General features: G+C 37.8%; 2 protein-coding genes across 2 annotated transcripts; both read right to left on the bottom strand.

Annotated features, from left to right (window-relative positions):
• Positions 1 to 21612: 21612 nt before the first annotated feature.
• Positions 21613 to 22566, bottom strand: LOC120221413 (olfactory receptor 2G2-like). Its single transcript, XM_039218788.1, has one exon. It carries the CDS (start codon positions 22564 to 22566, stop codon positions 21613 to 21615), a length of 954 nt encoding a protein of 317 aa, XP_039074719.1.
• Positions 22567 to 31052: 8486 nt separating this feature from the next.
• Positions 31053 to 31997, bottom strand: LOC120221412 (olfactory receptor 2G2-like). Its single transcript, XM_039218787.1, has one exon. The coding sequence runs from the start codon at positions 31995 to 31997 to the stop codon at positions 31053 to 31055; it is 945 nt and encodes a 314-aa protein (XP_039074718.1).
• Positions 31998 to 72089: the final 40092 nt, after the last annotated feature.

Raw genomic sequence — 72089 nt, 5'->3', positions numbered from 1 at the left:
AATTATAAATTTCAAATAAGATGGTTATATCTAGTATGCATATTTTATGCGCAGAGCCAGATGTGAACAGATTCTCCTACAGGTAGTAAAGAGAATGTCTTGTCCATGCTGATCTCAAATTATTCTCTCTACCTTTTTAGAAAATTCTAATGTCTAATATAATTGTCTCTATAATTGAGAATGAGTGCACTAAATGAAAAGAAAGGAATAAAAATGGAAAAAATATAAATACTAATACAAATTTAAAGAATAGCAATGTCACAACCACCTTTTTTTTTTTTTTTAATTTTCTTAATGTTTATTTTTGAGAGAGAGATAGAGACAGCGTGAGCAGGGGAGGGTCAGAGAGAGGGGGAGTCACAGAATCTGAAGACAGGCTCCAGGCTCTGGGCTAGCTGTCAACACAGAGCCCGACGCGGGGCTTGAACCCACGAACCGTGAGATCATGACCTGAGCCGAAGTCGGACGCTTAACCGACTGAGCCACCCAGGTGCCCCACAACCACCTTTAAATAGGAAGAAAGCAATGTGAGTTTCAACAAAGATATAAATAAATAACAAATAATAAAGATGTTTGAAATAAAATAATAAATAATAAAGATGTTTGAAATAAGGCCAAATTGTGTGAGAAAGCTTAAAATGAGGATTATTCTTTGTGTTTTCCTAAAAGAACAATTAGTAAGTTAATATATGTGTATGTAGGGAAAAATTACTTTAAAAAAAGTGTAAAGGACATTATATGTTAGTTTGTTAAAGATTTTGAAATTGAGGCTAGCAGACTAAAATATGGATGGTTTTACCATATGTTGCCCTTATACAACTTCCAATACATGGGCTTTTGACAAATCACTATTTTGTTAAAAATGTTAAGAAATGAGAAAGAATGAAATCTGGTCATGTGCAGCAACCTGGATGGAACTTGAGGGTGTTATGCTGAGCAAAATAAGTCAGGCAGAGAAGGACAGATACCATATGTTTGCACGTATAGGTGGATTAGGAGGAAGTTAACGGAAGACCATGGGGGAGAAGAAGGGGTAAAATAGTTTTGGAGAGGGAGGGAGGCAAACCATGAGAGACTCTTGAATGCTGAGAACAAACTGAAGGCTGATGGGGTGGGGGGAGTGGAAGGTGGGTGATGGGCATGGAGGAGGGCACTTGTGGGGATGAGCACTGGGTGTTATATGGAAACCAACTTGACAATAAACTAAGAAAAGAAAAAATATGGATGGTTTTGAATAACCTGTTTTAAAATATCTGACTGTGTAGAATATGTTGGGAAAATATAATAAAGAAAGATAAAGCAAACGATATGGTCAGATATTTCAGCTGAAAAGTGCGATAGTGAATGCTCTCAATTTGTCTCAGATTCAAACAAAGCCCCTCCCACCAGGAAGAGTGATAGGGACTATGAACACAACCTTCAAGGCCCTACTTGTTCTGGCCATTGCCCTCCTGACATCTGTCTCCACCCTGACACACTTAATTTATTATCATGTCATACTGAGAAATTTGCAATAACCTAACTTTTTTCACTCAGGTATACCTTTTTCTATGTTGCTCATATGAAAAACTATTCTCCAGTCCCCACCACGTTGGAAATTACTACACACTTTTTAAGACTCAGCACCAGTCACTTATGAACAAACCTCTCACTGATTCTTTTTTTTTTTTTTAAATATTTTTATTTATTTCTAGGAGAGAGAGAGAGACAGCGTGAGCAGGGGAGGGTCAGAGAGAGAGGGAGACAGACTCTGAAACAGGCTCCAGGCTCCGAGCCGGCAGTCAGCACAGAGCCCGACGCGGGGCTCGAACCCACGAACCGCGAGATCATGACCTAAGCGAAAGTCGGACGCTCAACCGACTAAGCCACCCAGGCGCCCCAACCTCTCACTGATTCTAAGGACATTCATTCACTGTTTACACTCCTGTCTCTTCATGCTGCAAGATTATTTTGTGTCCATTCTACAACCAAAACCTCCTTCTATTATAGAAACTATATGATACTACTGACTTAATTAGTAATCTGTATATTTCTGCCAAACCATCAGCTACTTCCTAAACTGAAGAGTCACGTTTTACTGATATTTTAAGTAATTTTTGTGATGTCTGATGCATAATAATTGATCAATAACTGCCTTATGAAAAGAAAGAATTCATTTTTCTGATGTTCTATTTCCCATAGTCAGTCTCTTTCTTGGTTCTCTTTGAATATTGAGGAAACAGAAGTGATTATGGTCAGATCAGCTGAGTTGAGGGAGAGAGACCAGAACTGCCTATGTTGGAGCAGACAAAGCGACCAGCCAAAACAAAAGTTACAATAAAACATTTAGCCAATTACTGCAATGGCATGAGAAAAATCTATAACTGTAGAAAGCACCAACTACCTTTATTCATTTTCCCACCGTGGAAAGGTTTTATTTGGGAAGATGAAGTAAATTAGAAAAGGTGGAAACTTTAGATCACTGTTGAATATACTTTGAACAAATGGCTTCTGAAGTATTATGGATCCTGGAACCAAGGGGAAGGAGAGAAGTTGATGGCTAACTGTGGAGAAGTACTAAGTACTGTGACAGAGTGTGGAAAGTTGTCTTTAAGATTTTCTTTTCCTCCCGTCTACAAGGAGTCCTCAGAAGAAACACCAGAGGAAGAGAACTAGAAATAAAGATGCCTAGGACAGAAATGCCAAAATGTGTAAGAACATGAGCACAAAAATATATCTGAATGCTGATATCTCCTTCAGAGACTGCAATGCATTGGCTATACAACAAGTGTGGTGTGGGAATGACAGCTTTTCCCCAGAAGGCTTTCCAGGTAAAGTTTGTGTAATTACCTGTGGTCAAGACAAAAATAAAGGGGCGCCTAGGTGGCTCAGTCGGTTGGGTGTCCTACTTGGGCTCAGGTCATGATCTCGCAGTCTGTGGGTTCGAGCCCCGCGTCTGGCTCTGTGCTGACAGCTCAGAGCCTGGAGCCTGCTTCAGATTCTGTGTCTCCCTCTCTCTGCCCCTTCCTCACTCATGTTCTATCTCTCAAAAATAAGTAAATGTTAAAAAATTTTTTTAAAAAGAGGGCACTTTTTGGGATGAGCACTGAGTGTTATATGTAAACCAACTTGACAATAAACTATAATTTTTTCTTAAAAAAGACAAAAATAAAAACAAAAACAAACACTCGTTTTCAAACAGGAGCCAACTCCTCAGTTACTTATGCTTTTGTGTCACATAACCCTGTTCATGATGCCAGCCACCTGGATGTACAAATCTTTGGAACAGGTGGAAATATTATTCTGTCCTCTCTCAATCTGAAGAAATCCAGATGCTTTTTCTGTTCTACTATATTTTCTATATGCTTCATTCTTCCATGACTACTGTGTCTATTGGTGAAAATAAAAGGCCAAGTGGTGCCTGGGTGGCTCAGTCGGTTGGGCATCCGACTTCAGCTCAGGTCATGATCTCACGGTTTGTGGGTTTGAGCCCCGCATCGGGCTCTGTGCTGACAGCTAGCTCAGAGCCTGGAGACTGTTTCAGATTCTGTGTCTCCCTCTCTCTCTGACTCTTCCCTGCTCACGCTGCCTCTCTCTCTCTCAGAAATAAATAAAACATTACAAAAATTAAAAAAAAGAAAATAAAAGACTAAAAATTATAAATTTCCCAGTATCTGTTCAGTTGTTTTAAGACTAGATTGGAAGTTACATACCTGAGTAGTACAAAGTGCTTAATGTGACATGTAAACAAGTGTTTTCTACCCATACATATTCTGATTCTTGCTTATCCTCAAAGTTTCACTGAAACACAATTGTGTGGTATAAAAAATGAGATCACAATATCAATAGAGTCAAGAAAAACTGGTCCTTTGGAAAACATTTTATTCCTTTTCAATATAATTGAACCCCAAAATTCAAACCTTCAGTCATTTTGGTTAAATTTTAATTACACTATTGCTCTGTTTGAATGTCAGAGTTCATAGGCTTGCAATAGTGCACTACTTAATTAAGGTTCATTTATGGTATTTCTCAAATATTTTTTACAGAAAATTGAAGTCACCTTGAACTGAAATGCTCTACTGTGGAATTGTGTTGATGTGGAAATAAGTGTGTATATCTATCTATCTATCTATCTATCTATCTACCTATCTATCATCTTCATCATAATTATCATCACAATCATCTATGGTGTTCTTATAAGATAAAATTAAATCAAAATAGTTAAATCTAAACATTTGTATGGCACTAACTTGAACTTAAAAAGAATAACAAGAAATTTCCCAGCACTCTTATTTGATAGGCAAAATCTGAGGTTTAGATAATTTATCTGTCTCATCAGATATCACCATTATTTTAAAGATTTTTATTTTTTTTTATTTTTGAGAGAGAGAAAGAGAGAGCATAAGTGGGGGAAAGGAAGAGAAGGAGGAAAACAGAAGATCTACAGCAGGCTCTCTGCTGACAGCTGAAAGCACAATGTAGGGCTCAAACTCATGAACCTTGAGATCATGACCTGAGTCAAAGTCACAGGCTTAACTAACTGAGCCACCCAGGCACCCCAAGCATCATCATTTTAATGATAGAACAAACCCAACTGTGAAAGAAACTGTAAAGATACTACCTCATTAAGTTTTATAAACCCCTACAAAGTACAAATGCACTCAATTAAAGCTTACAGACTGAATTCTTACCTACTATCAGAACTATTTAAATGTGTCAGACTTTTTCACATCTTCAGAGATTTTTGTCACATCTTCAATGAAGCACGTTATAGAACATTTCCTTGAATTGTGTTTACAGGTCTAACCAACCACTGACCCACAAGATGACTGGTTTCTACATTATGTCTATTGAATATTAACATTTCTAACAAGAACCAATCCTGAGGAAACTATTTCAGCAGTAATGAGGATTATGGCAGAGGGAGATCTTAGAATAGGGAAGTTGGCAATGTCATGAAAAAGCAATGGTTTGTTTACAGTTACTAAGTCTTCTGGGGGAAACCTGTGTCCCCAGCAGGCAATCAGCTCAGGGACTAAGTTCTGCGGATCATCCCGGAAGAATGGAAAATATATTTCCCTACTGCACAGTATTCCATTATTCCTTGAATATTGCTCTGGGACTTTCTATGTCATAAACAAAATAGAAGCCATTAGACTTACCCAACATAGAAATAAATTAACTCATTTTTTCTGTTAATTAATTGATTAACATGTCCTACTTGTATTGGATCCTTCCAACTTCACTCCAGTTATGAGAGAAAATTACTCTTATCTTCTTTGTAGCTAGTCCTTCCTTCTGTATTTGGGAGACCCTGTTTCATATTGTAATTTCAAACATCTTTCTTGTTTGAACAAATTAACGTTATAATAAAAGAATCTGATGAAATGTCCAGATTTACTAACTTTTTTGCAATCTCAACTTTCTTCCTTAAAGATTTAAATGTTGGATTCAACAAACCCCTATTGAACATTCTCTTCTCTTATCACATTTAATTTCTCTCTAATTGAACTCATCTGTTAATCACTACATTAATTATGTATATACATACCTCTATGAGGGCCACATCCATCTATGCAAATTTGGGGTCTTTCCATTATTTGGCTAGTGTTCATAATGCTGTTATAAACATTGGGTGCGTGGGGTGAATTTTACCTTCAAATCAGTATTTTGTATCCTTTGGATAAATGAAATGTAATTGCTTGATCATAGGATAGTTCTAGTTTTAGTATTTTCAGCAACCTCCATACTGTTTTCCAGAGTGGCTGTACTGGTATGCATTCACACCAAAAGTGCAAGAGAATTCCTCTTTCTCCAAAACCTCACCAACACCTGTTCTTTCTTGTTTTGTTAGTTTGAACCATTCTGACAGATGTGAGTATCTGACAGATACTTTTGATTCATATTTCCATGATGATAACTGATGTTGAGCCAGTCATCATGAGATATACATGTCTCTTGGCCATCTGTATATCTTCTGTGGGGAAATGTCTATTCATGTCTTCTGTCCATTTTTTCATTGTATTATTTGTTTCTTAGGTGTTGAGTTTGATAAGTTCTTTATATATTTTGGGTACTAACCCTTTATCCAATATATCATTTGCAAATATCGTCTCCATTTTGTAGGTTGCCTTTTGGTTTTGTTGATTGTTTCCTTTGCAGTGCAGACACTTTCTATGTTGAAATCCCAATGGTTTTTTTTAACTTTTTTTGGGGGGTGAGTTTTTTGTTTGTTTTTTGTTTGGCTTTTGTTTCCCTTACCTCAGAATACATATCTAGTAAGAAGTTGCTATGGCTGATATCAACGAGGTTACTGTCTGTGTTCTTCTCTAGGATGTTGATGATCTCCTGTCTCACTTTGGAGTCTTTCATCCATTTTGAATTTATTTTTGTGTATATATAAGAAAGTGGCCTAGTATCATTCTTTTACATGTTCAGTTTTCACAACACCGTTTCGTGAAGAGACTGTATTTTTTCCATTGCAAATTATTTTCTGCTTTGTCAAAGATGAGTTTACCATATAGTGTGGGTTCATTTCTAGGTTTTCTATTCTGCTCCAATGAACTATGTATCTATTTTTGTTTCAGTACTATACTGCCTTAATTACTACAGCTTTTTAATATAGCTTGAATCTGTAATCACGGTGCCTCCAGCTTTGCTTTGTTTTTTTAAGATTGCTTTGGCTATTCAATGTGTTTTGTGGTTTCATACAAATTTTAGGATGGTTTGTTTTAGCTCTGAGAAAAATACTGGTGGTATTTTGATAGGGATTGAATAAAAGGTGTAGATTGTGTTGAGTAATGTAGACATATTAACAATATTTGTTCTTCCAATCCATAAGCATGGAATGCTTTTCCACTTCTTTAAGTCAACTTCACTTTAATTAGTGTTTTACATTTTCAGAGTACACATATTTTACCTCTTTTGTTTGGTTTATTTGGTATCTTATGGTTTTTGGTGCAATGGTGCAGTCCTTAATTTCTCTTTCTGCTGCTTCATTATCGGTTTATAGAAATGCAACAGGCTTCTCTACCTTGATTTCGTATCTCATTACTTTATTGAAATCATACATCAGTTCTAGCAAATTTTGGTGGAGTCTTCTGGGTTTTCTATATAGACTATCATTTTATCTGTAAATAGCTATAGTTTTATTTCTTCCTTGCTGACTTTTGTACCATTTATTTACCTTTCTTGTCTGGTTTCTGTGGCTAGTACTTCCAGTAGTATATTAAATAACACTGGTGAAAGTGGAAATCCCTGCCTTTTTCCTGACCATAAAGGAAAAGGTCTCATTTTTTCCCCATTTAGGATGATATTATGTGAGAGTTTTTCATATATGGCCTTTACCATGTTGAGATATTTTCCCTCTATCCCTACTTTGTTGAAGGTTTTTATAATGAAAGGATGTTGCACTTTGGGATTTTTTTTTTCATTTATAAGAGAATCATATGATTCATATATTTTCTTTCCTTAATGTTTTATATCACAAATATAATGTTTATATCACATTTATATCACATTGATTTGTGAATATCAAACCACACTTGAAGCACGGGGGAAAAACCCAGTTGATCTTCCTAAGTGGCTCTTCTAGTTTGCTAGTATTTTGTTGGGAATTTTTGCATCCATGTTGATAAGGGTTATTGGCCTGGATTTCTTTTTAGTGGAGTTTTTATCTGGTTTTGGTATCAAACTGGGGTAATGTGGCCTCACAGAGTGGGTTTGGAAGTTTTCCTTCCATTTTTATTTTTTGGAACAGTTTGAGAAGAATAATTCTTTAAACACTTGATATAATTCACCTATGAAGCCCTCTGGCTCTGGACATTGGTGTGCTGTGAGATTTTAAAATTTTTTTTTTTAATGTTTTATTTATTTCTAGGAGAGAGAGAGACAGCGTGAGCAGGGGAGGGTCAGAGAGAGAGAGAGTCACAGACTGAAACAGGCTCCAGGCTCTGAGCTGGCAGTCAGCACAGAGCCTGACGCGGGGCCCGAACCCACGAACCGCGAGATCATGACCTAAGCGAAAGTCGGACGCTTAACCGACTAAGCCACCCAGGCGCCCCTGTGCTGTGAGATTTTAAATTACTTATTCAATTTATTTGTTGGTTATCAGTCTGCTTAAGTTTTATATTTATCACTATTCACATTTGGTAGTTTATATATTTATATGTTTCTAGGAATTCATTCATCTTGCAGATTGTCCAGTTTGTTAGCATATCGTTTTTTATACCATTCTTTTCTAATTGTTTGTATTCCTGTGGTTTGGGTTGTTACTTCTCTCTAATGTGTGATTTTATTTATTTACATCCTTTCTCTTTTCTTTTTGATAAGTCTGGCTTGGGGCTTGTCAATTTTATTAATTCTTTCAGAGAACGAGCTTCTGTATTCATTGATATCCTGGGTATTTTTCTTCTATATCATTTATTTATATTCTCATATTGATTATTTTCCTCATCCTGCTGCCTTCAGGCTTTGTTTGTTGTTCCTTTTCTAGTTTCTGTAGGTGAAAGGTTAGGTTGTTTATTTGAGATTTTTTTCTTGTTTCTTGAAATAAATCTGTATTGCTATATACTTCCCTCTTAGAACCACTTTTTCTCCATCCCCAAGGTTTTGGAACACTGTGTTTTCATTTTCATTTGTTTCCATGTTTTTTAACTTCTTCTTTAATTTCCTGTTTGACTAAGTCATTGTTTAGTACGATTTTATTTGACCTCCATGTATTTATGTATCTTTCCCATTTTTTTCTTGTGGTTGACTGCAAGTTTCAGAGTGCTGTAGTCAGAAAATATGCATGGTACAATATCAACCTTTTTGTATCTTTGAGACCTGATTTGTGACCCACCATGTTATCTGTTAGACCAAATGTTCCATGAACACATGAAAATAATGTGTATTCTGCTGTTTTTGGAAGAACTGTTCTAAATATATCTGTTAAGTCTATTTGGTCCAGTGTGTCATTCAAAGCCATTGTTTCCGTGTTGATTTTCTGCTTAGATGATCTGTCCATTGTTGTAATTGGGTATTAAAGTCCCCTAATATTATTGTGTTATTATCAATGAGTTACTTTTGTTTGTTATTGTTTCATATATTTGGACGCTCTCAAGTGAGGTTGATAAATATTTACTATTATTAGATCTTTTTGTATTTTCCTCTTCATTATGATATAGTGCCCTTCTTCATCTCTTGTTACAGTATTTGTTTTAAAGTCTAGTTTGTGCAGTATAAGAATTGCTACTAAGAGGATATCCAGATGGCCAACAGACACATGGAATGATGATCAGCATCCCTGCTCATCAGGGAAATACAAATCAAAACCACACTGAGATATCGCCTCATGCCAGTCAGAGTGGCTAAAATGAGCAAATCAGAGGACTCTAGATGCTGGAGGGGATGTGGTGAAACGGGCACCCTCCTACACTGTTGGTGGGAATGTAAACTGGTGCAGCCCCTCTGGAAAACAGTGTGGAGGTTCCTCAAAAAATTCACAATAGAACTCCCCTGTGACCCAGCAATAGCACTGCAAGGAATTTACCCAAGGGATACAGGAGTGCTGATGCATGTACTCCAATGTTCATAGCAGCACTCTCAACAATAGCCAAAACATGGAAAGAGCCTAAGTGTCCATCAAGGGACGAATGGACGAAGAAGATGTGGTTTATCTATACCATGGAATACTCCATGGCAATGAGAAACCATGAAATCTGGCCATGTGTAGCAACATGCATGGAACTAGAGGGTGTTATGCTGAGCGAAATAAGTCAGACAGAGAAGGACAAATACCATATGTTTGCAGGTATAGGTGGATTAGGAGGAACTTAATGGAGGAGCATGGGGGAGAAGAAGGGGAAAAATAGTGGGGGAGAGGGAGAAGCAAACCATGAGAGACTCTTGAATACTGAGAACAAACTGAGGGCTGATGGGGTGGAGGGAGGGGAAGGGGGTGATGGGCATGGAGGAGGGCACTTGTGGGGATGAGCACTGGGTGTTATATGAAAACCAACTTGACGATAAACTATTTATAAAAATTTTTTAAAAATAAAAATTAAAAAAATAAAGCAACAATCATAAGGATACTAGCTGGGCTTGAGAAAAGCATTTAAGACATCAAGAATAATCTTACTGAAGAGATAAAGGAGCCTACAACCAATCAGGTCTAAATTTAAAAAATGCAATAACTGAGTTTCAAAACCAACTGATTATAATGACTACAAGAATGGAAAAAGCAGAAGAAAGAATAAATGATATAGAAGATAAAACTATGAAAAATAGTGAACGTGAACAAAAGAGGGAAATAAATATCTTGCATCATGAAATTAGATTTAGGGAACTCAGTGACTCCATGAAATGTAATAACATACATATTTTATGATTTCCAGGAGAATAAGAAAGAGAAAAGGGAGAAGAAGGTTTATTTGTTGGCATGTTTTTGTTGATTTTATTGGGAGTTCTCTGTGTATCCTCGAAATGCATGTCTGTTTTTTCCCCCTAGATTAGGGAAGTTTACAGCTCTTATTTCCTCAAATAAATTTTCTGTCTCCCTTTTCTCTCTTTTGCTTCTTGGACGCCTATGATACGTGGGTTATTACATTTGATGGAGTTTCTGAATTCCCTAAATTTATTCTTGTAATCCATAATTATACTTTCTCTCTTTTGTTCAGCTTCATTATTATTTTGTCTTTTGTATCACTTAAATGTTCCTCCACTTCTCCCAGCCTTGTTTTTTTTCCTTGTTAAATCTCTTTTATTTTATTTTTTTAACAAATAGTTTATTGTCAAATTGGTTTCCATATAACACCCAGTGCTCATCCCCACAAGTGCCCTCCTCCATGCCCATCTCCCCCCTCCCATTCCACCCATGAGCCCTCGGTTTGTTCTCAATATTCAAGAGTCTCTCATGGTTTGCTTCTCCCTCTCCCCCACTATTTCTCCCCTTCTTCTCCCCCATGGTCCTCCGTTAAGTTCCTCCTAATCCTTCTATACGTGCAAACATATGATATTTGTCCTTCTTTGCCTGACTTATTTCGCTCAGCAAAACATCCTCAAGGTCCATCCATGTTGCTACACATGGCCAGGTTTCATTCTTTCTCATTGCCATGTAGTACTCCATTGTATAGATGAACCACATCTTCTTGAATCATTCGTCCGTTGATGGGCACTTAGGCTCCTTCCATGTTTTGGCTATTGTGGAGAGTGCTGCTATGAACATTGGGGTCCATGTGCTCCTATGCCTCAGCATTTCTGTATCCCTTGGGTAAATTCCTAGCAGTGCTATTGCTGGGTCATAGGGGAGTTCTATTGTTAGTTTCCTGAGGAACCTCCACACTGTTTTCCAGAGGGGCTGTACCAGTTTACATTCCCACCAACAGTGTAGGAGGGTGCCCGTTTCCCCACACCCTCGCCAGCATCTAGAGTTCTCTGATTTGCTATTTTAGCCACTCTGACTGGTGTGAGGTGGTATCTCAGTGTGGTTTTGATTTGTATTTCCCTGATGAGGAGGGATGCTGAGCATCGTTTCATGTGTCTATTGGCCATCTGGATGTCCTCTTTGGAGAAGTGTCCATTCATGTCTTCTGCCCATTTCTGCACTGGATTGTTTGTTTTTCAGGTGTGGAGTTTGGTGAGTTCCTTATAGATTTTGGATATTAACCCTTTATCTGATATGTCATTTGCAACTATCTTTTCCCATTCCGTTGGATGCCTATTAGTTTTCTGGGTTGTTTCTTTTGCCGTGCAGAAGTTTTTAATCTTGATGAGGTCCCAATAGTTTATTTCTGCTCTTGATTCCCTTGCTTTTGGGGATGTGTCAAGTAAGAAGTTGCTGTGGTGGAGGTCAAGGAGGTTGTTTCCTGCTTTCTCTTCCAGGGTGTTGATAGTTTCCTGTCTCACGTTTAGGTCCTTTATCCATTTTGAGTTGATTTTTGTGTATCTCCCAGCCTTGTTTTTATTGCATGAAGGCTGTTTTCAATCTTGATTGTTGCATTCCTCATTTTTGATTGACTCATTTTTAAGTCTTTTATCTCTGTGATAATGGTGTCCCTGATGTCTTCCTTTCTGTTTTCAAGCCCAGCGAATGTTCTTATAATTGTTGTTTTAAATTATCCAACGGACATGTTTCTTATATCTATTTCTTCTTTTTTAAGTTTGTTTGTTTGTTTGTTTGTTTGGGGAGATAGAGAAGGAGCATAAGCTGGGAAGGGGCAGAGAGGGAGGGAGAGATAGAGAATCCCACGCAGGTTCCACACTGTCAGTGAAGAGCCCAGTGTGAAGCTTGAACTCATGAACCATGGGATCATGACTTGAGCTAAAATCAAGAGTTGGACGCTTAACCGACTGAGCCACCCATGTGTCCCTATATGTTTCTTTTAGGTCTCTGGCTGTGTCCAGATCTTTTATTTTATTATGTGTCTCTTTCTTGGCACTTTATCTAAGTCTCTGCTTTCTGTATGTTTTTGAAGCCCATTATGTCTCTTGCTGTTGAGAGTAATAGCCTTACAAAGAAGGGGTCATATAGCGCCAGGGCCTGGTGCTTCAGGGAGTGTCTCTGGTGTGAACTGCAAGTACTCTGCTACTCTGTTCTGGCTGCACTGTCCCTCAGGCCCGTCATGTGCATAGGCTCCCCTTCCCTGCAGTGGCAGTATTTGATCCTTGGTCAAACTGCATTGAGTTTTAACTAGGTGTTCTATGGTATACTCATTAAGTGAGACCTGATACTACTTCCACTAGAACTAAAGCCTTGCAGAACTCTCAGGTTGGGACACATGGTGTGTGAAAGGATATTCGCTGGTCTTCTGGGAAAGGGGCCTGTGGCTTTGGGACTTAGGCAAACTTGACAGAAAAATGCAGTCCTGTCAGGTCACAATGGTGTTTGACTTTGTGTAAGCTAGTTAGGCAGTGAGTGTTGGCACTGCAATGTATGATCTTTGTTTTAAATTCTTGGTCTGATATACATATTGGTACTCAAGTTTTCTTTTGAAATCTGTTTTTGTAATAGATGTTTCTCCAACCCCTCACTTTCAATCTGCAGATGACATTGTGTATAAAATGGGTTTCTTGTAGATGGTATATAGATGGGTCCTGGTTTTTAATCTATTCTGTCACCTTATGTCTTTTGATTGGAGTATTTAGTTTATTTACATTCAAAGTAATATTGATAGGTATGTATGCATTAGCAATTTATTATTTGTTTTATTTTTTTTTCCTAAAGATTTTCTCTTATCCTTTCTTATCTTTCTCTCTTCATGATTTGCAGAATTTGTTTAGTAACATATTTGGGTTTATTTTTCTTTGTTCTTGAATAATGATTAGTGGTTCTTGATATATTGATACCATTAAGTTTGAATATAAACTCTTCATCATATAGGAATCTATATTAACTTCATGGTCATTTAAGTGTGAACCCATTCTTTTCTGCTTCTCCCATGTTTTAATATATGTTATTATGTTTTATATCCTTTTTTGTGAGTTCCTCCACTGACATTTTTCAGAAATATTCATTTTTACTGCGTTTGTGTTTCTTACCTCCAAAATGACATTTTTGCCCTCTCCTTTCCATTCAAAGTTCTCCTTTTAATATTTCTTGCAGGACTGGTTTAGTGGTCATAAACTCCTTTAGTTTTTGTTTTAACAGAAAACTCTATCTCTCCTTGTATTCTGAATTGTAGCCTTACTGGCTAGAGTATTCTTGGCCGCAGATTTTTCCCATTCAGCACTTTGTATATATCATGCCACTCCCGGCTTGGAAAATTTCCTTTGAAAAATCTGTTAACCTTATGGGTTTTCCCTTGTGAGTTACTTTTTGTCTTGGTGCTTTTAAGATTTTTCTTTAGCACCATATTTTGCCAATTTAATTACAATAAGTCTCATAGTGGATCAGATTGTGTTGAATTTGATGGCTTTCTGTCACCCTTGGATCTGGACATGTTTCCTTACCCAGATAGAGGAACTTTTTTTTAATATATATTTTTATTTTTAAAATATTTTTATTTATTTATTTCTAGGGGAGAGAGAGAGACAGTGTGAGCAGGGGAGGGTCAGAGAGAGAGGGAGATACAGACTCTGAAATAGGCTCCAGGCTCTGAGCTGGCAGTCAGCACAGAGCCCGACGTGGGGCTCGAACCCACGAACCGCGAGATCATGACCTAAGCGAAAGTCAGACGCTTAACCGACTAAGCCACCCAGGCGCCCCAGAGGAACTTTTAAACTATTATTTTTTCAAATAAAGTTTCTTACCCATTTTCTCTCTTCTTCTTCTTCTTCTTCTTCTTCTTCTTCTTCTTCTTCTTCTTCTTCTTCATAGACTCCTATAATTTGAATGTTATTACACTTGATGGAGTCTCTGAGCTTCCTAAATCTATATTCAAAATTATTTTCCTGTTTTTTGTTCAGTATACATTACTATGTCTTCTAGGTCACTATTTTTTTCCTTAGCTTCTTCCATCTTGCTATTTGTTCTATCAAGTGTATGTGTCATTTTGTTTAGTGTACTTTTTATTTCTGCTATGTTATTCCTTATATCTGTGTTAAGGGTCTGACCCATGTCTTCCATTCTTTTCTCAAACCCGATGGGTATCCTTATGAATGTTGCTTTAAATTCCCTATCAGCCATGTTAATCAATATAAATTTCACTGAGATCTTTGACTGTGGTTTTGTCCTATTCATTCATTTGGGATATATTTCTGTCTCCTCAACTGTCTGTTTCTCTGTGTTTGTTTCTCTGTGTTAAGAAAATTAGTTGTGTCTTCTGCTCCTGAAAGTAGTTATTTTGTGAAGAGAAGTTCCAGGAGTGTTATGCAGTGCTGTCTCCCCTGTTCACCAGAATATGGCATTTCAGGAGAGTATTCTATGAGTGTTGCTTATGCTCTGCTTTTGTGTCTGAGTCACTTTTCATTTGCAGTCATCTGTGTTGACTCTCTGCCTGTTATGGACTATAATTTCTCTCTGTTGTTAGTGGCAAAGAGTTTTGAGACAAGCAAAACAGTTCTGAGGGATCAAAACCACCAGGGATCTTGAGAGTGGGGTGCAGTATTAACAAAATATTCACTGAGTTAGTAGTCCTATGCCTTATCCTTCAAATTACTGTGGTGGCTGAGGGTTGCATGAAGGGTGTGTGGGTGGGGTGTGGAAGGCTGCATGCAGCTGAGTTCTGTGTAATGATGGCTGGGGATGTACACGTGGGCATGATGTGCTATGGCTCTTGGGGGTTCACAGATGGACACAGCATGCAACAGGTTCTGGAAGTATGGGGCTGTATCATGCATCTTTTCCAACCACAATGCTCTGAGACTAGAAATCAATTCCAAGGAAAAAAAAATCTGAAAGAAACACAAATACAAAGGGGCTAAATAAATGCTACTAAACAATGAATGAGTCAACCAAAAAATTGAGAAGGAAACCAAAACATGAATAGAGAAAAACTAATATAAACACGTAAGAGTCTAAAATCTTTGGGATGTAGCAAAAGTTGTTCTCAGAGGAAGAGTATCATAATATAGGCCTACCTCAAGTAATAAGAACAATCTGAAATAAACAACCTAAATTTACATCTAAAGGTGGTATGAAAAAAAAGCCTAAAATAGTAGAAAGAAGGAAATAATGAATTTTAGAGCAGAAAAAAAGTGAAAAATAACAAAAGAACAGATTAATGAAACCAGGGGCTCATTCTTTGAAAAAGCCAATGAAATTCATAAACCTTTTGAAATTCAGACTCATAAAAATCAGAGACCACTTAAGAAAATAAAATCAGAAATGAAGGAGGAAAATTAATACCTAACATCATAAAACACAATGAATTATAGGATACTACTGGGAAAGAATATGTGCCAGCAAATTGCACAATCTTGAATAACTGGATAAATTCCTAAAAACATAAAAACTTCCAAAACTGAATCAGGAAGAAACAGAAATTTTTAACATATTGATTACTAACAACAAAGTTGGATCAGTATCAAAAAACTCCCAACAAGCCCAGAAGAGAGGCAAGATGGCTGAGAAGTAAGGAACTCCATACACTGCACTCGCCCCCATATCTCACATGGAAATGATCTGAAACCATAGGAAACCTTACAGAACCCAAAAGATGGGGAGAAAAAGGACACAGAATCCACTGAAAAATCCTTCTAACATGAGTGCCAACTGGGAAAGATAAAATCGGGGCGGGATCAGAGACTCAGAGGGACGGGGGCTATCCCCCTCTGTGGGAAGAGAGGGGAAAAGAGAGAGTCCGAAACTACTCAAGACACGGTCCCTGTCGCTGGGGAACAGGAAAACCTCCGCTCGGGGCACAGAAGGACCCTGCGCCCCAAATCCCTGCACGCCAGGTCCCCACACGCCAACTGGTCCTGGTGGGGCCGAGCGCGCCGACCGCTCCTTTGAGCTCCTGGCCTGCTGGACCCCTAGAGAGGCCGGACGCTGACCTCGCCATTTTGCTCCTGGCTGGCTGGACCCCTAGAAAAGCCGCACGCAGACCGGGCCTCCACACTCCTGGCTTGGCTGGACCCCTAGAGGGAAGGCGAAGGGCTTTTTTTTTTTTTTTAATGTTTTAATTATTTCTGAGAGAGAGAGACAGCGTGAGTAGGGGAAGGCCAGAGAGAGAGGGAGATACAGAATCTGAAACAGGCTCCAGGCTCTGAGCTGGCAGTCAGCACAGAGCCCCAACCTTCCTTCAATGGACTCAGCATGCATTATCCATCACTATCTACCTAGTGAAAGATGACAGTAGTTAGATGAGGGGGTCTCCCCAGTGTTCTTTCTCAGGGTTGAATACATCACACTGAACATATCCTGACACCCAAGTGTTTTCAACTATTACTACCTTCAGAAAGAATACGGAGCACGTGTACCACAATGTTCATAGCAGCACTCTCAACAATAGCCAAAACATGGAAAGAGCCTAAGTGTCCATCAACGGATGAATGGATGAAGAAGATGTGGTTTATCTGTACGATGGAATACTACATGTCCATGAGAAAGATTGAAATCTGGCCATGTGTACCAACATGGCTAGACCTTGAGGATATTATGCTGAGTGAAATAAGTCAGGCAGAGAAGGACAAATATCATATGTTTGCACATATAGGAGGATTAGGAGGAACTTAACGGAGGACCATGGGCGAGAAGAAGGTGGGAAATAGTGGGGGAGAGGGAACGAGGCAAACCATAAGAGAGCCTTGAATGCTGAGAACAAACTGAGGACTGATGGGTCTGGGGAGGGAGGGGGGAGATGGGCATAGAGGAGGGCACTTGTGGGGATGAGCACTGGGTGTTATATGGAAACCATCTTGACAATAAATTATTTGTAAAACAAACAAACAAACAAACACAAAAAATTTAAAGTGGATCCCAGATAAAAGAGAAAATAAAAAAAACCCACAGAATGAGCACTGAGTGTTATGTGGAAACTAATTTGACAATAAACTATTTGTAAAAAAAAAAAACAAAAAAAAAAAAAACAAAACCCCCACAGAAGTCAAGAGCTGGAAGCTGGTTATTTTAATGTACTAACTTCACCAGTAAGGAAACCAAAGCCCAGAAAGTTGATTCTGATATCTCAAAGTTAAAGCTGGTCAGTTTCTGCCTTCTCTTAACTTTTTGTTACAGAAAATTTCAAGTGTATACAAAAGTAGACAGAATAGCGTGATGAACTCATAGATACGCATCACTCAGCTACAGTTATATGCATTTTGCCAGGGTTATTTTATCTATCCCCCTTCTGTTTGTACTGGATTGTTTCAAAGCAAATCCAAGATATATCATTTCTCTTTGTACTACTTTGGCATGCTTCTCTAACTCATATAAGAATATTAAGAAATAAAACACATGCCATTTAATTAAAAAAAAAAAAAAAAAACTCTCAACAAAAAAGTCCAGGACCAGAATGCTGCAGATGTGATTTGCAATAAACATTTAAAGGAGACTATTCAAAAAACTAAAAGAGAGAGAAAAGTCTTCAAATTCATTCTATTCATTCATTCATTCAATTATACCAGCATACCCTAAAACCAAAACCAATAAAGACATTTTTAAAACTCTATACACCCACATTGCTAATGAATATAGATGTGAAAATTCTCAACAAAATAGTAGCTAACCAAATTCAATAATACATTAAAAAATCATTCATCACAATCAAGTAGAATTTATCCCAAGGTTGTGAGTGTGGTTCAATATTCACAAATTAACCTATGTTGACAAGAAACAAGGTAAAATCCACATGATCATTTCAAAAGATCCATGAAAAGCATTTGGCAAAGTTCAACATCCTTTCACCAACTCTCAATAAATTAGTTTAGAGAGAACATGCCTCAACATAAAAAAGACCATATGTGAAAAACTCATAGCAATATCATACTCAATGGTGAAAAACTGAAAGCCTTGCCTCTAAGATTAAGACATAAATACCATATGAATTTACTAATCTGTGGAATTTAAGAAACAAAACAGATGAACGTAGGAGAAGGGATGAAGAGAGAGGGAAACAAGCCATAAGATGCCCTTAAGTGTAGAAAAGAAACTGAATGTCGATGGACAGAAGTCTGCAGAGGATGGGCTAAATGGGTGACGGGTATTAAGGAGTAATGGGTATTATATGTACGTGATGAATCACTAAATTCTACACTTGAAACCAATTTTACCACATATCCTAAGTAACTAGAATTTAAATAAAACGAAATAGATTTTAAAAAAACAATAAGACACAAATGTCCAGTCTCACCACTTTTATTAAACTTGGTACTGGAAGGCCTAGACACAGTAATCAGGCAAGGAAAAGACATAAAAAGCATTGTCATCCATAAAGAAGTATAACTTTTTCTATTTGCATATTACATAGCACTATATAGGAAACCCTAAAGACTCCATCAATAAAGTTCTAGAACTGATAAAGGAATACAGTAAAGTCACAGGATACAAAATTAATATACAACAATGTGTTGTATTTATATACACTAATAATGAAGTAGCAGAAAGAGAAATGAATAAAACAATTTCATTTCAATCGCACAAAAAAGAATAAAATACTAGGAATAAACTTAAATAAGCAGATGAAATACCTGTACTCAGAAAACTATAAAGCATTGATGAAATTGAAGATAACGCCAACAAATAGAAAGATATTCCATACTCATGAACTAGAATAATCAATATTGTTAAAATGTCCACAATACCTAAAGCAATCTACAGATTGAATGAAATTCCTATTAAAATACCAACAACAGTGTTTATAGAACTGGAAATAAACTGAAATTTGTATGAAACCACAAACGACCTCAACAAAGACAAAACAATCTTGCAAAAAAGAAAAAAATAAAACAAGTAAGAAAGCTGGAGATATTGCCATACCAGATTTCAAAGTACAGCAATCAAAACAGCGTAATACTGGCACAAAAATAGACGTATAGATCAACAGAACAGAATAGAGATCCCAGTAATAAACCCACATATAAGTGGTCAGTTAATCTACCAACAAAGGATGCAAGAATATACAATTGGGAAAAGACAGTCTTTCAACAAATGGTGCTGGGAAACTGTATGGCAACATGCAAAAGAATGAAATTTGACACTTTCTTACATTCTACTCAAAAATAAACTCAAAATGTATTAGAGACCTAACAATGATACCTGAAATCATAAAACTCCTAGAAGAAAACAGGAGGCAGTAATTTACCCGACATAAGTTATAGAAACAGTTTTCTAGATATCTCCTGAGGCAAGGGAAGCAAAAAATTAAACTATTGGGACTTCATTAAAATAAAGACCTTTTGCACAGTGAAAAAAAAAAAAACCCATTAATGAAACAAAAAGGCAACCTACTGAATGGGAGGAGATATTTGCAAATGACATATCCAACAAAGGGTTAGTATCCAAAATGTATATAGAATTTATAAAATCAACACCAATAATAATCATCAACATCATCATCTGGTCAAAAAATTGACTGAGGTGTTGAATATACATTTTTCCAGAGAAGACATACAGATGCCCAAAAGACACATGAAAAGATGCCCAACATCAGTAATCATCAGGGAAATGAAAATGAAAACCACAATGAGGGGTGCCTGGGTGGCTCAGTTGGTTAAGCATCTGACTTGATTTTGGGTCAGGTCATGATCTCATGGTCAGAGAATCAAGTCCCTCATTGGGCTCCACACTGAGCATGGAGCCTACTTAAGATTCTCTCTCTCTCTCTCTCTCTCTCTCTCTCTCTCTCTCTCTCCACCTCTGTTTCTCTTCCCCCCTCAAAATAAATAAACATTAAAAAAAAAAAAGAAAAGCACAATGAAATATAACCGCACTCCTGTCAGAATGCCTAAATCAGAAAGACAAGAAATAACAAGTGTTGGTGAGAATGTGGAGAAAAAGGAACACTCATACACTGTTGGTGAGAATGCAAATTGGTACAGCCACTGTACAAAACAGTATGGGAGTTGTGCAAAAAATTAAAAATAGAATAACCATGTGATCAAGCAATACCACAGTTGGATATTTACCCAAAGAAAACAAAAATACTAATTTGAAGATAGATGTATTTCTATGTTTATTGCAGCACTATTTACAAAAGCCACAATATAGAATCAGTTCAAGTTTCCACTGATAGGTGAATGGACAAAGATGTGGTGTGTGTGTGTTGGAATACTACACAGCCATACACAATAAGATTTTTCCATTTACAATGGCATGGATGGACCTTTAGGGTACAATGCTAAGTGAAGTAAATCAGTCAGAGAAAGACAAGCACCATAAGATTTTTGTACATATGTGGAATTTAAGAAACAAAGCAAATGAAGAAGAAAAAAAGAGACAAACATAGTGAGCAAATTGATGGTTGCCAGAGGGATGATGGGTGGAATGATGAAAGAAATATATAAAAGGGATTAAGAGTACACTTATCTTGAGGTAATCTATAGAATTGCTGAATACTGTATACCCAAAATAACGTAACACAGTATGTTAATCATACTTCAACTTAAAAAATCCACAAAGGGATAGAATCAGATAGAGCAGTATCATTCTAATTATGCCTCTGTTTCTCAACAGTTAAAAGTGATAACTCCTTCCCTGACTTCCTATTCTTTATTTGAAATTATTATCACGTTTGGACATACAGGACTCCACCACAAAATTCTTCCTTGTCTCACTGAATTAATATATTTATTTTGATGCATGTTTGAACCCACAGAATTTTTGCAAGCTATAAACAATGTAACCAATGTTTGCTACAATTCAATGAAACAGTGTTTACAAAAAATTCAGTGAAATAGTATATTTACAAAAATTTTCCAAGAATCTAGATGTAAAACTGGCTCCTTTCCAGAAAAGAAATGTTATAAGCAAATGCCACTTAGCGTGAAGTCTTGGGGGAAAATCAGTGTTATAGCATAAACAACAAAAGGTGGTTGGCTAAAGTTTTATCTGGAAAAAGTATTTATTTTATGTTGCTATTGGGTAATGGCAAAGTTGGGACTAGACATATATATTCCATAGTATATTATAGAAAGTTGGATAAATAATTAACCAAAAAAAAAATGGGAGAAAATGACCCAAGTAGGCTTTTATTAAAACTTTTGTGTGTTTTTATTACACAAAAAAGAGATGTTCATCACAGTAGTTCTTTTAAAAAAAAACCACATTTTTAATAATCATGTGAAATTTAGTCCCAGAATCTTTCCTATAACTTTCTTTAGTGCCCACTTAACCTCTTTATTTCTCAAAGTATAGATAACAGGATTGAGCATGGGAGTCACTACAGTGTAAAAGAGGGAAACAAACTTTCCCTGGTCCTTAGATTTGCTCTTGGCTGGCTGAAGATACATGAAGATGATGGTTCCATAGAAGATCATGACAACCATCAGGTGGGAGGAGCAGGTCCCAAACGCTTTCTTTCTTCCAGAAGATGACTTAATCCTCAAAACTGTTTGGGCAATGTAGCCATAGGAAACCAGGATGAAGGAGATAGGTACTATAAGGAAGATAATGCTAGCTACAAAGAGCTCAGCCTCATTAAAAGTTGTGTCCGCACAAGCCAACTTGATGAGCACAGGGACTTCACAGATGAAATGATCCACTTGATAATGCCCACAGAAGGGTAGCTGCAGGGTGAGAGTGGACTGTATCAGAGTAGTGACAACCCCACTGAGCCATGACAAAGATGCCAGGGCCATGCAGAGACGGGGATGCATTAAGACAGTGTAGTGAAGGGGACGGCAGATGGCAACGTAGCGATCATAGGACATTACAGCTAGGAGGACACACTCTGTAGATCCCAGGGCAAGAGAGACACAGAGCTGAACCATACAGCCACCATAGGTGATGTTTTTCATAGGATCCCACAAGTTTACTAAGAGCTGAGGAATAACACTGCTGGTAAAGCAGACATCCAAAAAGGAGAGATGAGAAAGGAAAAAATACATTGGTGTATGAAGCTTGGATTCCAGATGAGATACCAGAATGATGGTGGTATTCCCGAAAATGGTTACTAAATACAAGATCAAAATGATCACAAACAGAACCTTCTGTAACTGAGGGTAATCAGAAAACCCCAACAGGATAAAACCTGTTAGGTTGCTCTCATTAGTACTCTTCATCATCCCCATGTGTGAAGTATGTTCCCAAAGGCTATTACAGATGAGAAAAATGACATATTACATAAGGTCAAATGAGATAATGTCACCTCCCCCAAAAGCATTCTATGTTAAGTTCTTAGAACTTATGTCCTTACATCTAGTGACTTAGATCTATTTTCCTACTGTGTGCATTTGAAATAAAGGCAATGCATATCTTCTTAATATCTTAGCTGTCCTCTGATGAAATAGAGAAGAGCAGACATGTTTAAAAACATCATCATCAAGCTATAATAATTAGAACATATAGTACTCACATAAAGATAGATATATAGATCAGTGGAGCAAAATGAAGTTCCCAGAGATAAAATTATTTATATACAACCAACAGATCTTCAATAAAGGTGTCATGAATACATAATGAGGAGAAGAAGGGGGGAAGTGGTGGAGGAAAGGGAGAGAGGCAAACCATGAGAGACTCTTTAATGCTGAGAACAAACAGGACTGATGGGGGTGGGGGGACAGGGGAAGGGGGGAGATGGGCATGGAGGAGAGTACTTGTGGGGATGAGCACTGGGTGTTATATGGAAACCAATTTGACAATAAACTATTTGTAAAAAAAAAGTATACATAATGAGGAAAAGATAGTCTCTTCAATAAATGGTGCTTGGAAAGCAAATAAACACATGCAAAATATTGAAATTGGACCTCTAGGTTACACTGTATGCACCATCAATCAACTAAAAATGTATTAAAAACTTAAATGTAGGATCTAAAAATAAACTCTGAAAAGTAACATAAAGGAGAAGCTTCATGACATTGGTCTTGGCAATGATTTTAGAGATATGACACTGAAACCATAGGCAACAAAAGCAAAAATCTAGGAAATGGGAGAAAATATTTGCAAAACAAATATCCAAAAAGGAGTTAATACCCAAAGTATACAAGAATCTCAGATGAAAAAAACCCACGAAAATAAGTAAATAAATAAATAAATAATAAATAATAACATGATTTAAAAATAGACAGTCTTGAATACCCAATTTTAAGACATACAAATGTTTAATACACATAGGAGAAATGATCATTATCACTAATCTTCAAGATAATGCAAATATGGAACAAATGAAATATCACCTTACACCTGTAAAGATGGATGTAATCAAAACGCAAAGCATAGTCAGGGTGTCTGCGTGGCTCAAGTGGCTAAGCATCTGACTTTCAGTTTCAGATCAGGTGATGATCTTGTGGTTCATAATTTCAAGCTCCATGTCAGGCTCTGTGCTGACAGCATAGAACCTGCTTTGGATCTCTCTCTCCCTCTCTCTGCTCCTTCTCTGATCATGTTGCTCATTCTCTCTCTCTCTCTTTCAAAATAAATACATACATAGATGATAGAAGGATAGATAGATAGATAGATAGATAGATAGATAGATAGATAGATAGATATTTAAAAAGAGATAGCAAATGTTGACAAGATTGTGGAGAAGTTAGAACCTTTGTACAGTGTTGATAAAAATGTAAAATGGTAGAGTCACTATGAAAAACAGAATCAGCATTCCTAAAAAAATAAAAATTAAAACTGTCATATGATTCAACAATCCCATTTCTGGTATATATTCAAAAGAATTGAAATTACAATCTCAAATAAATATCTTTTTTTTCACATTTTTTCAAAGAAATATATTTTTGTGTTCATTACAGCATTATTTACAATAGCCATCTACAGATAAATGGAGAAAATGTTTATTACTCATTCTTAACTAATGAGTAATCCTTAATCATTTGATTTAATACACTGTTATGCAGCCTTTAAGAATAAATAAATCCTGCAATGCACAACAATACAGATGGCCCTGGAGAGCATTATGCTAAGTGAAATAAGCTACACACAAAAGAACATGAAGTATGTAAAATAGTCAAACTTACAGAAACAAAAATAAACTGGTTGTAGCCAGGGAATGCGAGGAGAGGAAACAGGATATTTGTTAAATAGTTACAAACTTATAGCCATACAAGATGAATAAATTCTAGAAAATTACAGGCCATCATATCATCTGAATTTAACAATATTGTATTATGTACTTACACATTAAGAGGGTAAATTATGTTAAATATCTTATCTCTGACACACACCCACAGACACACACACACGCACACACACACACATCACATCACATATGTACACACAAAGACACAAGGAAACTTTTGGAGGTATTTTAATACCTTGATTGTGATAATGGTTCATGAATATATACAGACTCATCAATTGTATACATTAAATATGTGCAGATTTTTGTGACCCAGTCATACCTCAATAAAACTGTGTGTGTGGGGACAAACAACAATTATTTCCCATAGGAAACAAATTAGAGCATCATTTTCATGCAACCAAATTTACCCCTTTATATTAATGTCTTTGTAGTTACAGAAAAATGGAAAGCATGATTAATTTCAATAGAAGATTAAAAAAACAGTTTGTATATATATATTTTATTTCTAGGAGAGAGAGAGAGAGACAGCATGAGCAGGGGAGGGTCAGAGAGAGAGGGAAACACAGACTCCGAAATAGGCTCCAGGCTCTGAGCTGGCAGTCAGCACAGAGCCCGACGCGGGGTTCGAACCCACGAACCGCGAGATCATGACCTAAGCGAATGTCGGACGCTCAACCGACTAAGCCACCCAGGCGCCCCTAAAAAAACAGTTTTTAATTAAGTAATTTTCAATCATGAGGGAATAAAATCATTTTTCATCACCCAAAAATAGTGGAACTTTGTTATAAGTTTCTATCTTTAAAAATATACCAGGTTTAAAAATATACCAGGTATGATAGACATTACAATTCTTTTTAAATGGCATTACTTTAAAAATCAACTCCTGAGAGCTTGTCTCACCCAGTCAAAGGCACATAAGCTTAGTAAGCAACACTCAAATCTATTTCTTGCTCCAGTTAATTCTATACACTAGTTTTTTCTTCTTTCTCTCAGTGTTTATTTACTTTTTAGAAAAATTTTTTGCCTGTTTTTTTTCGCAGAGACCCAGGATCCTCCAGCTTCCAAAATCAAAATTTCAGTAAATGGAGTGCTATCCATATGATTTTAGATTTTTTCCCCCTAGAATTGTGTATTTTAGTTATCACCTCAAAATGTGAATGCAATGTGGCTTCTGTTTTAAAACAAATAATTAAGGGAATATTTTATTTCCAATGATGGCATTGTACTTAATTTATAAAATAATACTACTTAACAAACTAGTAATTCTGGCTTCATCATAAAAAAAAAGTCATTTCTGGGGCAACTCGGTGTCACATGAGTGTGCAAGTCTTGATTTCAGCTCAGGTCATAATCCCAGGGATCAATTCCCATATTAGGCTCCGCGCTGAGTATGGAGCCTACTAAAGATTCTCTCCCTATCTCCCTTCGCCCTTCTCCTCCACTCACACTCTCTGTCTCTCAAAAAAAGTTCATTACTTCTTTTATACCACAGTTACCAAAGAAATTTCTCTCAGTAACATTGTACTTTAATACTACACACTCCAAAACGTTTGTTCTTAATTATATGGGAAACTTGCTAGTGGATTAATTTTATGGCATGTTACTAGATAGTATACAACATCTTTTCTATTCATTCACTTGACTAAGTTCTACATGTGTCTGTTCACAACAGCTTCATGAGGCCAGGGGTCATATATAATATCATTTTGTATCACACAGTCCTTGGAGTGTTCAGCACAAAGTCGCCTCTCAAAAATTACTCAGCAATTCACCCAAATTATATTCACCATTTTATACCTATTCATTTTCCTTAAGGATACTAACACCTCTCTAGTCAACTAACACATATAAAGTCAATTAGTAAATACTAGATATCATTACCAAACAAATGAATGAGGTCTTACCAGTCTTCTTCCAAATTGGAGCTGCCTCAAACATATGCTACTCTTACACCTATGTAAAAATTGCTATATTAGAATTGCCAAAATTAACAACACAGGAAACAATACATGGTGAGCATGCTGAAGGAGTATCCTCTTCCACTGTTGATGTGAATGCAAACTGGTGCAGCCACTTTGGAAAATAGTATGGAGATTGCTCAAAAGTTAACAATAGAACTACCCTATGACCTAGCAATTGCACTACTAGGTATTTACCCAAAGGATACAAAAACACTAATTTTAAGGAATATACCCACCCCTATGTTTATAGCTGCACTGTCAACAATAGCTAAATTATGGAAAGACCCAATGTCCATTGACTGGTGAATGAGCAAAGAATATATATGGTTGTTATATTCTCTGATTCATTGCTGTAAAACTTAAATAAATAATAAAAATTTAAGCAGAAGAGAATGACAAAATTTCAATTGGTAATTACTAAATGAATCATTTAAAAAACTTGAATATTAAAATGTAAGCATACTTTTTAGTGCTCTTTTCCAACAAGATAAAATGAGAAACAAATTGGGGCGCCTGGGTGGCTTAGTCGGTTAAGCGTCCGACTTTCACTTAGGTCATGATCTCGCGGTTCGTGGGTTCGAGCCCCGCGTCGGGCTCTGTGCTGACTGCCAGCTCAGAGCCTGGAGCCTGTTTCAGAGTCTGTGACTCCTTCTCTCTCTGACCCTCTCCTGCTCACGCTGTCTCTCTCTCTCTCTCTCTCCTAGAAATAAATAAAACATTAAAAAAAAATTTTTAAATGAGAAACAAATTAAGGTAAATAAGTTTTTAAATTTTTTTTTTAATGTTTTTTTTTTTTTTTTTTATTTCTGAGAGAGAGAGACAGCGTGAGCAGGGGAGGGTCAGAGAGAGAGGGAATCACAGACTGAAACAGGCTCCAGGCTCCGAGCTGGCAGTCAGCACAGAGCCCGACGCGGGGCTCGAACCCACGAACCGCGAGATCATGACCCAAGCGAAAGTCGGACGCTTAACCGACTAAGCCACCCAGGCGCCCCGGTAAATAAGTTTTTAAAATGTTAGAAAACAAAATTTAGTAAAATAAAAATAATGTTTTACATAACATAATAAACAAAATTAATAACAGATATTAATAAAACATACATAAAAAGTATTAAAAGTGCCATGTTAAAGATAACAGAACAAAATTAACAAATGAGATAATTTTAAAAACTATTTCAGAAACAGCTTAATAATTTAATAATTTCCATATAAAACAGCAACTTAAGAGGTTAATTGTAAACAATTTGTATTTTTATTACAAAACTGTAAAATACCTGCATTAAAAACTATTATCATTATTTTCTTAATTAAAGCTGAAAATATCCATAAACAAAGACCTATTTCCTTAAATATACAGTGATATGATGGAAACAATGAGATCATCTAATTGGAACTGAATAAATCATGCTAATAGTTGCTTCTTTCACCAACATCTAAGGAATGTCTTTCAAAATCCAACCAAACATCCCTGCCAGTTCCCCCAGATGTTGACCATGCTCACTTGCACTTCTGTTTCTTCTTTCTGTGCATACTAGTCTTCCTGACCCCTCAGTGGACCCTATAGCCTGGATCCTAAACTCAATTTCGGATTTGGCCATTGATAAGACCTTCTAACATGAGCACTTTGGGTCCCTTTGTCCAGAACCTACTGTTGGCAACATGGGGCATCCCCTGGGATAGGGTTCTCTACCAATATCTATCTTCGAAGATAATGCTTTCTGGTCACCCCTCACCTTTAAAGACCATTGATTATTGTGCCACCTTCAGAAGATGAAATGATCCTAATCAATGTTATTTTGGGTATACCTTCAGCCTATCTACCTTAAAATATAGTAAACTTCTGGGTGTTTTCATATCACAGTGTCCAGCCTGATTATCGCATAAACACTGATAAAGCCCCTGCCCCTGCTTGTGCTAGGCATTCCCACAGCTGCTCACACCCACTCCTTGAGCTTGTTCCTCCCTTGAGAACCTGTTCAGACCCTGCCTGTTCACCAGACTCCAGCTCTAGTGTTCACTTTGCAAGTTTGTTAGTCTAGATTGACTCTATCATAAATACTACATGGACTAGGGCAACCGGGTGGCTCAGCATCCAGGTGGCTCAGTCGCTTAAGCATTCATTTCTTGGATTTGGCTCAGGTCATGATCTCACAGTTCATGAGATTGAGCCCCACGTGGGACTCTGCACTGACAGAGTGGAACCTACATGGGATTCTCTCTAAATAAATAAATAAATAAATAAATAAATAAACTTCAAAAAGAAAGAAATACTACGTGGATCAACAAATGTTGTGAACTCCCTCATCATGCCTCTTTCTCTATGGGAAATTATTTTCACTTTAAGAAGTTTGTCATCCATTATTTCACTGCATGATTGTAGGGCAATCATATACTTTCCAGTATATGAGCCATTTAACCTGCTACTCTATTCTGGTAGAATCTTTGTTTTCATTTTTAAGATCCAACAACAAAACACAAATTAAGAGCTTATTTTTAAATATATTAACAACAACTTTCTCATCCAAATAGAATAGGAATAATTCTAGGCCAAAGGACATGAATATTGTCAGCTGACTATATGTGGCTTTTAATAACAAGAAAAGTTGCACTCAAAAGTGATTTTTTAAATTGAGTTCAAATGCTCTTTCAAAAACTGAGATTATGAGATGTTCCATGAAAGGAGGAAGCATACAGATTGTCTATAGAGTGAAACATAGCCCCATAGAAGGTCAGGACACTGAGGCTTCAGTTAGACAAAGAAGCAAAGAGGGTAGTATGTCATATATTAATCTCCTTTCGGTCCTGAATTTCTATGAATTTATTCATAGTCATAATTAAGATCAATTGCTGGAGCAAATAATGTATATCCTGACTTAATTCCTTTTTTATTCAATGAGATTGTCTCTATACCCTGGATAGATGTTTCACAAAAGTGTATCACATGAAAACTATGTGGGTGGGACACTCTTTTTTCATTTTGAAGAAAATAGAAATCTCAGGAATGAACAATTTAAACCCAGTCTTTGCTGCCTTTAAGCAGCGGGGATATTGGATATCAAAAATACAGAGAGAGAGACCAAGAGAGAGACAAAAACTAGGACTATTTTATGAGATGCATTCTGTTTGGTTTAGAATTAGTCAAAGACAACATGAAAGGACTAGTCTGAAATCCATAGACTTCACAATCCTGAGTTGCTTTAATTTCACAGTTTGATCTACATGAGGTAAAACATACAACCTGCCAATACATATAAATATGCCTACTTCAGGCCAAGAATATGCATTCTGACTACAGGAGTTACTTTATTGTCCACAGTATCTTCAGCTGCCTGCGTCTTGAAAGGAAATAAATAGGTGTCCCCAGATTGAGGTCTCAGAGCTACAGGAGTTGTTCAAGAAAGGACAAACTTGGAACCACATGTGAGATTCTGAGAAAAGGAGGCATCTAAGCTATTTTAGATGCTAGTCACTGACTGCCACCCAAATCAGACGTGAGTATGCCCAGAAAGATGATACCTAATCTCTCTCCTCTACCTAGAAAAGTATGTGATGATGTTGAAACCATCTTTCAAAGTCTGGTGCACAAGTGAAGTTTGACCCTCAATACAATTAACTAGTATCACAATGACTAGAAGGCTGGGACCCGAATTGCTCTGCAACAGCTCAAAAAGTTTTTGCTCCTGGTCCATGCAGTACAACATAGAAATGCTCAGTTCAAATAAGGGAGAAAAACTAAATGGTTTCTACACTATGTGTAGTGTAGAGACTTGCTTGGCAATGTGTCAGAGGAATGTGAGCTATCCTCAGTGACTATACTTCTAAGAAAAAGAATTTGGAAGTGAGAAACCCCAATGACTTACCTTTGTGATGAAGAAATGGCTTAATGTAGGAAAGAAAAACAAATGGCCTTGTCGATGTGGCCTAATCACATTCCCAGAAGGGTAAGAGAAAGGATTTTCCCCCAATGGAAAATGTGTAACTCATTAAAATGTCTGTAACAGAAGATCCTGGGATACAGTCATGCACAAGTGCCCTGAGGTCATAATTTCCCCATATCACTTAAGGGTTCACTAAGTAAGACATCAACAGTTTACCTTGGCACTCCTAAAATATTTGCCAATTAAATTCATTCTGATTATTCTATTGTAAAAGAATAAGTGGTAGAGAAATAATATATTTCAGCAATTACAGAGAATTCAGAGAAATTATAGTAATTTAGAGAAATAACCTCAAAAGTAAACCCCTTGAGTAATTGGCTCACAATATCAAGGTGGTTATGGACTGAGTTCCAATGGGACACCAAATTCCAGGCATTATTGTTCTGTGCTATTCTCACTATATAGTAAACTGCCCATTTCCATTTTTGAGTGTAAAGGTTATGCAAATTGTTGAGGTCACACCGTTATTATGTGATGAAATGAGCATTCAAACTCAAAAATTCAAATGCTATTGAATTTTTTCTACCAAAATCCACTATAGGTTAATGAACATAATCAAATAATTTATCAAGTCATCATTCATTAAATGAATCAGTCTTAATAACCACCTCTAAAATAATTCTTGATAATCATGTTTCACAGAGTAATAATGTTCTCCCAAGAATTTTTTTCAGTGCTGCTTTCACTTCTTTGTTTCTCAAGGTGTAGATGAGGGGGTTGAGAATGGGGGTCACCACAGTGTAGAAGAGGGAAACAAACTTTCCTTGGTCCTTGGATCTGCTCTTGGCTGGCTGAAGGTACATGAAGATGATGGTTCCATAGAAGATTATGACAACCATTAGGTGGGAGGAGCAGGTCCCAAATGCTTTGTGTCGTCCAATGGCTGACTTGATCTTCAGGACTGCTCTGGCAATGTGCCAGTAGGAGATCAGGATGAGTGATAAAGGCACCAACAGGAATAAAACACTAGCCACAAAGAGTTCCACCTGATTGAAAGTTGTTTCCACACAAGCCAACTTAATGAGCACAGGGACCTCACAGAAAAAATGATCCAATCGGTGATGCCCACAGAAAGGCAGCTGCAGGGTAAGAGTGGACTGTATAAGGGTGGTAGCCACCCCACTGAGCCATGCCACAGATGTCAGGGTATGACAGAGGCCAGGGCTCATGGTAAAGGCATAATGTAGAGGACGGCAGACAGCGATGTAACGATCATAGGCCATCACAGCTAGGAGAACACACTCTGTGGATCCGAAGGCAAGAGAGACATAAAGCTGAACCACACAGCCACCATATGTGATGGACTTATTTGAACCACCCAGGTTGACTAGAAGCTGAGGAATAATGCTGCTGGTGAAACAGAGGTCCAGGAAGGATAGATGGGAGAGAAAAAAGTACATAGGGCTGTGCAGTTTAGAGTCCAAGAGAGATACTAGGATGATGGTAGCATTGCCTAGGAGTGTCATCGGGTAAAGAAACAAGATTACCCCAAAGAGAACCACCTCTAGCTGAGGCCGGTCAGAAAAACCCACCAAAATGAACCCAGGGAAGGTGCTGTCATTGGTCAAACACATTACTCTTGCTTTTATTATTAACTCCATAATTATAAAGTCACATGAAACAGAAATTGCAGGGATTTTATGTCAATTCTTTCACAGTTAAGGTCTAAGTATTGAAAAATAAGACTTTGGATGTAGGTAAAGATAAAAAGCTAATGTAGAGAATATCATGTGTAATGTCATTGATTATCCCATGAAGTGACATACATGGTTTCTGGATCATAGGCTTTCCATCTACCTTGAAGACAAAATAAAAATAACAATGCATCAAGGATGAATCTTCCCCTCATTGTTTTATCAATAACCTTTTTTTCAATAATAGTAATAGAATTTCGTAGGAAATGTGGGAATTACAAACACCATACTGCATTCTCAGAATCTATCAAATGGATGGGTAAATAAGGTAGGAACATGATGTACAACATATCACTTGGGTAAGCAATGTATTATGAGAATGCAGAGTAGGGAGAAGAATCTATAGAGGGAAAGTTTAGATTAAGTTCAAGGGTAAGGTTACAACCTGCTTTTAAAAAATGAGGAGAGAATGCGTGGGTGCCTCAGTCGGTTGAGCATCTGACTCTTTATTTCGGCTCAGGTGTTGATCCCAGGGTGATGGGTTCTAGTCTGCACATGGGGTTCTGTGATGAAGGTGTAGTCTGCTTGAGATTCTCTCTCTTTCCATCTCCCCTCTCCGTCTGCCTCACTCTTGTTCTCTCTCTCTCTCTCAAAAACAAAAACAAAACGTTAGCAGAGCAATAAAAAAACATAGAATTGCACGATGGTAATAAATGAGGACAGAAATGGATGGTACACTGTATAATGTCGTCACAAAAATGAACTAAACTAAATTTGAGGTGTTATTATTGCATATGCTGGATATGCCATATAACAGAATGTGATATTTATAAGGTAAATTTGAGCAATTTTTTCAAAGATCATAAACATTAGTAAACATTATTTTGATAGCAGAAGTTCTTGTTAGGAGGGTTTTTGTTTGGTTTGAATTTCCTTTTCAAGATAAATATGACTAAACAATATAGAAGATTTTTTTGAGAGCTGCCACAGGAGAGACAAGGGGTGGGGATGAGTTAAACAGGTGATGAGATGAAGGAGTGCACTTGTTGTAATGAACACTGGATAGTCTATGGAATTCTTGAATCACTAAATCCTACTCCTGAAACTAATATTTCACTGTATGTTAACTAACTGGAATTTAAGTAGAAACTTGGGAGAAAAAAGAAACAATATAGAAGATTTTTAAGAAGACACTCTAGTCCAGAAACTATATAGGCAGCTAAAATAACAGTGAACAAACACAATGTATGAATTTTGGAGAGAATGAAGGTGATGTAAATAGAACGCAAGAAATGCTGCAGAGAGCTAAGTGAAATCATTAAGATTTAACTACCAGTGGGATATTGGACCAATGACTAAGAAGAAGTTAAATTATTGAAGTTTTACATATAATGAGAAAAAGCAGATTGAGTATTAAGAACAGCCTGCATCCTAAGTCACTTGGTGATGTCAGGAAGAATCATACTGATAAATTCTACGAAGTCAAAGAATAGGATTGGGAACCATTGTTCTGATGTTCTCCTTGAGATAAAGAAATGGACCCAAAGTCTCACCTGAGCTGTGACACATTGATACCTGCTATTTATTTAACACCCACTACTTAGACTCTATATAAACATGTAACTTATATGACTATGATAATTGCATAATAATATGATTAGGGAAGCTAAATTAATACAAGCACTATCCCCAGTCAGAACCTTAGATGTCTGAAGAACAATATGGCAAATAATCATTGTGATCTCCAGCTTCTTAAAAAGCAAATACAGCTGAAGGAGGTAACACATTAAGACCTTAAGTCTCTACTCTGAATCTGTGTCTCAAATATCCTATTGAGCTTTTACATTTTAGCTGACTCTATTTCTTTATACCACAAGTTTGTTGTTTTGGTTCAAGTTTTAAAATTTTCTTTTTTTTGTGGTATTAAAATGGACTTAAAACTAGTATCCTTCCACCAGATCACAACTGAAGCCATAATCACTGGGTTAGAGACACATGCAATCATTGCCACGCCCATGATAATGGAAGTCTATAAAGACTTCAAGGACTTTGGTAATCGAAAAAGCTTAGGATTAATTCCTGGTTTTCCACAGTTTGGTTGTCACCTTGAGTAAATCACTAGGTACCGTTGAACTTTGGTTTGTTTGTCTGTGACATGGAGATGATAAATAGTTTTCATTTACATGGATACTGTAAGGAGTGTATGAGGTGGTAGCTCTATAGTACCATGCTATGGCTGGAAATGAAGGTGAGTGAATAAACAACGTATTCATTTTGTGAGTAGGAATACTAAATGATAAGGCCATGAATCCTTCATATTGTTTACAACCCCCTCAATATTTGTCTAAACCTAACCTGTCAGCTTTTGATGCCTCCTTCCAAGCCATAGAAGGAAGTACTTCCAGTTCTCTCTTCAGATCATATAAATCTTTTTGCCTTTTACCAGTTCTCCACACTGAGAGTATGGTTTTCCATTCCCACGTTCTACCACCTGCTGTGATTTTCATAGTATTCACTCAGTGCATCTGCCTAGACATTTTTACACATCCTTTAAAACTTGGTTCAAATAACACTTTCTGTGAATTTTTACAGAAAAGTCATGTTTTCCAGTTCTACACTACATCACTCTGTATGCATTTCTATATTAATACATTGTTAGCATTAAAGGATATCAAATGTAATATCTCACTTATCTTGATGACTTTAACTTTAGCATAGTCTCTAAATAATGATTGTGAAACCAATATATGTGTGTGTATAAATGAATGAAAATAAAAATGAAGATTTTATCACTTATTTCATTAAACATATCTTTTATCTTCCATCATTTAATATATATATTATTAATTAAACTTATATGAATTTAATATAAAAGTTAATACCAATCTTTTATCTTGATCATGGATTACATTATAAATACAATATAAAATATAGTTAATATAATATAGGAAACATATCATAATAGTAGAATATAAAATGAAATCCATGATGTAAATATAGGATCTATAAAAATAAGTATATGAAATATAGTCATATGCACACTATATTATATTAAAATTAAGATAATAAATATTAATATATACTCATTAGTATATGTATTGTGTTAAAATATATGTAATGAGTATATTATATATTATATATAATAAAATAAATGATAAAAATAGCAGATAATTGATGCAAAGAAATAAAACATTGGAAATAGGTAAAGAGAAGTGTTAAAGCAGAGAATACCAGGATAAAACAAAAGTTAGAATGCATTCAGGTTAAGGTTTTCTCCACTTTTTTGTCACTATCAAATTCATTTATATATAATTTATACATATATGATATATGTATATAAAATTCAACGTGATTTTCACACAATGCTCTATTCCAACATACACAGACTGAGGGCATATTTTTCTATCTTTCCAACAAATAGATTTTAAAATATTTTATAGTTATTAGATGTGTAACTATTAACCATTTCTAATTGTACATTATATCAATTAATGTATCCACCAGTATTTATTGGATATATACTGTGTTCCAGACTGTATGATAGATATCAGGGATATGAAATTAAAAAGGCATAAATTTTGCTATCATGAATTTCGTTGACTATCAGAAACACAAGGAAACCAAAAAAATAAACACAATAAGAAGTTTTAGGTGTGACTGCATGGAAAATCTTAATTCCATTTTGCAATGAATAATTGAAGAGGGGAAGAAGGATGTTCCACCTGGGTGTCTCAGTCGGTTGAGTGTCCAACTCCTGATTTTGGCTCAGGTCATGATCCCAAGATCATGAGCTAAACCCCCGAAGGCTCCATGCTTGGCAGGAGAGATTCTCTCTCTCCGTCTCTCTCTCTCTCTTTCTCTTCGTTCTCTCTCCCTCTCCCCTTCTCATGTACTCTTTCCGTCTAAAAAAAAAAAAGGAAGAAGAAGAAATAGAAAAAGAAAGGAGATAAAGAAGGAGATGCAAGAAGATTTCAGAAAGCAGATTTGTTGAGTTCTTAAGATTATAAAATGTTCTTGAGTTGAACAAGGTTATTCCAGGAGTGAAAAGCAATCTGAATGATGATTCAAAGTCTTGAAATAAGTGAGTTTCATCTTCTATCACTGGTGGGGTTTGTGTGTGTTGCTGGATGTAGATTATAAGGGTTGGAGGAGAAAAAAGGGTTATAGAGACTGAAACCAGCTATAGATTGATCTTAGACCATGCTTTTTAGGTATTAGAAATTCAAACAACATTTTTACAAGCTATGAAAACCATGTGAGAAATTTTACGAAAATGAATTTAAGAAATAACTTTGAAGACTTCAGTGGCTGAGTAAGAGGGACAAAATCTGAAATGGAAGTATGGAAAAGATATGGGTACAGGGTCCACTGACCTCTGTTTTCATTTTCCAGTGCCTCTGGCCCAATTTATGTCTTTACCTAAAAGTAAATGCATCTCATTGGTGTTTTTGAAGAAAATATTCTGATAAGAGAATTCTAAGTCCATTTTCTCTTATCAACAAATGTTGATTGAACAATATAGAGAGACCTGGAAGTCCAGCTTTTCCATCCACATGTAAATAAAATATTAACTAAGAATATAACTCTTCAGGATTTCTAGTAGGAGGCCAATGGGTGTAAAACAGCCTTAGGTCACTTCTATGAACACTTCCTTCACAGTAATCATGCATAGACATGTAAGGAAGTATGCAGGAAGGAGAATAAGATTAGAAGGAAAAAAAAGGTAATAGGCATAAGGCAAGGAATAAAAATGTAACAATGGTTTAATAGGTATCAATAGATAGCAGTTCAAGGAAAATAACTCATGATGTATTTCAGAGAGTTAATTTAGAAGGTTGTTGAAAATAGACATAAGCCTTTAAGTTTTTAAACTTTTTAAGGCCCTTTGTGATATTATAAATATCAAGCTTAGATTTCCAGTTTCAACAGCTGTGTAAATCAACTTTTCTATTCATCCCCTAATTCAAACACCCTGTTATGTTTTTCCCCTGCTGGAAGAATGTGTAAGTTCTTCCATGGGGGTGCTACCAACTGGGAACAATCAATATCCAATTGGAAAGTAACCTGAAATTCAAGGGATAGCCTACTCTGCATCGGTAGGAAAGTGATCATCATACTATCCCTCTGAAGTCTGAGGCACTGAGAGAACTGCCAGGGAAAACATCCAGTTCTGTTCTCAAATCAGGCACTCAGAAAATAAACTCTTTGCTGCCTCTTTCATTGATGAGCTGCTTCCCTCTACATGATTAAATGCACCACCTGGTGTTGATGCTTTGCTACAGAAAATTTCTTCCTGCTTTTACCTTTTGTTTTTGTTTTTGTTTAGAACAGAAAAAGGGGTCTGTCCTGTTAATGGTGTATTTATCCTGAGAAAATGCTGGGACTGCAGTCTGTGCTGCTTCCCAGGGATTCACCAGATGGATGATGAGATACGAATCTATGTTCAGGATAATCACTGACTCCGTCACTAAGCTTGAACAATGATTTCATGTCCTTAAAACTAACTTTCTCCATGGGGCACCTGGGTGGCTTAGTCGGTTAAGCGTCTGACTTTCACTTAGGTCATGATCTCGCGGTTCATAGGTTCGAGCCCCGCATCGGGCTCTGTGCTGACTGCCAGCTCAGAGCCTGGAGCCTGTTTCAGAGACTGTATCTCCCCCTCTCTCTGACCCTCCCCTGCTCACGCTGTCTCTCTCTCTCTCTCCTAGAAATAAATAAAAATATTTTTTAAAAAACTAACTTTCTCCATGTATAAGGTGAAGCTGGTAATATCAACTTCTCCATGCTTTTAAGACATGTTGCCATGAGGAATTATAAATATCTGAGTACCTGTACTGAGAGTCAACAGTCTAACCATGAACTCATTGTAATCACGGTATAATACACACTTACAGAGGGCTCATTATATACCTCAAATTCTGTTCTGAAGACCTATCTTCTGTGAATTCACTTAATTCTCTCCACGATGAAAGTATCAACATGGATAAGGAAACTGAGGCTAAGAATAGAGAAGTGACATGCCCAAAGTAACTTTAGCGTCAAAGCCAGAATCCAAGCACAGGTGTTTGCATCTCCAACCCCCCCCCCCCAACTATGCTGGCCTCCTGGAATCCTGCTGAAATGCGATAAATGGACATACATGTAACTGCTATGTAACTATCATTATCTTCTAAGTCGTCTCTTTATTGTTTTATTCATAGTGCTTTGCCTTTTAGTAAGCTATTTGTTTTGGTGAAAAATAGGTCTGCTTTGAAGTACAGCATTGAGCTTCCAAGTTTGTGTTGGTCACTTAGAGAGCTCTCAGATATTTAATGTTTTAACACTTGGTATTTACACTGCAAGATGCAGATAGGACATGGTGACTCTTTGTGACATTCCCATTGCAAATATGCATATCTGAATGTGCTGCTTTGGGTTACAGAGAGAAAGAACGATTGAAAAAGAATATATACATAAGGCCAATGACAGGTGAAATTATGATAAATATTAGGAGCTGATAGTAGAAAGGAAATGAAGGGCATAAGAAATACAATCTTGAGATAACTGGCAGATATGACACAGCTTTGCAGCTTCTGGATCTGAAGATGGTAAATCAGCTGAGTAAACCCTGACATGAATGAGGCCGATGTTTATAGCTTAATCTCAAGGTGGTGTCTTTAGGTTCAGAAGTGCACATCACAGGACAATGTGTGTGAAGAGGGATAGCAGTCCAGAAAATGTTTCTATTGAACACAATGGACCCTGAACCATATATCTAAGTATATTTTACTCCAATTAATGTATAATGCGGTTATCTGGTTAGATTTTGTGAAACAAATGTCACTTACATGAGAAAAAATATTAGAAAAATCTTACCAAAATTACCCTTGAAACCTGATAATAAAAGACTTTATTTGTAATTGTTACTCTGAGCTGCCCAGTGTGAAGTCCATAGCTGACCGTTGCTATTATAGGGGACTCAAATCATTCGTGCAAGAAACATTTTATCTGATCTTAGTAGTTTTCTTTTTCTTTTTCTTTATTTTTTTGACAAATTTCCCCTTTTTTTCTGAAATAGAATAAAAGAATAGAGAAGAAAATTTAGCTATGAATCAATTGGGTTATAAAAATTTAATCCTTCAAACTGATGGTTACCAGAGGGGAGGTGGGTGAGAAGATGGGTTAAAAACGTGTTGGCGGGGGGGGACCTGGGTGGCTCAGTCTGTTGAGCGTCCGACTTCAGCTCAGGTCATGATTTCATGGTTCGTGGGTTCAAGCCCCATGTCGGGCTCTATGCTGACAGCTAGCTCAGAGCGTGAAGCCTGTTTCAGATTCTGTGTCTCCCTCTCTCTCTAATCTTCCCCTGTTCACGCTGTCTCTCTCTCTCTCTCTCTCTCAGAAATAAAACATTTAAAAAAAAAACGTGATGGGGATTAATGAGGGCACTTGTTGTGATGAGCACCAGGTGTTGTACAGAAGTGTTGAATCACTAAATTCTACACCTGAAACTAATATTACATCGTATGTTAACTAACTGGAATTTGATAAAAACTAATAAAAGCTCAAAAAATAAAATAAATAAAAATTTAATTCTTATCATAACCAAATTTAAGAATTGCCCAAGGTAGAACCAATCTTTCCTACTATCTAAACTAAGTGATATGTATTACCATAAAGGAAATACTATTTAAAATATACTGTTTTAAGTCCACAAACAGTAAGAAGAGGACATGTGTTTTCATGAATTTACCAAGGGAATGGAACTTTTGAAGCCAGCCAGCAGGCAATCTCTCACAAACCTACTGGCATTTCTCCATTGGAAATGTATTACCCAGTTATCTTTACTCTGCTCCATCAGTCCAAAACAATCTACCCCCAACTCATTGTAGATTCTAAAACTCTTAGTTTCACCTCTGTATGCTTCTGTTTTTACCTCTGGAAAAAGGAAATGAAAATTAAAATGACTTCTGGATATGCTCTAAAGAAAAACTAAAAACCCCTTTTAAAAAAAATTTAAAGTTATTTTAAGCCATGGTACCTGGGTGGCTCAGTCGGTTGTGTCTGACTTTGGCTCAGGTCATAATCTCACAGTTCATGAGATTGACCCCTTCATTAGATTCTGTGCTGACAGCTGGAGCCTGGAGCCTACTTCAGATTCTGTGTCTCCTTCTCTCTCTCCTCCTCGGCCATTCACACTCTGTCTCTCTCACACAAATAGGTAAACATTGAAAATAAAATAAAGTTATTTTAAGCCAACTAACTGCATTGTATCTAAATTTATGACTTACAAATGGAGCTTCTGCAAATGCTTTAGAAAGCTTTCTCTGAAGCAGTAAAGTTATTATTATAATTTGGTTGCAATTTAATGAACTCCCTTTATCCAACTCTAAAACATGAGCATTTTCCTTTGGCTAGCAAAATAGTCCAACAAGAAGAATTCTAGGAAACATTTAAAATCTTTCCTTCCCGATGATATAACACCTAATTTTGAAGAACTTTTTAAAATACTATTTTATTTTAGAATAATCCATAGAAATATTTACAATATTTAGAATATTATTATTTTAGAATAGTCCATATTTGGAGCAACATACTTGTAGTAGATAATGATGTTCTTCTTCTCCTGATGTCCAAAGGAGAGGTACAATTTATTCTGAAGTTGCCAATTTCCCTGAAGTGTGGATGTTTGCATACTCTGGAGAGAAGTAATGGGATGGTCTTCTGGGATATCAAGCACCATAAGGAAATATAATTTAAAATATACTGTTTTAAGTATTCTTTAAGTATTCTTATTAAACACCAGATGGCCAAGGAGAACAATGCGTTCTAATCCCTAAAGTCAAAATTTTTTATCATTTGAAGCATTATTTTATAGCCTCATAAATTTCAATAGTATTTCTGGAAGTACTCAAGACAGTTTTCAGCACATGTTGTCTTGCATGTACCCAAACAACAAGCCAACTAGTCACTGAGCCCTCTATCCATCCTGTTATGTTGACATTTTATTTAAAGATTTCTCCTTAGACTCTAAAATATCCCAAAGTTCTTAATGCATTACAGGGCCCGGGATGATTTGTCTCAGATTGCTTCCTCAACTGTATCTACTAGTCTTATTGGTGTTTTGTTTTGTTTTACAGTTCTCACATCTTACATTTTAATTTCTCTCTTATATTGAAGCATTTTAACTGTCTTTCCTTACAATAAGAAAGTTTTTCTCGGGGCGTCTGGGTGGCGTCAGTCAGTTGAACGTCTGGCTTTGGCTCAGGTCATGATCTCGCGGTTTGTGAGTTCGAGCTCCACATTGGGCTTTGTGCTGACAGTTCAGAGCCTAGACCCACTTCTGATTTTGTGTCTCCCTCTCTTTCTGCCCCTCCCCTGCTCATGCTCTGTCTCTCTCTCTCTCAAAAATAAATATTTAGGGAAAAAAAAGTTTTTCTCATAGTCCACCTATTCTTTTTACTTCATTCCTTTCATGCCTTTTCCACACTGTCAATATGAAGCAAATATGTCATTTATCATGACTTTTTTTTCTTTAGAGCATCTAAAAACAATTAGAAAATTATACTACTTGTCTTTAATGCCTGACTATTACCCTAGATTCCTAGATCTGAACTCTGTGATAATAACTCTTTTTTTCTTTTAAGAGACAGTGTGCAAGTGAGTGAGGGCGGGGGGGGGGGTGGGCAGAGAGAGAAGCAGGGCTCACCCAAAGCAGGGCTCAGTCTCACTCTGAGTGGGGCTTGTGCTCAAACGCACAAGCATTAAGATCATGAGTAGTGCCAAAGTCTGATACTTAAACAACTGAGCCACCCAAGAACCCCTGAACTTTGTGATGGTATCTTAACAATTGTGACACTCGAGAGAGAGAGTGCAAGTGGCAGAGGGGCAGAGAGAGATGGAGACAGAATCCAAAACAGACTCCAGGCTCTGAGCTCTCAACACAGAGTCCAACGTGAGGCTTGAACTCATGAACCATGAGATCATGACCTGAGCCAAAATAGGACACTCAACTGACTGAGCCACCCAGGCACTGCTATGCAATATATTCTTTTAAATGAGATAGTTATTTTAATCTATTTTCCATATTTATACAGTTTCCACCAAAATTTACTTCACATTTGAAATGTGTTTATGTAAGCATATAATACTTAATAATAATATGTGCCATATGTTATTAAAGACAGGTACCATATCTTACTAGTCTTTTAAAATTTTCTATAGTAATGAATGCACACTGAATTAAATTGAGTAGTAAATGAATAAAACTTATTTAGGCATTATTAAGCAGGGTTGCATTCCATGGTTATTGCTTGTGTATTTATCTTCTTCTAGCCTCTGCACCAAAAAAAACTGGAGATGTAGCAATGAACCTGCCCTAAGGCAGATCATCTGATAGCAGAAGAATCTAGAATAGATTGAATCTACTGTATAAAGTCAATACAATGTCATGTTATCATGTAAAAAAAAACAAAACTTTAATATAGGATTTAAAAAGACAAAAAAAAAACTATCTAAAACTCAATCTGAGTTTGAAAAAAAATAATCCAAAGATATGAGAAAAGAAAGTCAAGAAACTGTCCAAGAAAAATAAGCAGAATGGACAAAAATCTCAGAAATAAAGAAAGAAATAAAATTATATCGGTGTTCTGCAAGTAGCTTTGCAAGACTAAAGCATGGAGAGACCATGAGAAAAAGTGTATGTATAGTGATATGGGTAAATATATAAGACTACAGATAAATATGAGAGATTAAGGGAATACATTTATCTAAGCCACTCTCCATTATAATAATTATGATATTTAAAATTTTTAATCAAAGAGTTCAAGGAGAAGGGAGAAAAAATTATAGATTTACTATAAAATATGGTAGGCTTTATTGACACATGACAAGCTAATTCTAAAAGTTATATGCAAATCCAGTAGGATGTAAAAAATCAGGAAACTTTTGAAAAGACACAAAAATGACAAATTCATTCTACCATATTACTGAAGCCTCTTAAAATCATAATTAAGAGTGTTCAGTATCAGGGCACAGATAAGTAAATAGGTCAATAGAGGAAAGAAAAAACCCAGATACTAGAACATTCATCCATGATATATTACCAGAGGACAAATGGAGATCAATGAGGAAATTTTTTTTCTTTTAAATGAATACTTCTAGGCCCATTGGACACATGAATAAAAAGAAAATTGCTGATGGGGCACCTGGGTGGCTCAGTCGGATAAGCATCTGGCTCAGGCCATGACCTCATGGTTTGTGAGTTTAAGCCCTACATCAGGTTCTATGCTGACAGCTTGAAGTCTTAGGCCTGCTTCAGATTCTGTGTTTCCCTCTTTGTCTCTCCCCTGCTCTTTCTCTCCCCCTCTCAAAAATAAATAAACATTAAATATTTTATAGATAAAAACATAAATAAAATAAAATTGCTGAAAAGTCTGATTGGAATGATAAAAATCTTGAAATGGTTAGAGAAAATGGTTGCACAACATTATGAGTGTCTAGTTCCACTAAACTGTATACTTATAAATGTACATTTTTAAATTTATGTTTATTTTATCTCAAAAATTTGTTTTTATTTTTTTAAATAGTTTATTGTCAAGTTGGGTTCCATATAACACCCAGTGCTCATCCCAACAAGTGCCTAACTCCATGCCCATCACTCCCCTTCCCCTCCCCCCTCCCCCATCAGCTCTCAGTTTGTTCTCAGCATTCCAGAGTCTCTCATGGTTTGCCTCCCTCCCTCCCCCCCAACTATTTTTCACCTTCTTCTCTCCCATGGTCCTCCATTAATATCCTCCTAACTCTCCTATACATTCAAACCTATGGTATGTGTCTTTCTCTGCCTGACTTATTTCACTCAGCATAACACCCTCAAGTTCCATCCATGTCGCTACAAATGGCCAGATTTCATCCTTTCTCATTGCCATGTAGTATTCCATTGTATAGATAAACCACATCTTCGTGATCCATTCGTCCGTTGATGGACACTTAGGCTTTTTCCATGTTTTGGCTATTGTGGAGAGTGCTGCTATGAACATTGGGGTCCAGGTGCCCCTGTGCATCAGCACTCCTGTATCCCTTGGGTAAATTCCTACCAGTGCTATTGCTGGGTCATAGGGGAGCTCTATTGTTAATTTCTTTGAGGAACCTCCACACTGTTTTCCAGAGGGGCTGTACCAGTTTACATTCCCACCAACAGTGTAGGAGGGTGCCCGTTTCTCCACATCCTCGCCAGCATCTAGAGTTCTCTGATTTGCTCATTTTAGCCACTCTGACTGGCGTGAGGTGGTATCTCAGTGTGGTTTTGATTTGTATTTCTCTGATGAGGATGGATGCTGTCCATCGTTTCATGTGTCTGTTGGCCATCTGGATGTCCTCTTTGGAGAAGTGTCTCTTCATATCTTCTGTCCATTTCTTCTGGATTATTTGTTTTTCAGGTGTGGAGTTTGGGGGGTTCCTTATAGATTTTGGATATTAGCCCTTTATCTGATATGTCATTTGCAACTATCTTTTCCCATTCCGTTGATTGCCTATTAGTTTTATGGATTGTTTCCTTTGCCGTGCAGAAGCTTTTAATCTTGATGAGGTCCCAATAGTTCATTTTTGCTCCCGATTCCCTTGCTTTTGGGGATGTGTCAAGTAAGAAATTGCTGCAGTTGTATCTCAAAAATTTTGTGATGTACATTTTACCATAGTAAAAAAAAATTTCACAGCCATCTCAATAGTATACATAATATTCCCACGTGAATATCTGAAAGAAAATATAATAAGTACAATAGCAAAGAATATTAGAATTTATCATTATATTTTATTTCTTCTTAAATAAGATTTTTAAAAAAGTACTAAACTAATGAAGAACAATTAATAAAATTTGCTCATTTAAAAAAGTTAAAGAGCCACCTGGGTGGCTCAGTCGGTTAAGCGTCCGACTTCGGCTCAGGTCATGATCTCACAGTCGGTGAGTTCGAGCCCCGCATGGGGTTTTGTGCTGACAGCTCAGAGCCTGGAACCTGCTTCAGATTCTGTGTCTCCCTCTCTCTCTACTCCTTCCTCTCTCTCTCTCTCAAAAAGGAATAAATGTTAAAAAAAAAAGTTAAAGAAAAGCCATCTGACTTGAGAAGATATTGGTAACACAAGCAAATAATTTGTATCCAGCATACATCAACACATTCTAGAAATCAATAGAAACATAAAATTTATGGGAAATATGTTTCAAATAATTAAATATACACTTTATAAAATAAGTCAAAAAATAAATGTCTTCAAGAGAAATATAATTAAAAATGAGAACATGGTTTCATTGGATGCCTATCTATACGATTTACCAAATTTAAAAGACTGACAACATGAAGGGCAGGCAACAATTTAGAGCATCCAACAAAAACTCTGATGCAATGATGTTAGGACTTCATTATTTTCATTTAGGAATCATTTAGACATTTTCTAGTGTAGTTGAACATCGATATATGCTATTGCCCAGAAATTCTGTACCTAACATCCCTAGAGAAATGTGGTCACATATGTACAAGAACACACACTGACACATTCATAGCAGCATTGTTCAAAAGTATCAAGAACTAGAAAAGCTGGTTGTCTATCAAAAGTTGAAGGGATAGGAGCTCTGTTCAAGATGGCAATTAAGAAGACCCTGAACTCACTTCCTCCCACAGACACACCAAATCTATGACTACATCTGAAAAATTCCGTCTGATATAAATCTAAAAACTATCTAATGGTGCCTGCACATTGGGCAAAAGAAAGAAAACCCACATCAAAATTGATAGAAGAGGCTGAGACAAAGTCTTATCATAAACCTTATCTTTGGCCTTTCAACACAAAATTGGGTGAAACTCACAACATTTATGTTGTCCCTGATGAATGAAGGGTTTGAACCCCACATCAGGCACGCCAAATTTTAAGGCCTCCATCTGAAAGACAGACTTCCAAAACATCTATGTTTGGAATCCAACATAATATGAACTGAGAAAGAGTTCTTAATTTTTTAATATTTTTTATTTTTTAATGTTTTATTTTTTTCTGAGACAAACAGAGAGAGAGAGACAGCATGAGCAGGGGAGGGTCAGAGAAAGAGGGAGATACAGAATCTGAAACAGGCTCCAGGCTCTGAGCTGGCTGTCAGCACAGAGCCCGACACGGGGCTTGAACCCACTAACTGTGAGATCATGACCTGAGCCAAAATCAGACGCTCAACCTACTGAGCCACTCAGGTGCCCCGAGAAAGAGTTCTTAAAAGACTGTAGTAGACTCACCATGGCCAACCCCCCCCCCAAGGATATAGCACATAGGCAGTTGCCTGAAATGCATGTAGATTTCCTATGAAATGGGACTATTCAGAGCCTGGAGTTTGGCATAATAAACAAGCATCTAATTTAACACAAATGTAGGGGCAGCTGAAACAGTCTAAAAACTGCAGAGACCAGTAGACTACATGTTCACACTCTCATCCTGTCTTGCTCCAGGTCACATGTATTTCAAAGCTGTGGCCTGAGGGACAGGATTTTAATCAAACACATATCTAGGTCAAGAGTTAAAATGACGGAGGAGTATAGGGACCCTAATCTTGTTTCATCCCTCAGACATAGCTAGATAATTATCAAATCATTCTGAACACCCAAGAAAGCAATCAGAGTTCTGAGAGAACAAAAGCTGCAAGTCTACATGTAGAAAAGTAACCACATTTAGGAAGGTAGGAGATATAGAGAAGTGATTTGGGGGAGATTAACTGTGGGTATGGCTGTGGGGAGGGAGCCTGCTTATGGAGGCTACTGCCAAGTGTTACAAACAGTGGAGCACAAAACCTGAACTTTTAGAAGTCCATTTCCATGGGGACATTCCTGTGCTATTAGCACATTCTTATCAATAAGATTGCTTATGTTTGTGATTAATTGTTTTATGTATTTAGGTTCTCCTGAATTCGGTGAATAGACATTTATAATTGTTAGCTCTTCCTGATGGATAGACCCTGTAATTATTATATATAATACCCTTCTTTATCTCTTGTTACTGTCTTAATTTTAAAGTCCAGTTTGTCTGATATGAGTATGGCTATTCTAGCTTTCTTTTGACTTCCAGTAGCATGATATATATTTCTCCATCCCCTCACTTTCAATCTGAAGGTGTCTGCCGGGAGCCGCACCGGCTTCTCTGGATGGCAGTTACAGCAAGGAAATAGCAGTGTTTGCAGTTCCTCCCATGAGAAATGAAAACTGGTATCTCCTTCTACTACTACTGGCTCATGTTGGATATAAGCCTGCTGGTATTGACCAGGCCTCACAATATTCCATATCAGACCCACATTCTGAACACAGATACCCCATAAGGAAAAGCATATTTCTGCCTTTGCAGGAGAGATTTTAGATGAAAACTCTATGGATGATTGTCAAAAGGCTCTTCCTATGGGCCTTGCAGATCCAAGACTTAAGGGTTAAGAACACAAGAGTTACAATTGAGCCTGGCCCTGAGACAGAGCCTATTTCAGGGCAGAACATAAGTTACTACATATATCTTTGCTAATTGGTGAAGCATAGCAGTCCCTTCCTCAAGGCCTACTTTCTACAAACACCCTCCCTTACTCTGGCAGCTGGGATGAGGATAGATAAGAGTAGCTAAAACATAAACCCAGGTGCAAAGACTGACACATTTATGGCCCCCATGGTGCTTGCACATTCAGCATCAAGGAAAAGCCTTGCTCAAGCAGTTTAGGAATAAGCCTAATATACATTCTTCCTCTTGTGATTAAAAATTGTCTAGAGGTCTACCCATGCAAAATAAGATAAGTTTGTTAGTACCTTAATCTGGGAGACTGACGTCAAGAATATAGGGAGGTTCTGCAAGAATACTTTTGTAAAACTTGTTTCTGTACACCTGCTGATCAAAGCATCTTATCACAAATAATTAGCCCCTGTAAAAATTCTGTCTTCTGATGTCATATTGTTTTTTTGAACCTTAAAATAAAGATACCAAAACCGACAGGACAGAGATACCTGCCTGGTGATCAGAAAGAATCTCGGGGCTCTCTCATTCTCTTTCGCCGACACTGTCCATCTTTCAGGGACCCCTGGACCTGTCGGAGCCGGCGCGGCCTCCGGCAGTTGTCCTCAGATCAAAAATGAGTCTCTTGTAGACAGCAAATAGATGGATCTTGTTTTTTTATCCATTTTGCTACCCTATGTCTTTTGATTGGAGCATTTAGTCCATTTACATTCAGTGTTGTTATTGAAAAATATGGGTTTAGAGTCATTGTGTTCTCTGTAGGATTCATGCTTCTAGTGATGTCTCTGGTATTTTGTGTTCCTTGCAACATTTCCCTCAGAGAGTCCCACTCAGGATTTATTGTAGGGCTGATTTTGTGGTGATGAATTCCTTCATTTTTTGTTTGTTTGGTAAAACTTGTATCTCTCCTATTCTGAATGACAGGCTTGCTGGATAGAGGATTCTTGGCGGCATGTTTCCTGTTGATCACATTGAAGATTTCCTGCCATTCCTCTCTGGCCTGCCAAGTTTCAGTAGATAGGTCTGCTACTACCCAGATGTGTCTCCCTTTGTGTGTTAGGGCCCTTTAATCCCTAGTTATTTCAAAATTCTCTCTTTTTCCTTATATTTTGCAAGTTTCACTATTACATGTCGCTCTGAAGATCGATTCAAGTTACATCTGAGGGGGAGTTCTCTGTGCCTCCTGGATTTCAGTGTCTGTTTCCTTCCCCAATTGAGGAAGTTCTCAGCTATAATTGGTTCAAGCACCTCTTCAGCCCCTTTCTTTCTCTTCTTCTTCTTTTTGAATTCCTATGATATGGATATTGTCCTGTTTGATTGCATCACTGAGTTCTCGAATTCTCCTTCCGTGCTCCTGGATCAATTTAACTCTTTTACTCGGCTTCCTGTATCTTTTGAGCTCCATAATCTTTGTAACAATAACATCTCTGGTGTCTTCTATTCTTTTTTAAGCCAAGAGATTAATTTTATTACTATTGTGCTAAATTATTGTTCAGTTATGTTTCTTATATGTCTTTTGATAAATTCTTTTTTTCTTCATAGTTAATTGTCAATTGGTTTCCATATAACACCCAGTGCTCATCCCAACAAGTGCCCTCTTTGATGCCCATCACCTCCCTTCTCCACTACCCCACCCCCAACAGCCCTCAGTTAGTTTTCAGTATTCAAGAGTCTCTCACAGTTTGCCTCCCTCTCTCTCCTCAATTATTTTCTCCCCTTCTCCTCCCCCATGGTCCTCTGTTAAGCTTCTCCTGTTCCACTTATAAGTGAAAACATATGTTATCTGTCTTTCTTTGCCTGACTTTTTCTGCTCAGCATAACACCCTCAAGGTCCATCCATGTTGCTACACATGGCCAGATTTCATTCTTTCTCATTGTCATGTAGTATTCCATTGTATAGATAAACCACATCTTATTGATCCATTCGTCCGTTGATGGATATTTAGGCTCTTTCCATGTTTTGGCTATTGTTGAGAGTGCTGCTATGAACATTGGGGTCCATGTGCCTCTAAGCATCAGCACCCCTGTATCCCTTGGGTAAATTCCTAGCAGTGCTATTGCTGGGTCATAAGGGAGTTCTATTGTTAATTTTTTGAGGAACCTCCATACTGTTTTCCAGAGGGGCTGCACCAGTTTACATTCCCACCAACAGTGTAGGAAGGTGCCCGTTTCTCCACATCCTCGCCAGTACCTATATTCTCCTGATTTGTTGTTGACCAATTCTTTATCTGTCACTTCTTCCTGGAATTTATTTTGAGGAGAGTTCTTTCATTTTGTCATTTTGGCTAGCTTTCTTCTCTTTCAGTTTTTAAAGCTTTTTATGTGTTCTATTCCTGTGAGTACTGCAATATTAAAGGAGGCTCATAGTGTCCAGGACCTGTGTGTTCAGGAAGTGTTCTTTTAATGGCGTCCCTTGGTCTCTTTCATTGTGATTTGGGTTATTTTATTTCCCTACTCATAGTGATATTTGGGACTCTCCACCATGTGTGCTTTGGTTTGTTTCTTGAGATAACTCTGGAAAGGAAAACAGACAGATAAACAAAAAGGAACAAAAGCATGAAAACACATAAACAGATCAAACAAACAAGAAAATTGAAAGAAAAAAAACCAAAAACAACAAAAATAATAAAGACAAAGGACAGTCTAAAAGCATAAAATCAGAAATCCTAGCTATAAATAAAGAATAGAGTGGAGGTAGTGCTGATGGAAGAGCATATAAGAAGAGAGAAATTACAGAGGTGGGGAGAAAGAGAGATTGAACATTGGCCAGGCAGAGAGACTAAAAGGTTTAATTCAGAGAGAGAAAAAGGATAATACGGCAGGAGGTGAGGAGGAAGAAATACACGAGGATAATATTACCCTGAGAAACTATATAGTCTGATTATTTCAGAGGAGAGAAAGAAAGGTAACGAAGGAGGTAGAACATGTATCAAGAGAATGGGTTATATATGCCTGTTTAAGCAAATCTATAACCAGAATACTGAGTCCAGAGGAGGGGAGAAATAAGAATGAGATAAGGGAGAATATATCTGAATAGGAAGAATTGATATAGAGTCAATCACAGCAAAGCATCAGTGTTGAACTTGAGAGGATACTGTTTCCGTATCCAGACTCCAGTAACCAAGCAGCTATGCAGCCTAGATGGGCGTGGTTTGGTGTAGCCAGGTCTCGCCTCCACTGCGGGTTCCTAGGTCTGCTCCCTGAGGCCCCACCTTGGTGGTTTTGGGGAGAAAAATGTAGACTCCCAGTTCCTTCTCAAAAGAAGGTTTCTTTGGGTCCATTCTCACTGTGCCTTGGGCACAGCCAAGGTGGGCCATATTCTATGTCCCACACCCAGCCGCGTTTTGTGCTCTTACTCCCTGTGCATTAGTGATACTTCCCAAAATGTAATCCCATGAGCCAGGGCACTTCCTAGCAGGGATCTGAGCAGGAGGACTGAGCCGGGGACTTGTTACTTCTGATGCTGACTGAGTTCCTTGAGTACCATCTATCTCTGAGGGAATTTCTAGGACCAGGGCACCCAGCCCTAAGAGAGCTCCGCAGTTAGGGATGGGATCTCTCTCTCTCTCTCTGAAAGCCCTGCAGTTAGATGTGGTGTGATAGGATCCCTCTCCATCCTGAGCCGAGGTTTTTCTCTTCTCTAGGTACACTTCTACAATTCCCCAGCCTCTCTTTCTCTTCCCTTTGTCTCTCCGCAGAAGGATCTCCCTCCCTTCCGTGCCTCCGTGTACTGGACAATTTTTATCTTCCCCAGTTCTCAATCATGCACCCATTAGGCTGTCTTCTTAGTGGACTCTGTTTATTTTCCTCCCAAGCTTTTGTGGTTCAGAGTCCGTTGTCTTCAGACCTTCTTTGTTTGAGATATGCAGGGGGGAAGTAGGGAACTTCCTATTTCTCTGCCATCTTGCCCACTATCTTTACTCATTCTTCAAACACAAAACTGTATTGAGGTCAGATCACTTGGAACACCCAGGAAATCAATCTGCAGACTCAGAAGGGTATCCATAGTTGGAATGAGACAGCTTGATAGGTGTGAGGTGCATGGAAGTAAATTGGGGGAGAGAAAAAACCCTGGTGCCTCAGAAGGGAGGGAATCCTTTCCACGGAGAGACAAAAGGGAGAGAAATAGAGAAGGATTGAGGAAGTGCAGCCTCAAATTCTCACAAGAGGAAAACATCTCTGGACCATGGATAGGAGAATGAGAAGTATTGAGTGTACCCATTCTATTTTGCAAATGGTGTTTGGAGCTCAAACTCTGAGGTTTTGGAAGTAAGTACACAACATTCTCTGGAGAAGAACTGTGGTGTACACTCCTGGGGAGGAGGGAGCTGGTCCCACAGTGCATAGTGTGGTGTAGGAATCTCTGAGGCCCACTGGGAGAGAATATTCCCCTTCCTGGATATTTTGGGAAGAAGGTTTGTTGCCTCCCAGGGACAAAGACCCTGCAGGTGCCAGCCAAAGACCTTTCATCAATACATAAACTGATGCTTTTAGTGGTGTTACACATTAGATTCCATGCACTGTTCAGGCCTTAGACTATTTCTCAGGGGCAGAGGACTTCACACAGCATGGAGAGGCTCTACTATGGAGGAGGGGAGTGGATCTTTGCAATGCTCGGGACTTTTAAGACTTTGGATTTTGTAACCCAGCTGTGCCCAAAGATAAAACACAGTAGAGTTGTGGCACAGGGGAAGCTAACAGACATCTGTATTCTGTGAGGACTAACCAACAGGGTTTGCAAGATTCCCAGTCTGGAGACAAGAGATTGGGGTGGGACCATTTTCCCACCAACACCAACACAGTGGGACTTCAGAGAGCAACACAGAGGCCCAGAGTGGAAGTGGGACCCACTAACATAAAAGCCCTACCCCCCACCCCATGCCAGGCAACTGCTTATTTACTAGGGCAAAACTGAATCTGAGTCAGGGCAATGGACCTTTCCCCAAAAGACAAGCACGGCCAACACTCCCCATGTACCAAGTGGACTGAGGATCCAGGGCTTCAAAAAGACACCTAAAGTTCTTTTTTCATTGTTTCTTCTTTTTTTTTCTTTTGTAGTCAGGCTCATAGTTTCCTAATTTTTAAAAGGCATTTTCTATTATTTTGGGGGGATCAGAATGTTTATTTATTTTCTTTTTTTTCTTTTTTCTTTTCTCTTTTTGTTTCATTCTTTTTTTAAATTAAAATTATATATATATATATATATATATATATATATATATATATTTCATTTAAATCCGAGTTAGTTAACATATGGTGTAATAATTATTTTAGGTGTAGAACTTGGTGATTCATCACTTACATATAACACTCAGTGCTCATCTCAACAAGTGCCCTCCTTAATGCCTATCACCCATCTAGCCTATCCTCCCACCAAATATGTTTCCAGCAACCCTCAGTTTGTTCTCTGTATTTAAGTCTTTTATAATTTGCCTCCCTCTCTCTTTTTATCGTATTTTTTCTTTCCTTCCCCTGTGTTCATCTGTTTTGTTTCTTAAAATCCATATATGAGTGAAGTCATATATCTGTCTTTCTCTGACTGACTTATTTCACTTAGCATAATACATTTTTAGTTCCATATGCATTGTTGCAAATGGCAAGATTTCATTCTTTTTCATCACCGAGTATATATACCACATCATCTTTATCCATTCATCAGTCAATGGACATTTTGGCTCTTTCCATAATTTTTTCTATTGTGGATAGAGCTGCTATAAACATTGGGGTACATGTGCCCCTTTTAATCAGAATTTTTGTATCCTTTGGATAAATACCTGATAGTGCAATTGCTGGGTTGTAGGGTAGTTCTATTTATAATTTTTAGAGGAACCTCTACACTGTTTTCCATAGTGGCTACATCAGTTTGCATTCCTACCAGCAAATCAAAACTGTTCCCCTTTTTCCATATCCTTCCCCACATCTGTTGGTTCCAGAATTGTTAATTCTAGCCATTCTGACAGGTGTGAGATGGCATTTTACTGTGGTTTTGATTTGTATGTCCCTGATGTTGAATGATGTTGAGCATTTTTTCATGTGTCTGTTAGTCATCTGGATGTCTTCTTTGGAAAAGTGTCTGTTCATGTCTTTTGCCCATTTCTTCACTGAATTATTTGTTTTTTGGGTGTTGAGTTTGATAAGTCCTTTATAGATTTTGGATACTAACCCTTTATCTGATATCTCAGTTGCAAATATTTTCTCCCATTCCATCAGTTGCTTTTGTAGATTGGTTCCTTCACTGTGCAGAATTGTATTTTGATTAGGTCCCAATAGTTCATTTTTGTTTTGTTTTCCTTGCCTCCAGAGACATCTATAGTATGAAGTTGCTGCAGCTGAGGTCAAAGAGATATTACCTATTTTTCTCCTTTATGATTTTGATGGTTTCCCGTCTCACTTTTAAGTCTTTCAATCATTTTTAGTTTATTTGTGTATGATGTAAAATAGTGGTCCATTTTCATTCTTCTGCATGTTGCTGTCCAGTTTCCCCAACTTCATTTGTTGAAGAGACTATCGTTTTTCCATTGGAAATTCTTTCCTACTTTGTCAAAGATTATTTTCTGTACAATTGTGGGTTGATTTCCGGGTTCTTTATTCTGTTCCATTGATCTGTGCCTGTTTTTATGCCAGTTCCACGTTCTTGATCATTTCAGCTTTGTAATACAGGTTGAAGTCTGGAATTGTAATGCTTCCATCTTTGGTTTTCTTTTCTTAACATTACGTTGGATATTTGGGTTCTTTTATGATTCTATACAAATTTTAGACTAGTTCTTTCTATGGGCACCTGGGTGGTTTGGTCAGTTAGGTGTCAGACTCTTGATTTTGTGCCAGGTCATGATCTCGTGGTCTGTGAGTTCAAAGCCCACATCTGGCTCTGTGCTAACAGCATGGAGCCTACTTGATTCTCTCTCTCCTTCCCTCTGTCCCTCCCCTGCTCTCTCTCACTCTCAAAATAAATAAATAAACTTTAAAAAGAGAATTGTCTGTGCTAGCTTTGTGAGGAATACTTGTGGTATTTTGATAGGGAGAGCATTGAATATGTAGATTGGTTTGGGTAGTATCAGTATTTTAACAATATTTCTTCTTCCAATCCACGAGTATGGAATGTTTTTTATTCTCTTTGTATCATCTTTAATTTCTTTCATAAATTTTATAGCTTTCAGACTTTTTTTTACCTCCTTGGTTAAGTTTAATTTTAGATATTTCATGGCTTTTGGTGCAACTGTAAATAGGATTGATTCCTTGATTTCTATTACTACTACCTCAGTAAGAAGAATTGTGTAGGATTGTGTATACAATTGGCAAAGATTTCTTTATGTTGATTTCATATCCAAGGACTTTGCTGAATTAACATACCAGTTCTAGCAGGTTTTTATAATCTTTTGGGTTTTCCACATAGAGTATTATGTCGTCTGTGAAGAGTGAAAGTTAGACTTCTTCCTTATCTTTTTCTCTGAAATTAGCCTTATAGCTTTTTTATTCTGCTTGGTTTTCTTTTATCCCCTTTCCTTTTCTCTTCTTTTGGGATCACGCATCCCCCACCTTTTTTTTTTTTTAAGTTACTTCAACAAACAAATCAAAGCACACCTAGTCAAAGGTCCAAACACTCCACCACAAGCAAGCAAGTAGGACCTCTGCAGAGGACTGACCAGTGGGAAACAGCAGCCAAAACACAGCAGCAGAGTTCACATAGCATACACTAGAAATACTTCCTAAAGTGCCAACCCCCAGACAGTGTATGACCCTTTTAAATATGTAAGTGCTATTAGGTGCAGGAAAATAACAAGATTTCAAAACACACAAAAGACAGAAATGTAGGCAACATTTCAAGATGGAGGAATTCTCCTAAAAAGAAAGGCCAAGAAAATCACAGCTCAGGAACTTGCTCATAATAGATATAAGAAATATATCTGAAAAAATATTGAGAACAATAGTCACAAGACTACTAACTGGGCTTGAAAAAAGCATAGAAGACACAGAGAACCCCATGTTGCAGAGATAAAAGATGTAAAATCTATTCAGGCTGAAATAAAAATTGCTATAAGTGAGATGCAAAGCCTACTGGATATAGTCACAACAGGATTGAAGAAGCAGAGGAGAGAATAGATGAAATAGAAATTAAATTATGGAAAACAATGAAGCTGAAAAGAAGGGGGAAAGAAAACTTAGATCACAATGGTAGACTTATATAACTAAGCAACAAAAATATTATAGGAGTCCCAGAAGAAAGGAGTGATAAAAGGGGGCGATTTGATTTCAACAAATTATAGCTGAGAACTTCCATAATCTCAGGAAGGAAATGGGAAATCAAGTCAAAGAGGCACAGAGACTCACCTCAAAATTAATAAAAACAGGTCAACACCACAACATATCAGAATAAAACTTGCAAAATACAAATATAAAGAGAGAATTCTGAATGCAGTTAAGGACAGAAGGTTTTTAACCTATAAGGGTAGACACATAAGGGTAGTAGCAGACCTGTCCACTGAAACTTGGCAGACCAGAAGAGAGTGACAGGAGATATTCAATGTGCTTAGTGGGGAAAAAAAAAAAAAAAACATGCAGCCAAAAATTCTTTATCGAACAAAACTGTCATTCAGAATAGAATGAGAGATAAAGTTTTCCAGACAAAATAATCCAAAAGAGTTCATGACCACTAAACCAGCCCTGCAACAAATTGTAAGAGGAACTCTTTGAGTGGAGAAAAAAAAAATAAGGTCAAGCAACAAAGAATATAAAAAAAATAGAGAACGCCAGAAACATCAATTCTACAGGTAACACAATGGCACTAAATTAACATCTTTCAATAATCACTCAATGTAAATGGACTAAATGCTCCAATTAGAGACATAGAGTGTCAGAATGGATAGAAGACAAAAAACAAAAACAAAAACAAAAAACAAAAAACAAGATCCATCCCTATGCTCCCTGCAAGAGACTCATTTTATTATTTTTTTTAAATAGTTTATTGTCAAGTTGTTTATATAACACCCAGTGCTCATCGCAAAAAGTGCCCTCCCCCATATCCATCACCCCCCCTTCTCATTTCCCCCACCCCCATCAGCCCTCAGCTTGTTCTCACCATTCAAGAATCTCTTATGGTTTTCCTCCCTCCCTCTCATCAGCTGTTTTTCCCCTTCTTCTCCCTCATTGCCCTCCATTAGCTTCCTCCTAATTCACCTATATGTGCAAACGTATGGTATCTGTCTTTCTCTGCCTGACTTATTTCGCTCAACATAACACACTCGAGTTGCATCCAGGTTGCTACATATGGACAGATTTCATTCTCTCACATTGCCATGTAGTATTCTATTGTATAGATAAACCACATCTTCTTGATCCATTTGTCAGTTGATGGACACTTAAGCTCTATCCATTTTTTGGCTATTGTGGACAGTGCTGCTATGAACATTGTGGGTACATGTGCCCCTACCCATCAGCATTCCTGTATCCCTTGGGTAAATTCCTATCAGTGCTATTGCTGGGTCATAGGGGAGTTCTACCGTTAGTTTTTAAAGGAACCTCCATACTGTTTTCTAGAGGGGCTGCACCAGTTGACATTTCACCAACAGTGTAGGAGGGTGCCCGTTTCTCGACATTCTCAACAGCATCTAGAGTCCTCTGATTTTCTCATTTTAGCCTCTCTGACCGGCATGAGGTGGTATCTCAGTGTGTTTTTGATTTGTATTTCCCTGATGAGGAGGGTTGCTGAGCATCTTTTCATGTCTGTTGGCCATCTGGATGTCCTCTTTGGAGAAGCGTCTGTTCATGTCTTCTTCACTGAATTATTTGTTTTTCGGGTGTGGAGTTTGGTGAGTTCCTTATAGATTTTGGATACTAGCCCTTTATCTGATATGTCATTTGCAACATTCTTTTCCCATTCTGTCACTTGCCTATTAGTTTTGTTGATTGTTTCCATTGCCGTGCAGAAGCTTTTAATCTTGATGAGGTCCCAATAGTTCATTTTTGCTCTTGATTCCCTTGCATTTGGGGATGTGTCAAGTAAGAAATTGCTGCGGTTGAGGTCCAGGTTTTTTCCTGCTTTCTCTTCAGGTATTTTAATGGTTTCCTGTTTCACATTCAGGTCCTTTATCCATTTTGAGTTTATTTTCTGTATGGTGTGAGAAAATTACCTAGTTTCATCTTCTGCATGCTGTTGTCCAGTTATCCTAGCACCATCTGTTAAAAGGGCTGTCATTTCCATTGGACACTCTTTCCCACTATGTCAAAGATTAGTTGGCCATATATTTGTGGATCCAATTCTGAGTTTTCTATTCTATTCTATTGGTCTATGTGTCTATTTTTGTGCCAGTACCATACTGTCTTGATGATTATAGCTTTGCTGTAGAGGCTAAAGTCTGGGATGGTGATGTCTCCCATTTTGATTTTTTTCTTCTTTGGCTATTCGGGGTCTTTTGTGGTTCCATACATTTTCCCCACACATTCACTACGAAAATTCACACAGGAAGAGACAGAAAATCTGAACAGACCCATAATTAGTGAGGAAATCAAATTAGTTATCAAGAATCTCCAAACAAATAAGAGCCCTGGGCCAGATGGCTTCCCTGGGGAATTCTACCAGACATTCAAAACAGAATTAATACCTGTTCTTCTCAAGTTATTCCATAAAGTGGTAATCGAAGGAAAACTTCCAGATTCATTTCATGAAGCCAGCATCACTTTGATTCTCAAGGCAGACAGAGATCCAGCAAAAAAAGAGAACTACAGGCCCATATCCTTGATGAATACGGATGCAAAAATCCTCAACAAGATACCTGCAAATCGAATCCAACAGCACATAAAAAGAATTATCCACCATAATCAAGTGGGATTCATTCCTGGGTTATAGCTGGTTCAATATTGACAAATCAATTAATATGATATATCACATTAACAAAAGAAAAGATAAAAACCATATGATCCTGTTGATGGATGCAGAAATCTTTTTTTTATTTTTTAATGTTTTTTTTTTTTATTTATTATTTCTAGGAGAGAGAGAGGGAGACAGCATGAGCATGGGAGGGTCAGAGAGAGAGGGAGTCACAGACTGAAACAGGCTCCAGGCTCTGAGCTGGCAGTCAGCACAGAGCCCTACGCAGAGCTCAAACCCATGAACCGCGAGATCATGACCTAAGCGAAAGTCAGACGCTTAACTGACTAAGCCACTCAGGCGCCCCGCAGAAAAATTTTTGACAAAAGACAACATCGCTTCTTAATAAAGACCCTTAAGAAAGTTGGGATAGAAGGAACTTACTTAAACATCATAAACACCATCTATGAGAAGCCCTCAGCTAAGATCATCCTCAATGGGAAAAAACAGCTTTCCCCCTTGAGATTAGGAACACAACAGGGATGTTCACTCTCACCGCAGTTATTTAACATAGTGTTGGAAGTCCTAGCATCAGCCATCAGATAACAAAAGGAAATCAAAGGCATCAGAATTGGCAAAGAAGAAGTCAAACTTTCACTTTTTGCAGACGACATGATACTCTGCATAGAAAATCCGACAGACTCCACCAGTAGCCTAATAGAACTGATTCAAAAATTCAGCAAAGTTGCAGGGTACAAAATCAATGTACAGAAATCGGTTGCATTTTATACACCAACAATGAAGCAACAGAAAGAGAAATCAAGAAACTGATCCCATTCACAAATGTACAAAAAACCATAAAATACCTAGAAATAAACCTAACCAAGGATACAAGAGATCTGTATGATGAAAACTATAGAAAACTTATGAAGGAAATTGAAGAAGACACAAAGAAATGGAAAAACATTCCATGCTCATGTATTGGAAGAATAAATATATTTAAAATGTCATTATTACCCAAAGCAATCTACACATTCAATGCAATTCCAATCAAAATTGCACCAGCATACTTCTCAAAACTAGAACAAACTATCCTAAAATTTGTATGGAAACACCAAAGACCCCAAATAACCAAAGTCATATTGAAGAAGAATACCAAAACGGGAGGCTTCACCATCCCAGACTTTACCCTCTACTACAAAGTTGTCATTATCAAGACAGTATGGTATTGGCACAAAAACAGACACATAGACCAATGGAATAGAATTGAGAACTCAGAATTGGACCCAAAAGTGTGCCTGGGTGGCTTAGTCGGTTAAGCGTCCGACTTTCGCTTAGGTCATGATCTCGCGGTTCATGGGTTCGGGCCCCGCGTCGGGCTCTTTGCTGACTGCTGGCTCAGAGCCTGGAGCCTGTTTCAGTCTGTGACTCCCTCTTTCTCTGACCCTCCCCTGCTCATGCTGTCTCTCTCTCTCTCTCTCTCTCCTAGAAATAAATAAACCAAAAAAAAATCTATTAAAAAAAAAAGAATTGGACCCAAAAGTATACAGCCAAATAATCTTTGAAAATGCAGGAAAGAGTATCCAATGGAAAAACACAGCCTCTTTAACAGATAGTGCTGGAAGAACTGGACAGCAACATACAGAAGAATTAAACTAGATAATTTTCTCAAACCATACACAAAAATAAACTCACAATAGATAAAGGATCTGAATGTGAGACAGGAAACCATCAAAACCCTAGAGCAGAAAGCAGGAAAAAACCTACTTTACCTCAACCGCAGCCATTTCTTACTTGACACATCCCCAAAGTCAAGGGACTCAAGAGCAAAAATGAACTATTGGGACCTCATCAAGAGTAAAACTTCTGCACGCTAAAGGAAACAATCGATAAAACGAACAGGCAAGTGACAGAATAGGAAAAGATAGTTGCAAGTGACATATCAGACTAGTATCCAAAGTCTATAAGGAACTCATAAAACTCCACACCCTCTAAACAAACAACGCAGTGAAGAAATGGGCAGAAGATAGGAACAGACACTTCTCCAAAGAGGACATCCGGATGGCCAACAGACACATGAAACGATGCTCAGCATCCCTCCTCATCAGGGAAATACACATCAAAACCACACTGAGATACCACCTCATGCTGGCCAAAGTGGCTAAAGTGATCAAATCAGAGGACTCTAGATGCTGGCGAGGATGTGGAGAAATGGGCACCCTTCTACACTGTTGGTGGTAATGTAAACTTGTACAGCCCCTCTGGAAAACAGTGTGGAGATTCCTCAAAAAATTAACAGTAGAGCTCCCCTATGACCCAGCAATAGCACTGGTAGGAATTTACCCAAGGGATACAGGAGTGCTGATGCATAAGGGCACATATCCTCCAATGTTCATAGCAGCACTCTCAACAATAGCCAAAACATGGAAAGAGCCTAGGTGTCCATCAACGGACGAATGGATCAAGAAGAAGTGGTTTATCTATACAATGGAATACTACATGGCCATGAGGAAGAATGGAATCTGGCCATGTGTGGCAACACGGATGGATCTTGAGTGTGTTATGTTGAGCGAAATAAGTCAGGCAGAGAAAGACAGATACCATATGTTTGCACATATAGGAGGATTAAGAGGAACTTAACGGAGGACCGTGGGGGAGAAGGAGGGGGAAAACAGGGGGAGAGGGAAGGAGGCAAACCATGAGAGACTCTTGAATGATGAGAACAAACTGAGGACTGATGGGTGTGTGGGGGGAGGGGGGTGATGGTCATGGAGGAGGACACTTGTGGGGATGAGCACTGGGTGTTATATGGAAACCAACTTGACAATAAACTATATTAAAAAATAAATAAAATTGAATAAACAAACAAACAAAAAGCAGAATTAGACCTGTGAATAAAGAAAAACTAATAGCTGTCAGAGGACAGGAGTGGAGGAATGGGTAAAGGTAGTGAAGGGAGTAAGAAATATAAGTTATGGAATAAGTAAGTCATGAGAATAAAAGGAACAATATAGTGAATATAGTCAATAGTATTGTAATAATGTTGAATGGTGAGAGATTGTTGCTATACTATTGGCATAACATAATGTATAAACTTATTGAATAACTGTCATATACCTAAAATTAATGTAACGATTTGTTTCAACTATACTCATTACCAACAGAGGCCATAATTAGAAATAAGAAAATTATAAATAAAAATGTAAATTTTAACAACATATTTATAAACATGGAAAAGGGAGTAAAAAAGTAGTTATTTTATTATGTGTTCAAATTTAAATGACCATGAACTTAATGTAAACTGTTATATACTTAGGATCCTGCATATGAAACTCATGGTAAAACCCCATAATAGGTACACAAAAAAACAATAAGAAATAAACCCAACCATAATAGTTCAAAATGCCAGTAATCACCAAAAAAGGAGAGCAAGTGAAGAAAGGAAGAGGAAAGAACTACAAAGTCAATCAGAAAACAATTAACAAACCTAACAATTAGCACACAACTATCAATAATTACTTTAAATGTAAATCATCTAAGTGCTCCGATCAAAAGATATAGGGTGGTGGAACTCGTCTATACACCACCTATAATATACAAACCAGACCTAAGACAGCCTGAAAGTGAAAGGACAAAAAAATATATACCTTGTAGATAGAAGTGGTAAAAACAAAAACAAAACCTGGGGTGGGAATACTTAGACAAAATAGACTTGAAAGCAAAGACAATGACAAGAAGGGCATTATATAATGACAAAGAGATCAGTCCAGAAATAGGATGTAACAATTGTAAATATCTATGCACCCAACATTGAAACACCTAAATGAAAAGAGAGAAATGGATGATAAATAATAATAGTAGGGACATTAACACACCCCTTACATCAATGGACAGATCTTCTAAGCAGAAAATCATTAAGGAAACAGTGTCTTTGAATGACACACTGGACCAGATGGACTTAACAGATATATTCTGAACATGCCATCCTAAAAGAGCAGAAAACACATGCTTTTCAAGTGCACATGGAAGATTCTATGAAATAGACCACATTTTAGCCCTAAAAACAAACTTCAATAAATTTCAAGACTGAAAACATGGTATGTATCCATTCCACCTACAACAACATAGAACTGGAATTCAACACAAGAAAAAAAAATCTCAAGCATTTGGAGGCTAAACAACATGCTACTAAACAACCAATGGGTCAGAGACAGAGTTAAGATGGTGGAGAAGCAGGGGGACCCTGGGCTTTCCTTGTCCCTCAAACACAGCTGTATTGAGGTCAGATCACTTGGAACACCCAGAAGATGATCTGAGGAGTGGTAGAAGGATCTACAGTGTTGGAGGGAGATGGCGTGGCAGGTGCGAGGCACATGGAAGTGAAGGGGGAAGAGAAAAAACAGAGGCACTGTGGGGGGAAGGGAACACTTTCCATGGAGAGATAAAGGAAGAGACAGAGGGGCTGAGAGAGTATGGCATCCAGTTGCAAAGGGGGAAAACCTCTCTGGACTTTGAACTGGAGAGTGAGAAGTACTGAGTGCCCAGTTCTATTTTGCAAACAGTATGGGGAGCTCAAACTCTGAGGTTTTGGAAGTCTGCGACTCTCACTGGAGCTGCGGTGCACATTTCTGGGGAGGAGGAGCAGCTGTGGGTCCCCGCACGTTTCCTTGACCAGCCGGTCTCCACTCTGAGAATCCACAGGTAGGAGCGTCACGCAGTCATGAGCTCAGGCCCTCCGTGAGAAGACCAACACTGCAGTCAGGGGAGAGGTAGAAACTGTAGGGAGGAGAGCCTAGGGTAGGGGTGAGCATGGGAGACGTGGAGCAGGAAGGAGGGCGAGCAAGGCTCTCTGCCCAGCCGCCTTACTGGTCCCTTCCTGGCTCTCACTCCTCAGGGCCTGAGGCTCAGACCCAGGACCCCAGGAGAGACTCGTTTCTCCCCGGACCAGTTCGGAGTGCAGCTGAAACTAGGCTGAGAAGCCCCAGGAAGGGGGTGGGCGTGCAATTGCCCCAGCCTGCCAGGCTGTCCTCTCCCCATATTAATCCAGGTCCGCGTGCAGACCCTAGCCCCTTGGAGCCTCCTGATAACAGAGCCTCATCTACACCCTTTCCTGGGCCCACCTGCGGCCCTGGAGATAGCATCTCCTGGAGTGCAGCCCTGCACAGGATTCCTGGGAGCTCCTCCAGATGTGGCGGTGGAGTACTGGGGTTCTCCCCTGAGACTCGCCCTAGGTCCTTAGGGACGGTTAGCAGGAGGCGCAGAGATGTCCCCTCTGCAGCTCGGGGTTCCCACCTGAGCTGTAACTGACCAGGGTCAAACACAAGAGTTGGAGGCAAGAGAAACGACTTAACAGACCAGAGAATCCTCCTCTGGGTATTCATGCTGTTTGATTATTCACTGTCAACTCTGCCTGGACTTTGCAGTCCTGGCTCAAAAATGCAGCTGGAGCCTGCACATCCAACAACAGGACATTGACGGGGGAGCAGCGCCTCCTTCGTGGTCAGTTTGGTGGCCTCGAACATGAGAAAACCTTACAAGTTGGTGAAACTCCATTAACAGGCTAATCACAGAAACAGAGGAGCATATGAGTAGCCGAGGAACAAATTAGAGCCATGGAACATTGCTCCTCCTACCACACCGGGAAACCCTACAAAAATAGATAACACCTGTCCTAAACTACTGGAGGGGAAGTTCAAAATGAGATGCTCTCCCTGGGATGCTTTTGGAAAAAGAAATCAAAAGGCTTTCTTAAGAGTGCATCCACTTTGATCTAGCTATTCCTTTTTTACGGATTAATCCTTAAGTTTCTGACAATCAGGAATTACACAGAAGCATTGGGTATCATAGCAAAATTAAGGAAAAATATTCAATTGTTTAAACACACTAATAAGATCCATATAATGGACTACTATACAATTATGAAAAATGATACTGTGAAAAGAAGAAACAACGAATGGGTCAATAGGGAAATCATGAAGGATATTAAAAAAATACATGGAGGGAGCGCCTGGGTGGCTCAGTGGGTTAAGCGGCTGCCTGAATCTCGCTTGCGGCTCAGGTTACAATCTTATGGTATGCAGGATGGAACACACTGCTGGCTCTGTGCTGACAGTGTGGAACCTGCTTGGGATTCTCTCTCTCCCTCTATCTCTCTGCCTTTCCCCCATTCACATGCTGTGCACTTACGGTTGTGTTCTATCTCAAAATAAATAAAACTTTAAAAAATACATAAAAACAAGTGGTCCAAAAAATACGTAAAGACACAAAGGTCCAAAATTTGGGAGATGCAAGAAAAACAATTCTAAGAGAGAAATATATAGTGACACAGGCACACCTCAACAAACAAAACACTCTCAAACATTTAACTTCACATCTAAAGGAACTAGAAAAAGAACAACACACAAAGCCCAAAGTTATATTAGTTCCAGGTGTACAATACAACTATTCGACAATTCTGTACATTATTTAGGGCTCATCAAGGTAAGCGCAGTCTTAATTCCCATCATGTATTTCACATCCTCCTCCACCCCTCTTCCCCACTGGCAGCTGCCAGCTTGTTCTCCATATTTAAGAGTATGTATTTTTGTTTGTTTCATTTTTACTTGTTCATTTGTTTTATTTCCTAAGTTTCAAATATGTGTGAAATCATGTGGAAAATGTTAATGTTATAACCAATCACTATGAAGAATCAACAGTCACTGTCTTTCTGCAACTGAAGTCAAGCTTATTCTGTACATCACAGAGCAGGCCAATAAGTCAAGAGGCATGATGTTGAGGTAAGAAATCGACTGTTAGGAAGTCCAGCAAACTGGGAAGATAGCATACTATTGTTCTAAAGAACCATCTTCCTGTTGTATGAAATTTGAACTTTTGTGTTAGCAAAAGGGATATGCAGGAGGGGGCTTGAGTCAAAAGGTGACTAACACTTGCAAACATCCAAGGAAAGATATGTAATTTCTCAGTCTCTTGTCAGTTGATTTTTGCATACAGAAATCTTGTCATGTCATTTCTGCAAATCTTAAACATAACATAGTCATTTCTGTACATACTACATTATTTCCTCAGGCGAGGTGGTTTTCAGGTAAAAGCAGGTTTTGCAAATCTTAGCTGTAAGCAAAGTTTCTTTAAGGATTAACATGCCTACATGCAGGACTAAGCAGAAGTTTCTAAGACATAGGTGACAGCAGCAAGAGAAATAGAAACAACATGGTATTAGACATGCTAAGTTTTATTTTTTCCTTGCTACATTTCCATTATATATGGTGCTTTCTAACAATATATTACTGACCTTCATCCTATGGTTTAATTTGAGTGCTCCTGGTTTGTGAAGTTTTTGGTGGGTTCACAATAAAATTTTTCTAATTACTATTTCTGTATTCATTGTTTTAACTTCAGCTATTTCTGAACTTTTGACAATTTCATTGAACTACATTTCACATCAAAAGAAAAATTATAAGAAAATATTTAACTATAGTCATGGTATGCATGCAGAAGTATTTAATATGGGAATATCCTAATGTCTGTGACTTAATTTTAAATGCTTCAAATAACTAAAGTTAATTGACGAATAAGTTTACAGTCTCCAAAGAACCAGAAGCAATAGAATCAACAGATCTTTATCTATCTGTCTATCTATCTATCTATCTATCTATCATCATCATCACTTTATCATATCTATATTATCTATTAATCTATCTATAAAGAGTGATTAAGGAATTGGCTCACACCACGGTAGGAGCTGGTGAGTCTGAAATCCCTAAGATAGGCCTTCAGGCTGGAGATTCAGGAAAGAATCGAAAGCGAAGCCTTGACCCTAAATTCCACAAGATAGCAGTCTGAGGGTCAGGCAGGGTTGCAGTTTTAATTTTTTTTTAATGTTTTATTTTTATTTCTAGGAGGGAGAGAGAGAGAGACAGACAGCGTGAGCAGGGGAGGGTCAGAGAGAGAGGGAGTCACAGACTGAAATAGGCTCCAGGCTCTGAGCTGGCAGTCAGCACAGAGCCCGACGCGGGGCTCGAACCCACAAACCGCGAGATCATGACCTAAGCGAAAGTCGGACGATTAACCGACTAAGCCACCCAGGCGCCCCAGGGTTGCAGTTTTAGAGGAAATTTCTTTGTTGGGTGATATCACTTTTGCTTTTAACTGACTGGGTGAGGCCCACCTTCATTGTAAACCATTATCTGCTTTACTCAGAATCTACTTATTTAAATGTTAATCAGATATAAAATTATTTAGCAGCAAGATCTATAGCACCGTAGCCTAGATAAGTAAACACAAAAAAATCAACCATTACAATCCACTTCCTGTCTATGTGAAATTCATACACATCACTCTAAACAATACTAAATATCTAAATGAAGAAACTAATGGGCAAAATGGGTGATGGTGGTCAAAAGCTAAAAACTTCCATTTATGTAGTAGGTATTTACCCAAAAGATACAAAAATACTAATTCAAAGAGATACATACACTCCAATGTTTATAGCAGCATTTTCAAAAATAGCCAAATTTTGGAAAGAGTCCACATGTCCATCCACTGATGCATAGATAAAGAAAATGTGGTATACAAACAATGGAATATTACTCAGTCATAAATGTCATTTGCAATGACAGAGATATAAGCTAGAGAGCATTATGTTAAGTGAAATAAGTCAGAGAAAGACAAATACCAGATGATTTCACTCATGTGTGGAATTTAGGAAACAAAACAAAGGAACATGGGGAAGGGGAAGAGAGGAAAACCAAGAAACAGACTCATCTATAGAAAACAAACTGATGGTTACCAGAAGAGGGGTGGGTGGGAGAATGGGTTTATTTATAGGTCAAATGTTAACATGGCATCAGAAAATGGAATTTTTATAATGAATAGTTCTCTGTAATAAGATGTTTTTGGAAAATGTACAGAAACAGGTTTACATAAGTATTCTTGCAGAACTGCCCCAATTATAGTGAGGCTGAGTAACTAAGAAAATAACAGAGTGTTCACATTTTAACAACACTAAGATTAAATCATAGGTTTGTAGATTCTCTTACCCATCCTCATCACAGTGCCAGTGTAAGGGAAGGTGTTTGTGAAATGTAGGCCTTAGGGAAGTGACTGCTATACATCATCAATTAGCAAAGGTATATGTAGTAACTTATGTTCTGCTCTTATCTGTTCCTTCTCTCTAAGTTAGGCTCTTTGTCTCTGGGCAAGACTTGATTTTCCATTTATATTCTTTAGGGCACCGGAGACTTTAAACTTTAAACTTTAAAGAGTTTAGCTAATTTCCAATACATAAAATAGCCTCTTTGAGTGCATTTATCTTTGTGTCTAGTTTTATGATTTCTTGAATAGCTAGGGCATGAGAGATATTTTTGGTCAGTTGATTTAAATGTTGAGCTGTATGAACCTCTTGGACTAATGCAACGGTAGAAACAGAGTTGTACACGTAAAGGTCAATCTTTTATGAGTAAGGGTCATTGGCCTGTTCATAGCTCAAGGGAAAGTATGGAGGGAAACAGAACCTGCTGGAGACACGATGTCTGTTCGCATAATCAAAAGAAGAAGTTCCCACCATAAGTTCCTTCACGAGGTGCAATCATAATACCAGGGCCAGAATAAGGGGACAAGTAATTCCCAATACCTATCAACAAGGTACCTTGGGGTCTGTGCTCAAGCAGAAATAATTGAGTGGGGGTGGATATCGGTCATCATCTGATTAGCAAGAGACCATGTAAACTTGCTTTAACCTCACCAGGAGCTTTCTCGACTAGTGGGCTCAGAATGGTTCCCAACAGTTAAGCGTCTGACTTCAGCTCAGATCATGATCTTACAATCCATGAGTTTGAGCCCTATGTCCAGCTGTGTGCTGACAGCTCAGAGCCAGGAGCCTGCTTCGGATTCTGTGTCTCCCTCTGTCTCTGCCCCACCCCCCACTCTCACTCTGTCTCTCTCTCTCTCCCACTCTCAAAAATAAATAAACCTTAAAAATTTTTTAAAAGAAAAAATAATCTAACTATATACTATTTGAGAGAGATACCTAAAACATAAGGACACATAAAAATTGAGAGGAAGGGATGCCTGAGTGGCTCAGTCAGTTAAACATCTAATTTCAGCTCAGGTTATGATCTTGAAGTCTTTGAGTGTAAGCCACCTGTTGGGTTCTCTGCTGTCAGCTCAGCCTGGAGCCTCTTTCAGATTCTGTGTCTGTCTTCTTCTGCTCCTCCCCCCTCTCTCTTTCTCTGAAAAATAAACATTAATTTTTTGAGAGAAAAATAATAGAAATAGATAAATATGGCAAATATTAACCAAAATAAAACTGATGTGACTTTATTAATGGTATAAAAATATACTTTAAGACATTCCTCAAGATAAAGAGGGTTATAATAATATATACAAGAATTCTAAAATTTTCATGCAGCTAATAACATCATTCAAAATATATAACTGGGGCACCTGGGTGGCTCAGTTGGTTAAGCATCCGACTTCAGCTCAGGTCATGATCTCACGGTTTGTGGGTTCAAGCCCCACATCGGGCTCTGTGCTGACAGCTAGCTCAGAGCCCGGAGCCTGTTTCAGATTCTGTATCTCCCTCTCTCTCTGACCCTCCCTGCTCACGCTGTCTCTCTCTCTCAGAAATATATAATATATATATAAATTTGGTATAGTACAAGTGGAAATTGATAAGATTATCATCATAATGAGAGATTTTGAACACATTTCTCTGTAATTGGCAAATATAAAGAAAAAAATAATAGAGGTCTAAAAGATTTGAACTATGTAGCTAAACAGAAGCACTTTATTTTTTAGCTCAAAATGGAATAATGTTTAAAATTGTCCACTATTACATCACGAAACAAATCCCAACAAATTTCAAAGAACTAGACATTCTTATCCAACAATGATTAATTAGAAATAAAATAAAAGAAAAGTTCATGTTGGAATTTGTAAATGTGCTTTTAGAGAACTCATAGTTAAAAAGAGATTGTAATGGAAAATATAAAGTATTGAAAACTGAACAATAATAGAAATGCTGTACCTTAAAATGTGTGGAAAAGAGGTTAAACATCACTTTAAAATTTTTACCTTTAAACATTGGCATTATAAAAGAAGAAAAAATTAATTTATGAATAATAAAAATTAGGAAATCAGTAAAAGAAGAATTAAACAAAATTATACTTTCTCTTGTTTACAACAAAAAAAGCACTATTATTTTTCCTGAGATTCACTCTTAAGTCACATGGCTGCAGCTGATATTTATAATTACCTTATTTACTACATATTACATATTCCCTTTGCCTTCAGCAAGTATCTCAGCCGGTTGAGTTTCTCTACTTTCATTCCTGAAGTTTGCGGGCCATTAGGAGTTCTACTCAAATTGGGTTGTTGTAGTTTTCCATTGACTTTAATCATAGGGCATGCTAGTATTAAAGAGACACCTAAGGAATCTCCTGAATTCTAGACATAATTTTCCTTACCTCCATTGTGGAGTAGCAGACCAACTTCCCGTTGGTAGTCAGGATCAACTACCCCAGTCAGCACCAGTAATTCCCTTCTCTGCCTGTCAATCTAGAGATATGAGACTAAAGTGGTTAGATGGTAATCTTACCTACCAGTTCATTGAAAATATTGTTGTTTCTCCTGGTTGAAGCATTCCTTCTTTTGGAATCTCTAAGTCAGCAGAGCATAAGGTTTTGAGGATAGGAAGCAAAGATATTGCTAGCGGGTCACCGTGGATAATAGTGAGTGGTGCCACTTCCATTTACACTTTTTGATTCCTGGAACTGTGAATCCTTGTTGTGCAAGAAAGAGCACCATATACTGGACACTGATTTAGAGCACATACAATCTCCTGGAGAACCTTTCCTCAAAACTGAAAGGTACTGCCACCTAACTGGCACTGTAATTGAGTCTTCAAAAGACATTCTCAATGCTCTATCAATCTGTCTACTTCAGAAAAGTAGGGAATGTGGCTAGTGAATTCCCTTATCATGGGCCCACTGCTACACTTATTTTTCTATGCAGTAAGTTCCTTAGTTAGAGGCAGTGCTGCGTAGAATATAATGATGGTGGATAAGGCATTCTGTAAGTCCACAGATGTATATTGGGCAAAAGAATTGCATACAAGAAAAATCCATATCCAGAGTAAGTGTGAATTCTATAAATGACAAAATATTTCCCATCCATGACAGAAATGGTCCAGTGTAATCCACCTGCCACCAGATAGCTGGATGATTGCCTTTGAAATTATACCATATTAGACTTACTGTTGGTCTGTTACTGGCACACTGCCTCAACAGTGACCATAACCAGGTAGACCTTCATAATGAAAGTCTGTGTTGTTGAGTACATGCATAATCTCCCTCCTTTCTATCATGGCCACTTTGCATGAGCCCATTGGGCAATGGCAGGGTGGCTGAGGAAAATAGGCTGAATGGTAGCCCCGGAACAGGTTTTCCTATCCACGTCATAATTAAAATCCTCCTCTGCTGAAGTCACACTTCGCTGAGCACTCACTTGGAACATAAATATCTTCACATTTTTAGGCTTTTCACGTAAGTCTTTCCACATACCTTTTCCCTGACCTCTTTGTCACCAATTTTCCAATAATGTCCCTTCAACATCCCTAACCATCCAAGCAAACCATTGGCCACAGCCCATAAATTGTAATACTGTAGCACATCTGAACATTTGTCTTTCCAAGCAAAGTGCACTCCTCAAAGTTCTGCCCACTAGAAGGATTTCTCTTCACCATTGTCCTTCAGGGATATTCCAGAGAGGGGCTATAGTACTGGAGCTGTCCACTTTGGGGTAATATCTGCATATTATGCAGAACTATCTGTAAACTAGTCTAAGTTCTTTCTTTCTCTGTCGCTTGGTTGTAAGTAAGTCCCCATGTTGCAATAGGTAAAGGTTGGGAGAAAGGAGGTACTATGACAGAGGTGGGGACCATGGGCATTTGAGTCACTTCATGTAATCTGCATTGGCCTTCAGGGCATGCTTGGTTCAAACTCATATATACCACTTCCATTTGGTTATTGAGTGCTGTTGTGTATGAACAAATTAATGGCTTGGTGGGTCAGATAACACCCAGTTCATAATGCACAGCTCAGTTTGCAAGGAAACTTGCTGACCCATGGTTAAGTCTGCAGTCTCTACTAAGGCTCATAACAGTTAAAGAGGGCTGTTTCTAAAAAAGGAGAATAGCTATCCACAAAGAATAGCAGGGATTTGTTCCAAAATTCCAAGGGTTTGCACTATGATTCACCTATAGGCTATAGGGTCTTATAAAACACACCAAGTAGCTCTCCTATGTTCCACCAGCACTTCAAGCACCACTGGATCTGCTGAATCATATTGTCCAAGTGTCAAAGAAGCTTGCACAGTAGCCTAGACCTATGTCATATCCTTCTCTTATTCTGGGTCGCACTCAAAACTAGCAGCTTTTTAGGTTACTCTTTATTTTTTAAGTTTTTATTTAAATTCCAGTTAAGTAACATACAGTGTAATATTAGTTTCAGGTGTGCAATACAGTGATTCGTCACTTACATACATCACCCTGTGCTCATCACAAGTGCACTCCTTAATCTCCGTCACTCATTTAACCCATTCCCTCACCCACCTCCCCTCTGCGAACCATCAGTTTGTTCTCTATAGTTAAGAGTCTGTTTCTTGGTTTCTCTCTCTCTTTTTTTTCCCCCTTTGCTCATTTTTTTTCTGTTTCTTAAATTCCACATATGAGTGAAATCATGTAT

The sequence above is a fragment of the Hyaena hyaena genome, unplaced genomic scaffold (assembly GCF_003009895.1).
Source record: "Hyaena hyaena isolate Hyena2069 unplaced genomic scaffold, ASM300989v1 scaffold_790, whole genome shotgun sequence".
Lineage (NCBI taxonomy): Eukaryota > Metazoa > Chordata > Mammalia > Carnivora > Hyaenidae > Hyaena > Hyaena hyaena.
Note: the sequence above shows the minus strand (reverse complement) of the source record. Positions and strands in the feature narration are given on the sequence as shown.

Coding starts and splice junctions, on each gene's coding strand:
- LOC120221413 (XM_039218788.1), bottom strand. CDS start 22,566: ATGGGGATGATGAAGAGTACTAATGAGAGCAACCTAACAGGTTTTATC.
- LOC120221412 (XM_039218787.1), bottom strand. CDS start 31,997: ATGTGTTTGACCAATGACAGCACCTTCCCTGGGTTCATTTTGGTGGGT.